Source organism: Polypterus senegalus, chromosome 3 (assembly GCF_016835505.1).
Source record: "Polypterus senegalus isolate Bchr_013 chromosome 3, ASM1683550v1, whole genome shotgun sequence".
Classification (NCBI taxonomy): Eukaryota; Metazoa; Chordata; class Cladistia; order Polypteriformes; family Polypteridae; genus Polypterus; species Polypterus senegalus.
The window spans coordinates 181,409,627-181,481,715 of record NC_053156.1 but is presented as its reverse complement, the minus strand read 5'-3'; the positions used below and the strand labels follow the sequence as shown (position 1 = coordinate 181,481,715).

The following is a 72,089-nucleotide window of genomic DNA, read 5'->3' as shown; positions in this document are numbered from 1 at the left end:
TTCTACCTACACGGGAAGTTGGAGAATTAGTGATGAGTCAGTCAGTCAGTCAGTGAGTGAGTCAGTGAGGGCTTTGCCATTTATTATTATAGATAAAAAAAACTGAGAAAGCACATGAACATAAGTATTCACAGCCTTTGCCATGAAGCTCAAAATTGAGCTCAGGTGCATCCTGTTTCCCCTGATCATCCTTAAGATGTTTCTGAAGCTTAATTGGAGTCCACCTGTGGTAAATTCAGTTGATTGGACATGGTTTCGAAAGGCACACACCTGTCTATATAAGGTCCCACAGTTGACAGTTCACGTCAGAGCACAAACCAAGCATGAAGTCAAAGGAATTGTCTGTAGACCTCCAAGACAGGATTGTCTCGAGGCACAAATCTGGGGAAGGTTACAGAAAAATTTCTGCTGCTTTGAAGGTCCCAATGAGCACAGTGGCCTCCATCATCCGTAAGTGGAAGAAGTTTAAAACCACCAGGACTCTTCCTAGAGCTGGCCGGCCATCTAAACTGAGTGATTGATTTAGATGGGCCTTAGTCAGGGAGATGACCAAGAACCCGATGGTAACTCTGTCAGAGCTCCAGAGGTCCTCTGTGGAGAGGGGACAACCTTCCAGAAGGACAACCATCTCTGCAGCAATCCACCAATCAGGCCTGTATGGTAGAGTGGCCAGGCGGAAGCCTCTCCTTAGTAAAAGACACATGGCAGCCCACCTGGAGTTTGCCAAAAGACACCTGAAGGACTCTCAGAGCATGAGAAACAAAATTCTCTGGTCTGATGAGACAAAGATTGAACTCTTTGGTGCGAATGCCAGGCATCATGTTTGGAGGAAACCAGGCACCGCTCATCACCAGGCCAATACCATCCCTACAGTGAAGGATGTTTTTCAGCAGCAGGAACTGAGAAACTAGTCAGAATAAAGGGAAAGATGACTGCAACAATGTACAGCGACATCCTGGATGAAAACCTGCTCCAGAGCGCTTTTGACCTCACACTGGGGGCGACGGTTCATCTTTCAGCAGGACAACGACCCTAAGCACACAGCCAAGATATCAAAGATGTGGCCTCAGGACAACTCTGTGAATGTCCTTGAGTGGCCCAGCCAGAGCCCAGACTTGAATCTGATTGAACATCTCTGGAGCGATCTTAAAATGGCTGTGCACCGACGCTTCCCATCCAACCTGATGGAGCTTGAGAGGTGCTGCAAAGAGGAATGGGCGAAACTGACCAAGGATAGGTGTGCCAAGCTTATATCATATCATATGGCTGTAATTGCTGCCAAAGGTGTATAGACAAAGTATTGAGCAAGGGCTGTGAATACTTATGTACATGTGATTTCTCAGTTTTTTATTTTTAATAAATTTCCAAAAACCTCAAGTAAACTTTTCTCACATTATCATTATGGGGTGTTATGTGTAGAATTCTGAAGAAAAAAATCAATTTAATCCATTTTGGAATAAGGCTGTAACATAACAAAATGTAGAAAAAATGATGCGCTGTGAATACTTTCCAGATGCACTGTATATATAGCTCTATATCTATATGTATATCTGCTGAAAAAAATGAAAGGAACACTTTGAAAATGCATTAGATGTCAATACTATCTCTACTGCGATGGACTGGGTGTTAGGAACGAAAAGATGCCACATCGTTTGATAGAAATGAAAATCGTCAAACTACAGAGGTCTGAATTCAAAAACACCCCAAAAATCAAAGTGAAAAAATGATGCGGCAGTTTAGTCTATTTTGCAGAAAATTCATTGCAGAAACTCATAAATCGGACTCGGAAGTTTGTATGGCCTCCACGTTCTTGTATGCATGCCTGACAACGTCATGGCGTGCTCCTAATGAGATGATGGATGGTGACCTGGGGATCTCCTCCCATATCTGGACCAGGGCATAAATGAGCTCCTGGACAGTCTGAGGTAGAACCCTGCAACATCGGATGGACAGAAACATAATGTCCCAGAGTTGTTCTATTGAATTTAGGTCAAGTGAGTGTGGGAGCCAGTAAATGGTATCAATTCTTTCATCCTCCAGGAACTGCCTGTATACTCTCGTCACATGAGGCCAGCCATTGTCGTGCACCAGGAGGAACCCAGGACCCATGTACCAGCATAGGGTCTGACAATGCATCCAAGGATTTCATCCCGATACCTAATGGCAGTCAGGGTGCCGTGGTCTGTGCACCCCTCCATGGATATACCTCCCCAGACTATCACTGATCCACTACCAAACAGGTCATGCTGAGCAATGTTACAGGCAGCACAGCGTTCTTTACGCCTTCTCCAGACCCTGTCACGTCTGTTACATGTGCTCAGGGAGAACCTGCTTTCATCTGTGAAAAGCACAGGGTGCCTGTGGTGGACTTGCTAAATTCTGGTATTCTATGGTAAATACCAATTGAGCTCCATGGGGCCGGGCAGGCAAGGAGCAAAGAGCCCACCTTCAGGCCACCCTCATGGAGTCTGTTTCTAATTGTTTGATCAGAGACATTCACGGCAGTGGCCTGCTGGATGTCATTTTGTAGGACTCTGGCAGTACTCATCCTGTTCGTCCTTGCCCTAAGGAGCAGATACGGTCATGCTGATAGGTTAAGGACCTACTACGACCCTGTCCAGCTCTCCTAGAGTGCCTATGTCCTGGAATCTCCTTCATGCCCTTGAGACTGTGCTGGGAGACACAGCAAACCTTCTGGCAATGGCACGTATTGGTGTGCCATTCTAGAGATGTTGGACTACCTGTGCAACCTCTGTAGGGTCCAGGGGCATCATGTATAAACGGTGCATACGTACAGAAATGTTGCAAAAGAACGTTTACACGTTCAAATCGCGATGTATAAAACCTAAACTTGGCGTGAGGCCACGTACATTTCCACGGTACCTCATACCATGTCGTACGCAAGTTCTCTGCTTGGTTTTGCAGACTGGCGGCATCCAGCGTCAAAGCAATGCTACTGTTCCTGTGTGGTTTGTCTTTCTTCCTTAGATTCACATTCCTGACGCGGCTTTATAAATACACTGAAACTAAAAACATATTGTTTATTAGTGTAATGCATCTGATTGTAATTAACCTGTAACAATATAATGGTCCAGGGAATAGCCATAATATTCCAAATACCATAACTGCTGTAGCGGTGTTACTCTAACTGCACCTTCTTCTTTCAGCTCCTCCCGTTTGGAGTTGCCACAGTGGATCATCTTTTTCCATATTACTCTCACTGCACCACTCGGAGTATTTATATCACTGTATCTGAGTTGGGAATCACAGCAGCAGCTGATTGGAAAGAGAATTATCGGGATACAGTTTTAAGCACATGCTGCCTCAGACACTGCAAAACGCTTCAGAGACTTTCCAATACGGACCTTGCGGTTCAGAAACAGTTTCCTCCCAAGAACTTTAAACACAGTCAATCAGTCCATCAAGTGCTCCTTGTATAACTATTTGTACTTATAAGTACAGTCATCCCACAGTAAACTTGCACTACAGTTAAATATTGCCCAACCTGCGGCACTTTATAAAGCACGTATTTACATATGATGACAATATCATTTTTAAGATGAAATGCAGCAAAATATGTTGGTAGTGGATTATTTCTCAAAGTGGGTGGAGCTATTTGCATTAACAGATGCCCATGCCAGCAAGGTGAGCTCCACCCTGAAGAATGAGATATTCACCCGCTGGGGTGTCCTGAAGAACATAATTTCGGACAGGGGTCCCCAGTTCACGAGTTCAGTCCTAGATGATCTCTATACAGCCTGGGGAGTGAAGAAAAATCTTACCACAGCATACCATCCCCAGGCTAACATGACTGAACCGGACCCTGAAGCACATAATTGCCTCCTATGTGGGTGAATGCTATCAGGACTGGGATAAATGGCTTCCTGAGCTCCGGTTTGCCCTGAACACCGCAGTCCACGAAACCACAGAATGTAGCGGGGCTACATAGTAATAGTGTTGTCAATGTTAGTACGAAGTGCGTTTTGTTTCCCTCGTCCCGTTTGCTGTTTATGTGTGCGTCAGTGAATGTCGTCCCCGTAAATGCAAGGGGGCCGGATGATTGAAAGAGACCACAGCCCCAAGATGGAAAGCACCCGTTTTCAATCACAAACAAGTACAACCAGCTCATCACTATATAAGTAATCAGGAGGGACGAGAGAAAAAAAAAAAAAAGAGGAGAAAGACGGAGATTTCACTTTACAACTACGAACCAAATTTACCTGCTGTTTACCACATCGTGCTTTGGACCCAGTTTGTTTTCATTCCGCCGGACTTACTTCAATTTCCTCGTCGCCAGAGACCCCGGGGTCGGATTACATCATCCGCCACACGCCGAGGATTCACGCTGAGGTGGTTCCATTTGTTCCGGGAAATACAAACACATCACATATCTGTTGACCAGTCAACCACATTCAGGACAGTTACAGTGGTGTGAAAAACTATTTGCCCCCTTCCTGATTTCTTATTCTTTTACTTGTTTGTCACACAAAATGTTTCTGATCATCAAACACATTTAACCATTAGTCAAATATAACACAAGTAAACACAAAATGCAGCTTTTAAATGATGGTTTTTATTATTTTGGGAGAAAAAAAAAATCCAAACCTACATGGCCCTGTGTGAAAAAGTAATTGCCCCCTGAACCTAATAACTGGTTGGGCCACCCTTACCAGCAATAACTGCAATCAAGCATTTGCGATAACTTGCAATGAGTCTTTTACAGCGCTCTGGAGGAATTGTGGCCCACTCATCTTTGCAGAATTGTAATTCAGCTTTATTTGAGGGTTTTCTAGCATGAACCGCCTTTTTAAGGTCATGCCATAGCATCTCAATTGGATTAAGGTCAGGACTTTGACTAGGCCACTCCAAAGTCTTCATTTTGTTTTTCTTCAGCCATTCAGAGGTGGATTTGCTGGTGTGTTTTGGGTCATTGTCCTGTTGCAGCACCCAAGATCGCTTCAGCTTGAGTTGACGAACAGATGGCCGGACATTCTCCTTCAGGATTTTTGGTAGACAGTAGAATTCATGGTTCCATCTATCACAGCAAGCCTTCCAGGTCCTGAAGCAGCAAAACAACCCCAGACCATCACACTACCACCACCATATTTTACTGTTGGTATGATGTCCTTTTTTGAAATGCTGTGTTCCTTTTATGCCAGATGTAACGGGACATTTGCCTTCCAAAAAGTTCAACTTTTGTCTCATCAGTCCACAAGGTATTTTCCCAAAAGTCTTGGCAATCATTGAGATGTTTCTTAGCAAAATTGAGACGAGCCCTAATGTTCTTTTTGCTTAACAGTGGTTTGCGTCTTGGAAATCTGCCATGCAGGCCGTTTTTGCCCAGTCTCTTTCTTATGGTGGAGTCGTGAACACTGACCTTAATTGAGGCAAGTGAGGCCTGCAGTTCTTTAGACGTTGTCCTGGGGTCTTTTGTGACCTATCGGATGAGTCGCTCTGCGCCTTGGGGTAATTTTGGTCGGCCGCCACTCCTGGGAAGGTTCACCACTGTTCCATGTTTTTGCCATTTGTGGATAATGGCTCTCACTGTGGTTCTCTGGAGTCCCAAAGCTTTAGAAATGGCTTTATAACCTTTACCAGACTGATAGATCTCAATTACTTCTGTTCTCATTTGTTCATTTGTTTGTTTGTGTGAAAGTTGTATTTTATGTTGTTTCATTTAATATAATTACTTAATTTTACATATCTGTTTTTGTGTGCCTATATAATCCATCAATTGTGGGGAACATTTATATTTGTTAGAGGTACGGCTTGATATATAAGATTCAATCTCCGTAATTTATCCAGGCCACAGGTGTTGGAGTAACTGCCGGCTGGGTAAGGGGTCGGCCGTTACAATATTCTGTATTGTTAATAATTAAAGATGCGAGGACATGGTGCCACAGCGCTAGCTAGTTCAAGGATTGATTCTACCTTGCTCTGTATTCTTGCTGGGCTGGCGCGACACTGGAAGGGTAGATGGATAGAATAATTAAACATGTACTACGAAGATATTTCAATGTTCCTTGAACGTTCTGAAGAATCGGCGTTCTAAGCTAACAGATGGCTTAACATCTATTACAGAGCTGATTGTATGGCGATTGGGTATTTGGAGAAAGAAAAGTAAGGACAGGAATTGGAGGTCAGTACGCTTGAAAGAGACAGTACTGCTACAATAAAGTATTTCATCGAAGGTCGCTCATGGTGCAGCAAGCATCTTGTGTGAGGCATGAACAATCACTGCACCACCGTGTTCCCATGTTTAATAACATGCTTTAACTCCTATCATCATGGGAATGATATCAAGTATACATCTCAGTATTTTAATTATTCAGAGAGCTGTAATATCATGAATGTAATGGATTCTGTGTCCTGTTGGAGAATGAGAAAGCCCAGAAGCACGTAATGATTCACACACAGAGCACATAGAACAGGGGTGCCCAATGCGTTGATCATGATCGACCCGTCGATCGCAAAGGTAGTGCAGGTAGATCGCGTTGCATTCCAAATTTTTTTTTTTTAAGCGTTAGCCTATCGTATATCCTCCCTATGACATTTGATTGACATACAGGGCGGCCAGTCTTAGATCTCTTTTATTCTAACACACTGGTCATCCTGCACGCACCATCAAACACGCGAGCTACTGCAAAACTCCGGCAGTGATCTAGTTAGCCTTCCAATTTATATCGACTAAAGAAGGGATTTAAAAAAAAAAAAAAAATGTTTGGGGAGGTTATGGGCTGGATGTGGAATTGGAAGAGGATTTTTTTTCTCACAATGTCACAATTGGAGTGCGTTTGTCTGATCTGTGAATCTATCATTGCTATTCCAAAGAAGGAAAATGTGGAAAGGGACTTTCGAACTGTTCATAAAAACTACGAAACTGACTTCCTTCTGAAAAGCGATCTGAGAGAGAAAGGAGAGGGAACTAAAATCGCAGTTAATCGGACAGTCGTCATTTTTCACTCAGCTGAATTCAAAAGCTCATTGACTGCATTATTCGACTCTACTTATTTATGCGAGTCAGCCTTTTCCCATATGAACATTATTAAATCCAAATACTGTAGTGAACATAAATATATTGAATTGTTGTTGTGCCATAACGGCTATTCAGTTATGCAAGGTACAACAACATATATTTTATGTGTAAAGTATACTCAGTATATTTTGGGATTGCCCTCGTGTGTGTGTGTGTATAAAGCATTTTTAATGTAGGTAGATCATTTGGTCCTGGTCATTTTTAAAAGTAGCTTGCAAGCCGAAAAATGTGGAGAAGGGTCCGGTTGCAGGTCGCAGACTTGGCCTTCCACGCCCCCAGCCTTCCACAGTCCACCCCACGACCACCCACAGTCCGTAGAAAGAGAAGAGCTGCTGTACAGTTTTTCCAATTCAATAAAGAAAAGGAGCTGAAAACGTTTTCCACCACGGAACAATGGCAAAACAGAACCAGGTATGGACTCGCAGAGTAAAAAGCTCAGCGTATTTAAAGAAACTTTATATCCATTAACCAAAACTAATGAGATGTACGATTATATACTGTATAGCGAATCCAAGTGTTCTGTTTATCTTCATTACTGACACATCCTATTTTTAAGCATATGGTTTAAATTATTTTTTACCTCTTATTTCTTTTTAATATTTGCCATATTTCATCCATATTAACTTTTTCACTTATTTATGAGTTATGTAGAGAATCTGCAATGTTAGTGTACAATATGAAAGGTATTTGTTTATCATCGTCATTAAAGTATGCTAAATATCTTATTTAACTTGATTTTTCTGTAGTTAAGTCAGCTGTTTATAATAGCACGTTTTCGCTTTCTGACAAATTAGTATTACATATTTATTTTTGTCTCGATTTCCACAGTCACATTTCTCCATAAAGGCAGAGAATATAAAAACAACTTTGATTACATTGATTAAATATCCAAATGAATCCAAGTACCCTCTTTGTAAAAAAGCAAAGAGACTACAGCATCCTGCTGCCTGCCTTCAGAGTCATGAAGACCACATTGTCAAATATGCAGGTGATTATGCTAGGAGTGTGTGCTTGCAAACAATTCTGACGTTTAGCTTTCTGAACTGAAACTTTTTTTAAACACAGTTTAAAAAGCTGAGCTAATCCTGTATTTTCTATTTACAGAAGTAACACAGGGTGTGTCCCAAGTGACCAATGCCATTGTTTTTGTTTAAAAGTCATTGTCAACAGTCAGTATTTAATCATTTTCTTTGATTAATTTTTTTACCCCTTGTATTAGGGCCTCCCTAGTGTGGGCTTGGTGTGTGTGTGCGCTCGCCCTGCAGTGGGCTGGCACCTTACCTGGGGTTTGTTTCCTGCCTTGCGCCCTGTGTTGGCTGAGATTGGCTCCAGCAGACCCCCGGGACACTGTTGTTAGGATATAGCAGGTTAGATAATGGATGGATGTATTAGGGGCTTCCAATTCAGATGAATAGCCATGACTGTGGAATTTCCATGTTGATATGTCTATTTCATATTGTAACTATCTTTTTTTTGTATGTCTGTATTTAATGTTCTGTCCAGGTTTCCAAATGACCATTTTGTGGTGTCTCTGTATTTCATCCTCGAGGCCCCCTTCAATTTTAATGAGGTGTGTCTCAGCTTTAGTCTTCTTCTTTCACTGTAGTATTTGTAGAGGGAGGATTATATCTGGTTGCCGGTTCCCATTTTTGTCACCTTTTACAATTTGTGTTATGTTTAATTTATTTTATTATATATATATATTTTTTAAATTTCCACATGCTGTTCATTGTGGTTTTGAAGTTCCACTTAGTTGTACTTAACCATATTGTAAATCAAAGACCAAGAGTCAGAATGTTTACCATTATAAACTTAGTGCTTCTTTTTGAAATCACTGAAGTAACTGCTCACATCAGACTGAGCGAGCAAATGCCCTTCTAAATGAAGGCCAAGAACCAAACAAAAAATTAGAAGGTACAGAAACAATGGACAGCCAGAACAGGGTCATTTTATTGTGATTATTCTTTTGGTTCTTTTTTAACATTTCCTTAGGTAAATATTATTTTCTCTGTTTTCAGGTTTAGACTTTATTGAGCCATTTAATGAGAAGACAGAGTAAAGACTTATAGATGCACTATATCAGAAAGCTAAAAGAAAAAAGTTTTGCTATTCTGTTCCATAGCAATGCGTTTTGCAGGTTTCAGATCTTTTCTTTTAGAAAAAACGTCAGCCTCCCTTCTCCAACATCCAGCACAGGGCACCAATGAGCAGGCACATCATTTTATAAACTTCCATAAGAAAGATGAATAATTACATTTTGTTGATGCTGGCCTACACTGCATATGGTATAATGAATAAAATGTATAAAAAGACTTAATGCTTGTCTTAGATGCCGACTGTTAATCGTTTAAGCAGTAGGAGTCAAAGCCCAAAAGACTAAAAACCTGTTTTATATCTTCTGACAAACTGGAGTACTAGTACAACTCTTAAAGGCCCTAAAACATTTGAAATGCATTGTGTGCTGTATTAATAATAGTGTGTTGTAAGAAACATTGAAGACCTGTTAGAATCTGTGATTGAAAGCAGGATTGTTAATAATGTATAACATTAAATATACTGTACTTTTTTTTTTTTTTTGTTACTTACATTCCTTGTAAATGTGGAGAAAAATGCTATAAGCTTTATAATGACCATTTACGGATTTTTTTTTTTAATAAAACGAATTAACAGCAACACAATCCTTCAGCATCTTATCGAGGCAGAGAAGCGGTGTGCTGAGAACATTTCTGTGTCCAGGGGGCACATCTCACTCCCTTCATTACGGTCAATGGACAAAGACGACATTGAAGAGGCCCTTCAGAAATTTGATTTGCTATCTGAATTTTCACATATGGAAGACATGCATCTGGTTTTTAGATAGCATGAGAGGAAAGGGGAAAATGACTGTGTGTTGTGAGAAAATGTAACAAACATACATGCCCCTCATTGTTTAGTTATAACCTACAATTCTTGTTCTTTATTTTATATATTCAACTTGTAATAAATGTTGCAAACCAACTTCATCTTTACAGTCCATTGTCTCAGATCTGCACTTTAGTGTTATGTATTAAAATAATGTTGTATAAATTTTTATTTATAAACCACATTTACAACAGCAGCCAGAACTAAACCAAAGTGCTGTAAAAGAAGTTCAAATATACCATATGTACACATCACAAAACTGCAAGAATAACCAACCATTACATAAAAGAAACTTAAAATACCCATATCTACATATTTCTAATCATGAATGAACATATATAAACAATGTCAACCTCTTGCAGGGTCAAATGGCAGCAAGAAGAAATTAAGACTTTAATGATGACTTAAAAAGGGCCTGTGTTGGAGCAGACCTAATATAATAAGGTGAGCCATTCCAGAGAAAAGGAGCAGCAACTGCAAACTCTTGATTCCTCCTTTGCTTCAGCCTCGACACAACTAAGAGCATTGGGCTAGTAGACCGCAGGGCTCTTGTTGGCACATACAAATGAAGAGGTTCCAAGATACAAGATGGGGGTGATCCATTCAAACATTTGAAAACAAGAAATAGAATTTTAAAATCAATTCTGAAACAGACCAGAAGCCAATGAAGCGAGGTCAGTATTGGTGAAATATGGCCAGACTTACAAAAGCCATTCAATAAGCGAACAGCAAAGTTGTGGAATAGTTGTAGGTGTCATAACAGGGCCTGACCAACGCCAACACCTACATACAAAGGAACTGCAATAGTCTAAATGAGATGTTGTAAAAAGCTTGGATGGCCTTTTCAAGATCACTGAAAGAAAGAAAAGCCTTAAAGTCTCAGCTGGAAAAGGCTTCATTTAATCTCACAATTTATCTGTTTGTCAAGTTTGAATGAGCTGTCACAGATCACACCTGGGCTCCTAACTGAAGCTTTATGATACGTACAGTATATGGCAAGGGGTCCAAGAGCAACATCAGAGACAGTCCAACTTTCTTAACTTTTGGACACCATGATCACAGTTTTATTATAATTTAGTTTAAGAAGATGCATTGCCATCCAGGTTTTAATATCATTCAAACACACATGGAGGGTCTGTATTTTCTCACTTTGATTTTAGTGGCAAATATATTTAAGAGTTATTAGTATAGAGAAGCCATACTTGTTAACAATGGAGCCTAAAGGTAACATTCCTATCAAAAAGATAGCTGGTCCAAGGATGGAACAGTGCGGAACCCTACAAGTAAGAGGAGCGAGGATGAGAACTCACCCAAATGAATAGAAACGCTCCTATTTCTTAGATAAGATCATTACCTTGGATGTCTACATACTGTTGATTTGTAATTATTGCATCAACCCAAACAAAACATTTTTAAAGTTAAGTTTAAAACCTGTTCGTTCAGTTTCAAAATAAATAAAAAAGACGGTTTATGGAAGTGCAACTTTCAATAATGCAAATTTTTACATTTGTTTAGAAAAACAAACAATATAATATCTATTAAGCAATTTAAGAGATTTGCTTCACTTTTTTTGATAAGTACATACTTATAAGTTAGGGTCCCAGGGAGAACAATTATGCATTAAAATTAAAAATCAGGAAAACTTTTGAAAGCTTAATAACTCCACTTGAAATTTATCAACATTATAGCAGCAGCGTAGAATAAAATTAAGAAAACACAATTCAAAACAGACAATAGAAATGAAGGTATGAATAGTAATGAAGAAAGAAAGAAATGTATAGTAAGCTGGATCATTTAAACAATGATTCAATATAAACAATTTTAAAAGTTTCTTTTACTGAGAACTCAAAAGTTTAGACCTTCATTTGCATGCATTTGATTGCTTTATTGTGTTGATCTTTGTTTGTCCATGAATGAATTAGAAGAAGCACTAGACGGCAGTAGAGAGACAGCTATAACATAGGCATTGCATTAAGAATCTCCTCCAGGCTTATACTACTTAAGACTGTAGTACTCCAGTCACACCTCAAAACACAGACATTCAAACTAAACAAATTGTTGTGCTTTAAATTAACTAAATAGATCATCATATAGAACTTGATCTTTTTTTGTCCGCGATTTCCACGTATGAGTAGACCGCCTTCCAGTTTAGTACGTTGTTGTTACTCACGGATGTCAACAATGTGCCGGAATAACGAAAGGAGTGGTGGACAGTGTTACGCTGGTTAGCTCCTGAGGCCTGGTTAGAGAATGAGATTGCCGAAGATAAAAGGTACGTGCCTACGTAACATATGAATGAAAGGAAGACAGTGTATAAAATGAATGACAACGTAACAGCACGTTCCGGAAATTATTATTGTGACGTTGTAGCCGGCAAGTGCTGCGTGTCTCACAGTTGTACTGTGGCTTGCTCACATGTCAGTGAAGTGATCCCTATTTATGCTTTAAAGAGCCTGGATACCTATGTGTCCCCCTTTTATAACAATTGCTCCGTGTATATTGCCTTACTCTTTGGATTGCCACAAATCAACCTGCGAGATTAGAGAAAGGTTGAGAAGACATCGTGAGAGGAAATGATAGCGTCGTAAAAACGAGATGGACTGTGAACGGACAGAAGCAGAAATGCTCCCACACCACCACATAATTACTATTCGGACAGTGATTCCGAGTAGGCCGTTCCTATTGAATCAATGTCCACGGGTTTTCTTTTGTAATTTTGTTTCCCTTATAAAAAATATCATAATGCTGTGCGACGAAGGGCTCAGTTCACGACTGGCAGCCGCGCTGAAACAGGGAGCCCTTCCTAGACAACTTTAACATGCGCAACGTAGTTGGGCGCACATGGCTAGTTCACTATAATAGCAGTTAGAGCAACCACATTCATATTTAGTATGGTGTTTCCTTAATCTAAAAATATGTTATGCCCTCTTTCTTTGAACTATATTGATCCTGACTCAAATTATAAAACTGTTTTTTGTTTCTAAAAGTAAATACGAGAGTAATACCATAAAGAGAAACTTGTATTCTTGCCTTGTGATAGGAGGGAGTCATATTAATATCATCTTTAGGGTTACAGGATAAATCGTTACTCGTTTTTTAACGAAAGTGATGTGACAGAAGACGGATGCAAATGCTGGGGGCGTGGTGTGGAAGGCAGGAGGCGTGGAATGCCAAATCTGCGACCTACAGCCGGATACAATTGAAAAAGTGTGGGCACCCCTGACATAGGAGATCAAATACAAAACAAAGCATTCAACGTGCTACTTTAGTTACGATGGGATTTGAGAAACTAGTAAATTAAAAATTTTAAGATGAAGTTTATGATGTTCTACTTCTACATCTCAGTATTTTAGTTATTCAGAGAGCTGTAATATCACGAATATAATGGATTCTGTGTCCAGTCGGAGGAAGAGAGCCGGTTTAAGAAGCAAGTAGTGATTCACACACACAGAGCACATAGAAGATCACATAAAAAACAAAGCATTTAATGTGCAACTTAAATTACGATGTGATTTGAGAAACTGGTTAATTAAACATTTTAAGACGACGTTTATGATGTTCTACTTTAATGACAAAATAAACTACATGATTAAAGTGGAAATTTAGAGATTAACGTTGACATTTTGTGCTTTTTTCCCCACTGTGTGCCTATTTTTTTTCTCTGTACCCTAATAAGCTTTAATATGACACTCGGACAGTGGCCATGACTCGCTCTTCCACGGCGACTTTGATACATGACAACTTCTTTTTTATTTCAGGCCTGTGCAACTTTGTGAACTTGAGCTTTCGAGTTTCTCCGACACTCTGTCACTCTATCAGCTTCCTTTTATTGATTATACCACTGTTTAAACCAACAAATAGTACGTTTTTCCTTGCCTCCCCTTGGTATTAGCTGAAATTCTTATATTTTCCCCCGTGCTTTTGCCATTGTCTTTTCACAGAAGGCTGAGCTTAAGGGCTATTTATATTTATTTGCATATTCAAAAAGGCGTAATTCTGAGAGGAGTTGGGGCGGGACAGCAGGCGCGTGTATGAGCGTTACTTTTCATGCTGATCGAGATTTATGTAGCGGAAGAACGTGGAAGTTTGCTTATATACAGATTCCTGCATCAGGATTTTTCTGTGCGTATGCACATTCCCGCTTTTGTGCTTACACCATGTTATAGTATGAGTTCTATGCACAGCGTTATACATGAGGCCTCAATATTACACTCAGCGTTTTGTGAAAAGACAATGGCAAAACCACGGGGAAAAACATAATTTCAGCGCATACCAAGTGGAGGCAAGGAAAAAGTACTATTTGTTGGTTTAAACAGTGGTATAAACAAGAAAAGGAAGCTAATCGAGTGACAAAGTGTGTTGGAGAAACTCGAAAGATTAAGTTCACAAAGTTGCACAGTGCCCAAAATAAAATGAGAGTCGCATATCAAAGTTGCCGTGAAAAGGTGAGTCGTAGCCCACCGTCTGCGTGTCATATGAAGGCTTAAGGTACAGAGAAAAAAAAAGGCACACAGTGGGGAAAAAGCAGGAAATGTCAACTTTAACCTTGAAATTTCCACTTTAATCATGTAGTTTATTTGGTCATTAAAGTAGAACATCATAAACTTAATCTTAAAATCGTTTAATTTACTAGTTTCTCAAATCCCATCGTACCTGAAGTAGTACGTTAAATGCTTTTTGATGTATTTGATGTACTATGTGCTCTAAGTGTGTGAATCACTACGTGCTTCTTAAACCTGGTTTCTCTACCTCCGACAGGACACAGAATCCATTACATTCATGATATTACAGCTTTCTGAATAACTAAAATACTGAGATGTACACTTCATATCATTTTCATGATGATAGGAGTTAAAGCAGGTTATTAAACATGGGAACATGCTGGTGCAGTGGTTGTGCGCGACCTTCAATAAAATAATTTATTGCAGCAGTACAGTATCTTTCAAACCTACTATCCTCCAATTCCTGTCCTTCCTTTACTTTCTCCAAATACCCAATCGCCACACAATCTGCTCTGTAATAGACGCTAAGCCACCTGTAAGCTTATAACTCCAATTCTTCAAAATTTTTAAGGAACATTGAAATATCTTTGTAGTACATGTTTAATTATTCTGTCCTAAATGCCAGTCACAGTGAAGCATACAGTGCGAGGCATGCAGGAACAATCCGTGAACGGAGGGCCAGATCCTTGCTAGCATAGCGACACCGTGTCCTTTAATTATTAAGGATATAGATTATTTAAATAAAAATTTTGTTGTATTTCATCTTAAAAATGATATCATCATCATACGTAAATACGCACTTTATAAGGTGGCTCAGGTTGTGCAATATTATAACTATCACAAGTTTACAGTTATAAGTACAATTACCTAAGTACAAACAGTTCTACAAGGAGCAGTTGATGGACTGATTGATTGCATTTAGAGCTCTTGGGATGAAACTGTTTCTGAACCGCGAGGTCTGTACGGTAAAAGTTTTGAAGTATTTGTCGTGTGAGAAGCAGTTCAATAGACAGCATGGCTGAGGCAGCGTGTGCTTGATGCTGTATACCGATAATTCTCTTTCCGATCAGCTGCTCTGAGTGGTGCAGTGACAGTAATATGGAAAAAGATGATCCGCTGTGGCAACCCCTAACGGGAGCAGCTGAAAGAAGAAGGTGCAGTGAGAGTAACAACGCTAAAGTAGCTATGGTATTTAGAATAGTTTGACCATTCTGTAGACCATTATATTGTTACAGGTTAATTACAATCACATGCATTAAACTAATAATATGTGCTTAATTTCAGTAAATTTATAAAGCCACGTCAGTAATGTGGATCTGAAACAGAAAGATAAGCCACACGGGAACAGTAGCACTGCTTTGACGCTGGGTGCCGCCAGTCTGCAAAACCAAGCGGAGAACATGTGTACGACAGGGTATGAGGTACCGTGGAAAAGTGCGTGGCTTTATGCCAAGTTTAGGTTTTATACATCGCGATTTGAACGTGGAAACGTTCTTACACAACATTTCTGTGCGTGCGCACCGTTTGTACATGAGGCCCCAGGGTATAACCTCATGCTACCAGTAGTGACACTGAATGGAACCAAATGCAAAACTAGTGAAAAAACAGACTGAAAAGATGAAGAGGGAAAAATGTCAGTGGCCTCCACCTGTTAAACCATTCCTATTTTGGGGGTTGTTTCATTGTTGCCCCTCTTTGGCTGTTTTGTCAAGTCTGTTTAAGTCTTTAAAATGTTCAGGGAGGAAGGCGCTAGAGTGCCAGACACCCTACATGCTTCTTTCAGTACAACTGAAGTTTCAGCAAAAATTGGTTTCAGTGTGAAGTCTTTCAGTGTGAAGTCTGAATGAAAGACAAGTTTCTTGCTTCCTACACTGACTGAGTGATCAATAGTGCCCAACAATAGAAATGAGATACCAACACCAGCGGCTGCTCAAAAATCATCAGTCAAATGAAATACACATTTTGCATTAATTTCCATTTTTGGTTTTCTAGTTGTAATAGAAAAATACTGAGGCAGCATTTCCTCTACCATTAAAATATGAATGCCAGTGTCTGCCTTCATTCAGCATACACCATCAGTTGAAATTCGAAAACATGGGACAAGTGTTTATAGCAGCCAGTGCCAAAGTGTTTCTGGTATTGATGTGCTGGTCTCTGCGTCAGACTTGAACAGCAGCCTCTTGGATATCACTGTATGAATTATGAAGCTTCCTGCCGCATTACTGTTCAAATTAAGGAAACTTTCCTTTGCCCCCTCATGCATAAAGAGTTTTTGAGATGTCTTGTGCTTCTTGTAGCTCCACAAAAATTTCTCAGTCTAAGAGGCTGTTCAGCACAAGATGGAAGTGAAGGAGTTTTGGAACAGTCCATCATAATCAAGGTGTTACCTACTGTATGGACACTTCTGAGAGATTACGGCAGTACAAAGACAATATATACTTGCAGACAAGCAGAAAAGATGTCAGTCTCTATTCAAAGGCAACTGCTCCTCAGAGGAGCCTTTTCACAAAGTAGCAAATATCTCCCACATTTCTCCAAGAACAAGCATGCAGATTGGAAGAGATAGCATTAATTAATCCATAAACTAAAGAATACCATATTTCCCAGACATACCCATCAAACCATCTCCACTGCCAAAGCTAGTCTTTCCCAGGTTAAAACTGTGAGATGCAGTCTTGGTTTGGAGGAGTTAGGTCCAAATATTAACATAATCAAGATGATGTCAAGGGTACATCCAACACAGTATGGCATATTAGGCACTTAACCTACCATGAATAGCAGATTGTACAACCACCAAACACAATACCTGCTGACTAGGCCTCAGAGTCTGTTCCTGTGCATTAACTTTGAAAAACAATATTGCTTACTGGTACATCATTCATTTTCCAGCCTTCTCTTTGACAGCATTCTCTGCAGACAAGATATGGAAGTCTGTTGTACGATTGTGAGAATTATTGTATTCAGTTGTGGATGGAAGTGTAAGATCTGAGTGCTTCTCTAGCAGGATTTCCCCAATTAAAACAATGGTCTCTGTGTAACACTGCTTAACATATCAATCAGATATTACAAAAATGTATTTGCTGGCATACTATAAAGGAGTCTTCATAAGGATGCTTTGGCAAGGGCAGAGAATATCAATGTCAGGAAATCATTAATAAGAATGATGTCCCCTCACAGAGCCCACTCCTCAAGTTAAGCACCTTGGTGGATAACACAAGCCAACCATGTCTAGAAGAGAAATAAAATACTCACCACTCTTGGTCATCCTCATATTTACGTGCCACCATAAGCTTGTAAATCATCTGATGCAAAACTTTGGGGTGAATTCCATTGCAGCAAGATGCTAACATAAAGGTACATTAGCTGTGTAATCCACATGGGTCACTCAATAACTGGGGCTTTCTGGTTAATTGAAAGGAAGGTGTGTTTCTAGTTGTTTCTAACATATTTACTAGCAAATCCAGTGCCTTCACATTTTACTATATTGCAGCCTTTTTCTAAAATCATTAAATTATTTTTTCCCCCGAACTCAGACAACACTCAATGCCCCAGAATGACAAAGCGGAAACAGGGTTTTAGGGATTTTTGAAAATGTATTAAATATAAAAAAAAACCCTGAAATATCACACTGACACAAGAATCATTGATACTTGAAATTCGGCTCTGGTGCATCTCACTCTTATTGGTCATCACAGAGATATTTCTGCAGGTTGGATGTCCACCTGTAGTTAATTCAATTGAATGCATGTGATTAGGAAAGGCACAAACCTGTCTATTGAAGGTCCTACAGCTGACAATGTGTAAGAGCAAAAAACAAAGCCATGAGGTCAAAAGAGTTGCCTGCAGAGCTTGAAGACAGGATTGTTTTGAGGCACAGACCTGGGGAGGGCTGTACAATATTTTTACTGCATTGAAGGTTGCCAGGACCACAGTGACCTCCATAATTCTCTAGAGTAAATCTGGAACAACCACAGCTCCTACTAGAGCTGGCTACCTAGCCAAACTGAAAAACTGGAGGAGAAGGGTCTTGGTAAGAGATGTGACCAAGAACCCAATGGTCACTCTTGCTGAATTCCACAGAAACTTTGAAAATATGGGAATAACCTCCAGAAGGACAACCACCATTGAATCATTCTGGCTTTTATGGCAGAGTGGCATGACAACACACGAAAGTCCACTTTGAATTTGCCAAAGGACCACTAATGAACTTTGACTTTTAGAAACAAGATTCTCAGGTCTAATGAAAACATGACTGAACCATCTGGCCTCAAATCTAAGTGTCATGTCTGGAGGAAACCATTCATTGCTCCTCACATGCGCAATACTATTTTAGTGGAGAAGTTTGGCAGTAGCATCTAGCTGTGGGGCCATTTTTTCAGTGGCAAGAACTGGGAGGTTTGTCAGGGTTGAGGGAAAGCAGAACAGGGCAAAATAGAGAAATATGCTTAATGAAAACCTGTCCCAGAATACTTTGGACCTCAGAGAGAGACAAAGGCTCACTTTTCAACACACCCTAAGCACAAAGCAAAGACAAAACAGGACTTGGCTTAGAGTCAACTCTGAGAATGTTCTTAAGTAGCCTTGCCAGAGCCCAATTTAAACAAAACTGAACATCTTTGTGGAGACCTGAAAACAACTGTCCACTGAAGGTCTCCATCAAACCTGGCAGAGTCCAAGAACAGCTACTTTGAAAAATGTCAGAAAATCACCAAATCCTGGTATGCAAAAGCTTATTATGTCATACTATTATGTGCTTAAACAAAGTACAGAGTAAAGGGTCTGAATATTTGTATCAATATGATATTTAACATTAAGCACAGTAGCTGTTTATTCCTTTCAACCACATCAACTTAAAGTTTAAAATATTACACTCAGTGGTGCTTCTGTTGTTGGTTTAAAAATTATACAGTCATGTGAAAACATTAGGACACCCTTTGAAAGCATGTGGTTTTTTGTAACATTTTTAATAAATGGTTATTTCATCTCCGTTTCAACAATACAGAGAGATTAAAGTAATCCAACTAAACAAAGAAAACTGAAGAAAAGTCTTTTCAAGATCTTCTGTAAATGTCATTCTACAAAAATGCCTATTCTAACTGAGGAAAAAGATAGGACACCCTTGCCCCTAATAGCGAGTGTTACCTCCTTTGGCTGAAATAACTGCAGTGAGACGGTTCTTGTAGCCATCTACCAGTCTTCGACATCGGTCTGAGGAAATTTTACCCCACTCCTCAATGCAGAACTTTTTCAGCTGTGAGATGTTTGAGGGGTTTCTTGCACGTACAGCCCTTTTCAAGTCACCCCACAGCATCTCAATGGGATTCAAATCTGGACTTTGACTTGGCCATTCCAGGACTCTCCATTTCTTCTTTTTCAGCCAATCTTTGGTTGATTTACTAGTATGTTTTGGGTCATTGTCATGTTGCATGGTCCAGTTCCGCTTCAGCTTTAATTTTCTAACTGATGGTCTCACATGTTCTTCAAGCACCTTCTGATACACAGTAGAATTCATCGTGGATTCTATGATGGTGAGCTGACCAGGTCCTGCTGCAGCAAAGCAGCCCCAAACCATGACACTTCCACCTCCATGCTTCACAGTTGGTATGAGGTTCTTTTCTTGGAATGCTGTGTTTGGTTTACGCCAAACATGTCCTCTGCTGTTGTGTCCAAATAATTCAATTTTGGACTCATCTGTCCAAAGAACATTATTCCAGAAGTCCTGGTCTTTGTCAACTTTATCTCTGGCAAATGTCAGTCTGGCCTCGATGTTTCTCTTGGAAAGCAAAGGTTTCCTCCTTGCACACCTCCCATGCAAGTTAAACTTGTACAGTCTCTTTCTGATTGTAGAGGCATGTACTTCTACATCAACAGTAGCCAGAGCCTGCTGTAGTTCTCGAGATGACACTTTAGGGTTTTTGGAGACCTCTTTTAGCATCTTGCGGTCTGCTCTTGGGGTGAACTTGCTGGGGCGACCAGTCCTGGGCATGTTGGCAGTTGTTTTGAAAGCCCTCCACTTGTAGACTATCTTCCGGACAGTGGAATGGCTGATTTCAAAATCTTTGAGATCTTTTAAATCCCTTCCCAGACTCATAGGCTGCTACAATCTTTTTTCTGAAGTCCTCTGACAGCTCTTTTGTTCTCACCATGGTGCTCACTCTCACTTCAACAGTCAGGAGCACACCAAACTAAATGTCTGAGGTTTAAATAGGGCAAGCCTCATTCAACATGCAGAGTAACGATCTACTAATTATGTGCACCTGGTGTGATATACCTGTGTGAGATCTGAGCCAATTTAAGAGGGAATACATGTGAGGGTGTCCTATCTTTTTCCTCAGTTAGAATAGGCATTTTTGTAGAATGACATTTACAGAAGATCTTGAAAAGACTTTTCTTCAGTTTTCTTTGTTTAGTTGGATTACTTTAATCTCTCTGTATTGTTGAAACGGAGATGAAATAACCATTTATTAAAAATGTTACAAAAAACCACATGCTTTCAAAGGGTGTCCTAATGTTTTCACATGACTGTAAATGCAACACAAATTCTATATACAGCTATCCATTAGGCAATGTATTTGTCTACATCACAATTTATTGCTATTTTACAGCCCTTGTACTCAACATCGGTTTATTTAATTTAATGCATTTCCATTCTGAGTTCAAGATCTGGTTATTTAAAACCAGCGTTTAGCTGAAAGATAACCAGATTTACATCCATCGAGGCCAGTACACAGCAGCTAGTGTGTATATCCGCGGTAAAAGCACCAGAATTATTTATGGGAGACGTCTATACTGTGGATAGCCATCAGCAGTACATAATATGCAATATCCAGAACAAAGTCTGCCTCCACAGTGATGGTACTTACCTGTGAATGGGACTACTAACTCTCTGATACCTCACCTCTGACCATGATAGCACTTAATACTAAATAAAAAGACCTTGGATTTAAAAATAAAATTTGAAATAAATTATTTCATTTAAAGTTTATTGTTTTCTTGCAACTCATTTAACCAGCATGTAGGTTTTCAAAATTAATCCTTAAACTGGCACTTTATAACTAAAGTCCCAAATTGGGCCATTTCACAAATAATACTAGTGTTATTATAATTCAATTGTCTTTTTGGCAAATAACAACACACTGTAAAGAATCAACCCAATGGCATGGGGAAATCACAGTTGAACAAGAATACACCATTCACTTGGCTAAAACATATTCCATATATTTTTTTTTTAAATAATGAATATCTCCAAACAATGTATCTTTACCAAGACAAGCTACAAATTAAACAAAGCTAAATATTATAGTTTAGAAAGGTCCAAACAAGGGAAGAAAATGTGCCAGAGAATCAAGGACTAAAAAGGTGCAACTGAAATATGAATTTTCAGTTAAACTTTACCATAAGCACAGTATCTGTTCCATTCAAGCACATTAAAAGCACCTGAGCTTATTACCTCACAGATATGTTAGAATGTTCTTTGGTTTTAATTTGAACTGTTACTCAACACAAAAGCAGTAGATTAAGATAACCAAACTCCTTAATAAAAACATATGTCAACTGGATAGGAAAGGAGTGTAAAATGCAGTGTAACTAACATACCCAACTTTCCAAAATTCACAAATCCCAAGACCCTTTTCCCCTTCTCCTGGCCTCCCCCCACCCCTCAACACCTTTACCTTACAAAATACTGTAAAATATTACATACCACCACCCTGCTTCACAAAAGGCATGAATGCTTCTTTCAAAATGATTGTACTAAAATGTAAAAACTATTAAGAGAGACTAATTCACACTTTCATTGATAAAAAATATCTTATTTTTAGAAATATACAGTGCACTTTGAGACGTTTGTTCGTGTCTATCAGACTCTGGAAATCAAGGGAAGTTGGCATTTGTTAGCTTTTACCCACAGGCTGAAACATCTCAGTCATTTATTAATGCCAGGATCATGCTGCAAGAAAACACACACACACACAAAAATGTTACTAACCTCAAATAAACCAATTTTATCATTATCACAAGCTGTTTGAAACAAATAATGTGGTCTGATACATATATATTAGAGCACCAGACAAAACATCATCTGACAGTAGACATTTGGTAAAATGGAGAGATTTTTTTCTTCTCATATTGGTCCTAACATTTTAGTTTGGTAAAGACTACTGCTCTTAAGTAAAAATGCTTTAACTAATGCATCTAACAGTTTCACACAATAGACTTTGACAATAACATGTATACTTGTATAATGGGAATAAGGATATTACTGAAACTCGAAGATTTTCGCTTCTGCAAGTTAAATGCTTTATCTTCACATTCAAGACACGTCAGTTGTATAAAGCGACAGCTTAGTTTTGCCCCATGTATTTTAAATTTAATTTAAGAACATAGTTTTCGAAGAAAATAAAAGAATGACAAAAAAAAAAAAAAACACCACACAGACATGGGGAGAAAGTGAAGTGATTCTTGAAAACTGCAATCTTTACTTGAATGATTTTAAAGCCTGCTTGCCTTGAGACAGAACTGTCAATATAATTAAAACAAAGAAACACTGTGAGTTACTTACCTGTAAAGATAAATAAAGAAGCAAAGCAAGTGGAAGCCAAGCTTAATCATAGCCTCTTTCATATGAGACTTGAGCTGTCCTCGATTGTGAATCTCTGTAGGGTCGAATACACCCATGTTACCCATGGGTACCTTCACAAACCTTCAAATGAAGAAGAAGAAAAAAAAAGAATTATTTTTGCAATTTCCAGGTGGAAAAAACAAGTGCTGTACATTTTATTTAATCCAACCCTTTTAATAAGAATAATTGTTTCTTCATCTTACTTTATTATGACGTTAACATCTTCTTTTTGCAAATGCACAGTAACTTAAGTCCTACTCTTAATTTAAGTTTGTTGTAAATACTCAAACTCTACCACTACTTGTTATTTGTAATGGGTTGATCCAGCTACTAAGTACTTGTACATGGCATCAAAATCATATGGTTTTAACAGAGCACAAAATGCAAATATCAAAAAAACTTTACAAAGATCAGTTGAAATCTACATGTATTCAGGATGTAAATGTAACTGTGAAGAGTGATTAATGAAAAAAAAAAAACATTCCAGTTACCCACATGGTGCTTGTATACGTGCCTAATTATACCACTCCTCCATCCCTTGTTTTTGTGTTAGTTTATTCAGGAGGTTACCGTTTGCATCTACAAAGATGGTCAAGGAGCGGGTTTTGAATTTAGAATACATTTTAATGTTTTTACAGCTTTTGCAGCTGCTGTTCCTCGCCTTTGGAACTCTTTACCTCATTACATAAAGGAATCGTCTACAATTGAACTGTTTAAAACAAGATTAAAGACTAATTTGTATTCACTTGTTTTCCGCGACCTTCAGTTATATTGATGGTTTCCTCATTGTGATTATGTAATCTTACTTCTATTTATTATTTACAGCATTTTATTTATTTTTCTTTAATTTCTATTTATGTTATTTATGTTAATTGTATGTTTTCTTCTTTTTATTGTAAAGCACTTTAGCCACAGCATTCTTATGTTGTTTTAAATGTGCTATATAAATAGATTGACACTGACATTAAATGTCCAAAAATGAACTGAAAAGTTTACATTCCTCTACTGAGCTGTTGTTCCAGATGGAGCGAAGAGACTCAGGTGTAAAAGGAAAAATCACATTCCCTCAGCTAGGTAAAAGATCTACAGTAACAATTTATGTGGTGACACAGAGTAGTTGTCATAGTCTGTAAAAGATTCACAAGCAGTGGTGGTCACATACATAAAGTACTAATTATTATAATGCAATGATTTTGCATATTACTCTATTCATTTGTGAAATACACAAAGACACAGGGTGCTCCAGTTTATGTAAAAGAGATGGCATGGTTTTAGGAAAGTGTAGCTGGAGGCTACAAAATTATAACCAAAGCTAAATGCTATAATAAAAGTTAACTAATCATGAAAACAGTTCTTAAGGATCAATACTCCCTCTAATTTTTTCACAAATTATAGCATGACAGAAGAAACCTAAGTAGCAAGCACACCAACACAGTTGTGTTTTTATTTCTTCTTCTTCATTATTGAAGTGTTTTCCAAATAAAACAGAAATGAGATGCTAGTCTTCAAGGAAAATATAAATTATCAGTGTGCCATCAGAAATTTCTATGAATAAGCATAAAAACAGTTAAAGAAATCAGAATTGAGACATTAAAGCCCACCTCAGTGCTACAGAATATGCCCAAATGTTTGTGGACACCTAACCATAACACCTACACTGAATAAAATCTGCATCTAAGTAAGTGTAATTTTCTTACATCGTGTTTTTGGTATAAACTGATTTTTCTAGTGCCAACTAATGTCTCTGTAATCTAATTTAATTAAACATCACTTGATCTGTCTTGATTAGCACATCTTGTCTTATTTGGGTATTTTTTTTTTAAATCAGATTCAAGTGCCATGTTCATAAAAGATTCACCAAGGTTAATTTTTACTAGGCAGACCCACCTTTTAAGTTGACCACTTCTTAAGGCAATTCAATATGTAGATCAATTTGATATTTTACACAAATTCATTAATTTGGTTATATTGCATTTGAGCGGTATTACTTTAATACTCGTAGTTTCTGGTATTTTTGTGATGAAATTTAAACTTTTTTTCTATATTGAGGTTGCCCTTTTGAACCCCCCTGATATTTACTACGCGGTGAGGCATTTGTACTCCATCAACGTTAATTATTTCCAGAGACATAATTTTGTCTATTTTTCCAGCGCATCACGCACAAAAGCAAGGGAACGATGGGAGTACGAGAACACTGCTCCCATCGTGTCGCTTCATACCACAAGCTGTAAGTAGTAAGTCTGTAAAAAAGCGGAATACCGCTACGCTTTCCACTCATGGGACGGAAGGAGAATACCGACCGCTTTTATATAGTATAAGAAAGAAGAAGAAGAAATCACATTGTCTGGAGTAGAAAATCATCTTTTTCCTGGAAAAACGAAACTACAAATCCCATCGTGCATTGCAAAATGGACGGGGCGTGTGTGAAACTCTGCGCCTGCGTAGCACTCACGGGACGGAAGGACAATCCCGACCTCTTTTATATCGAAGGATTTCAAACATTTTTATTTCAAGACAAAAACATCTATTCTCAAGCTTTAGTCTTGTGGTTAGCACGGATTTATTTTCCACTGAAAGTCAGTAGACATAACACTGTGAAACTTAAAATGGCTTGCATGACATTTATTACAATGTATTACTGTATCACATGTATAACTGTACAAACACGCTGTCTTTCAAGTAATTCAACAGAAATATTAGTACTTTGGAACGGATAAGCATTTTCCCTGCAGACTATTTCAGTTTGTTACCATTTGCGTTCATCGTAGTAAGAGTGATTGGACATGGTCTATCTCTTAAATCAAGGAGAGTAAAGAAAGGAATGCATAGATGAGTTAAATGCATCTAATTCTATTTGCCCACTAAGTATGATATATTGTACTGTAGGGTACATTTGATCTTCAAAGAGGCAACCCCTTTCAGAGTAATAAGCATTATATCATGTGGTATCTACTAAATAAGACTGAAGCCTGGAATTCAACCAAAGTGCTTCTATTAATCTGATAAGAGGTTTTCCGATTGTTCTTAAACTTGGTACTGGCTCTATTGTTCCTTTGTTAAAATAAAAAAATAAAAAAATGTTGAGCAAAATTAGCCTATATATCATCAGATGTGCACTCACAATTCCTGCATTTACAAAGACAAAATCCAGCCCCACCCTGAAACCTTCAACTTCGTGTTACGCCATAAAGAGTAACCATTGCCCCATACAAAATCCTTTCAACAACTGTTTGGACAACAAATCTAAATCTTTTAATTTTATCCAAAATAACATCCACACCACAATGAAATGACTCACTTGATTTTGCAATGGCTAGAAGTCTAACTGTGGACACATTTGACCTATACTTTGGATCTACATTGCCTAATGTATAATAAACCATTAACAACTTCTTCTTAGTTACATGTGATCCAAGAGGATTATATCCTGTATTTCAATTTTATCTGTGTACAAAATCAACTTTCGAGCAGAAGTTCTAGTTGAGAAAAATGGGTGAGATCAAAAAGCTCACCATCAGGTTTGTCATACAAAAATCCTTCTTTATAGTTATGGATCCTGGGATCGGAAAATAACTCAACGACTCTTTAATAATGGCACATAAAATTACTTTGATCGAAAGAGCCTTTTGTTCATTCGACTTTTCAGATAATGTTCCTTTGAACAATTCCCATAATTTTAAAGCATCAACTTCACCCGTCATAATTAAGTACACACAGAAATGTCTTAATTTGTCAGGTATCATTTCAGCATCAGACATCATTTCAAACATAGTCGTCAAATTTACATAACCCAGCTGCTTGTGCTGCTTCTTGAAAAGTACCGTACTTAGTTCCATCTATAGTTAGATCATCTTTATATGATGTTGCTCCTTTCGATTCATGTAACAAGTTTAAATGAAACTGTTCGATATCTCTCATATTTAATCGAGCAACACTTTTGTAATAAATTTTTCTTGGATGCCACACTGTTTCTGCCATGTGTAATGTTGAGGAATTTGCGCATATGTGCATGCTTTTGCATTTACGTCTGTTTTATTAAGTTCAAAATAAGCCAATAATTTTGTATTTCTATTTTTTGCTACCTCGCTTTCTTTAAACTGAATCATATTCTGACCTGGTAAATGAATCAGTAAAAATTCATCAGAATGACTTTGACTGTGCATTGGCAATTCCATTAAATGCCATTTCACTGATGTACCGAGTGTCTAAATATGCTTGGACTTCGTCCTGAGACTGTTCTTTTGATAAAGTTATGCGTACTCTATTGTGCCCTTTATGAATGTACTTGTAGATGTACTTAATACTTATAACCGATGCCCAATACTCGACATTATTATGACAATTGAATCATTTGAGCAAATATGGGTTATATGGTACAATCGTTGAATTATCGAGCATCACAATTTTACCATCTTTCTTTCCGTGAAAAGTGTGTTGTTCGTGACGATTATCTCTTCGGTGATAATCAGGAAAGCCAGCCTTAGTCATAGCTGTTGTCTGATCAAACACTTTTTGACATTTCTTTAAAAACTTTTTTTTTTTTTGAATCCCAACATACTGAATCTTTTAAATGAGGTCTGTGAGACATTTGTTTAATGACTTTGTACCATAATTCAGGATAGGTTTCTCTGTTTGGAGTTTCAGCACAGATAAAGCGATCTACATCATCAGCAGTTAATAATTTATTTTGCAAAGTAACCAATAAATGCATGCGAGTCAAACCTTGTTTTGAAATTCGATTGTGTAAATGTATGCTCTGATTTGACCAAACACCATTTCGAGTTCAACAAACAATCTACTAACGAAAGTGGGAATACCAGAGCCGATATAGCCTGTGGCATTGTTCTCAAGAATCTGCGGATTTCTGGCAATGGGGATTGCACATCATTGTAATAAATAAATCTGGCCAACTGATTGTTTGGGACATTGCCATTACATCATGATGTAACTGTTGCAATGCTCTTGGACTACCTTGATATGATGATGGAAATATTACAGCTTTACTTATTCTGAATTTGTCTGAACTATTGATATTTCAATTTTGAACGTGATCAATGAGACCTTATATAAGTTCTGTTCTAAGTTTTGCTTGATTGGATTTAATAAAGAAGACACAATTAGCTTTAACTTTTAGATCCACATTAATAATGTAACTGAGCGGTTAGATTACCGTTTTCTTGTTTGAAAATAGTTGTAAGTAGGTCGTGCTAACAACTGAGAGGTTAGATGACCGTGAATTGCTTCCTAAGGATGTCAGTATGACGTGGCTTGACAGTGTTGTGGGACACGAAAGTGTCTCTCTTCTATTCTGTCTCTCTTCAAAAGATCACGTCTCTTTTTTTTTTATAATAGAGAGAAATATTATATTTAGTATATATTAAAACCAAATAAAAATGTATTGTGCAAAACCTGAGATTGGTATCATCTCTCACAGTTATTAAGAGCAAACTGTGCGGCATTCCAGCTCCTCAGAATGTAACAATAATGGCGTTGAAATTTCAGTTCTGCCTCTGTCTTTAAAATAACTAAATTTGTTAGCACCATTGTGTAAAATAAATGTACCGTAGCACATTTTCTGGATTGTACATCTGCTCACATGACGGCCTTCCTTGATGCTCAGTGTCGCCAGCTAGAATTTGTGCACATATATGCTGATTTTCTTGTACAGTATCCTCTCAAACTATGGCATCTATTCATCATCTACAGTAAGGTTCTGTTATTACAGCCTAGCTTGATCCCTATATCTTGAAGTTAAGTGTCTTGGCGGATGACCAGTGGCTAAAAAACTCTGTATTTTTTTTTTTCTCCCTACCATCTAAAACACAAAGTGTTGTATATTTAATAATCAGTGGCACAGCCATTTATCTCTAAACTTTAAACTCTGGGTTTTGAGCATGTAAAAAGCATGCTCACTTCTAAGGCTGGAGTTATACTTCACGCGACGCATGCTGCAGTGGACGCTCCTGCTTCACAAGCGTTGTAGTGCTTATACTTGCGTGCGTACTTTACGTAAATCTGGAGAAATCTGCCAGGTGGCAGTGCAAGATATTATCACGGTGAGAACAGGTTCGGCTTCTCTGTGTTGTGAATTGCCTAAAACACCTATTAAATTCCGATGACACCTTACCGCAATATCTCTGAAAAGGATGTTTATTTGAATAAATCCATCAATCCAGGGATGTGCCCATTCCAGCAAGCATTGGGCACGAGTGAGAAACAGTCCCTGGATGAGGCCTCAGCTCATCGCAAGGTGAATACAAGCACACACATACACTAGTGTCATTTTAGCAGCACCAAATCTGCATATCTTTGGAAGAAAACCGGAGCACAGTGTGGAATACAAGCAGGAAATAACAGCAACATAACTTCCTGCGAGACAGCAGTGCTATCGCTCCCCCACCGTGACACCCCCATTTGTGTAATTATTCCCCCATGTGTGTAATTATTAACAGTATTCATTATTTAAACAAAATTATATGTAAAATGTAACATACACACTTTAATGCATTGTATCATGAAAGTGATATAAAGTATAAATCAAAGGATTCTAAATATGCAGAGAGTTGGAAAAATTATACATTTAATTTGTTCTGTGTGGTGATCTATTGCTGTTTGCTGCTGCTGTCAGGTCCAAAAAGCTCATAGCGATTAAAAACTGGGATGACGTTTACGATGGTCTGCTTTAATGATAAAGTAAATTACGACGTTAAAGAGGACATTTCGAGATTAAAGCCGAAATTTCCACTTTAATCACAAAATACACGATTTCACCGTGTCCTTTATTTTTTTCTCTGTTGCTCAAATACAGCGCTATACATTATGTTGCTGTTGTGAAGTTGCAGAAAAAAAAAGGCGGCACAAAAGATGGTATGTGAGATTTTTAAAATGTATCGTGTCATTACGATCGGGAATATGCGACCCTTGAATATAAAAGCACCATGAATGCATCTGTATGTCGGCATTTTGCTTCACCACATCAAACAATTCATCAAACAGCAAAGCACGCACATCGATCCCTGTAGGATCTGCATAGAGGCATTCTGTCACATGTAAATAGTAAACAGAGACTCTGACGTCACATTCCGACTTTTAGCACACTGTGCCCCCCGACTTTTTGCTGGTACTGCAACTCGCGCACGTGTTAATTTCTGAGGACCTGCTCAGAGGACGCATACGCGTTCTGAGCGCAAAGTATAAACCAGCCCTAAGAAGTGATCTAAAAATCAACGACTCGAATACTAGGCATATAACACTGCCACAGCCCATTATTAAATATTACTATGTATGTTAAAGATGATTAGTACAGCAACAAAATTCAATTAGTTTTTCATGTTTTCTAATTTGGAGCTTGATAAAAGACAATACCATAAAATTATACAGCTGCAGTTGAATAACAAGCATATTATTATTATTGTTAACATTAGTGTTAAAAAATAAATACTCAACAGTACAAGAGTAGTAACTTGTACTGCCCTTGTTTAAAAATATTTTTCCCCAATTTCAGTAGCAAGCAGGAACTGCTGAATCACATATGCAGAAGTTGGGTTCACATTCAATGTCAAAGAAGTGAACGAAAGTACAGGTAGTCCCCGGGTTACGTACGAGATAGGGACTGTAGGTTTGTACTTAAGTTGAATTTGTATGTAAGTCAGAACAGGTACATTATTTTAATAAATGCTATTGTTGACCAACTATAACCAAGTGCTCTGCCAATGAATGATGGGAGTTTCACCTCTTTCTGACCTTTTTATTATTTTTACTTTATTTTCAATGGTGATGGTTTTTACTATCTTTACTATATCATCAGCACTTGCATCAGATTTGTGTTTCAGAGACATTCTTGAAGGGTGAAGACAAAAGGTTAAGATGAGCTCTTCTGCACAGCACTGAACAGCTATCACAGCAGGAAGGCACCTGTCCTCAGCACGTCTGATGTATAGGGTGGGCCTGAAAAATCCCAGACCTTTGAGAATTGTGCGAACTGAAGACATGAAGAATCGTCTTCGCGCTGAACCGGAATCGTCCCTGCAGAAATCAAAGTCATCCAGACGATTTGGATCTGTATAATTAGATCTGGGCCATCCTGTACTGACAAGAGACAACTTCCTGCTATGTGCGTAACAGTGCAAGCAGGCTTGCTATTGAGAATGAATGGGGGCAGCGACAGGCGGTTCATCACCAGCCCACCTCATAGTCACCTCCACTACAGCATGCTGCCTGTGTCTGCAACACCACCGCCCCCATTCAACACGCAGCCATACGAGGCACACTACAATGCTACCCCCCGCTGCCCCGTTCGCCCTCAATGGCCTCCGTTCAGCCACAACCAGCTTACAGCATTACCAGCAGCCCACCAAGAGCGAAAGGGGCAGCCATGTGTGGTGGGCAGGCAGTGAAACCGCTTGCCGCCGGGAGCCACCTGAGGGACACCACACTGCGCGAGCAGCAAAATCACCCCCTCCAGCCACCTCTTGCAGCATCCCCTGACCGAAGATGACAGAGCGGCAGTTACTGAGGCGCATGCGTCGCAGCTGCGGCCCTGTTCGTATGTCGTAGGTCGAATGTCCGTAACCTGGGGACTACCTGTACAACAAAGATTTAAGATAACATTTAAGATAATTAATTAAAATAATTTAGTTACATGGAATATTAGACACCAGATATGTAAATAATATAAAAGCACCCTTTAAAAAATAACACATTTCCAACCTAGCACATAGTCTTAACTTGTTATAACACTATAGTAGAAGTGGTTGCAAAACATGTCAGAAAACACAACATCAGAACCATGTGAGCTTGAAAAATAAAATTAGGCAAGTTTTGTATTAATGTCATACTGAATATTTTGTTAAATTCCCATTTGAACGTTTAGAAATCAGCATTTTCCGCTGACTTGTGTGGCATAGATTTCTCATGTAATAATGATCAAAGATGAGTCAGACAGTGACATTTTATGATGTTTGAAGAGTATTAAAGTTACTCTGTTCAAATTTCTTGTTATCCAATTACTATTTTTATTCTTGATAGTCAATTCTTTATAATTCACTACACTAAATTATGTACAAGCTATTTTGGCAAATCAAAGCTGTTGCTATACATGTCGTTAATGAAATACTGAGGCAAAATTTGTGTGCCATCATTTTGAAATTTTGCAAATAATTTTGCTATATCGTGGTAGCTAATGTTAGGACAAAGATATACAGTGTAAGCCGATATTAAAAGTTGGTGTTTGTTTTGGTATTTGCACAATTTTCTTGTTTAAAAACTAGAAAATGCAGTCCTTCCAGTGGTGTTGCGAAGATTAGTGGTCATGCAGATGGAGAGAAGAAAAATAGTAACGGTAGTAATGTGCTTGCAGCATTAGGCAACTGTTAGGCTGTTTCTGTTAATGTTAACATTTTATATTAATCTTTAGTAAACTTAAAAATTGTGTACCCTCCAGTTTGTTTTGCCCTGGTAAAATAGAGAGATAAAACAAGACAACTATAGAAATTTTAGAAGGTGGGAAAAAGGTTATTATAGTTAACGAAAACTAAACTCAAAACCGAAACTAATATTAAAAAACATTTTCTAAACAAATAAAATAATTAACAAAACAGAAATGAAAAACTAAACAACACAATTAAAGTAGTTGGAAAGACTAACTGAAATAAAATAATAAAATTACTAAAATTACTTTTAGTTTTCATTTTTGAATGAATATTCTTGCTATTAGTCTTTAACCCTTGTAACTTTCAACTCTAAAACAGAAAGTCATCCAACATGAGCCGCCTGCATATATTTAACCAGTGAACAGCGGCTGGTGGTGGAGAGTGGGTGGTCACACAGCATTTGTGGTGACAGAGCAAGCTGAATATGGCCATGTAAATGTAATGCAGAGTAATTAATTAATTAAGTAATTAATTAAGTGTAATGCAGAGCTAGATTGTGATGATGGCAAAATTTGAAAAGATCTCTCAGCCTTTGTGTGAATAATCTTTAGGGGTAAGCTGGTAATCTATATTTGAATATTTTTGTTGTTTACTTAGTGCTAGGCCATGACTTCCGTAAAGTGTAAGTAAGGCACTACTAAGGCCTTTCAGGAGATGTGGAAGAAACCTAGACTAAATCAGGATGATGTGGCTCATCTCTTGGGATTGGAGTTTAAATCAAGAAGGGTCTTTATAAGCTCAAGCCCATTCAAAGTAGAAGAAAAGGCAATGAAAATTGTTTAAGCATATCCCTGTTCAGAAACCACAAGCATGTGAGCTATTCATTTTTACAACCTCTTGATAAGTAATGTCAGCTCATTCTGTCAGAAAAACTAAACAAGGCTTTAAAAATATTTAGTTTCTGGCTACTTTTAAAACAACTCGGCCACAGAGTAAATCAGTTCCTCTAAATTTATATATCCAGTGTTTGCCTGCATGCATGCAAGTGCATGAATATTAAGAAGTACATGGGAAACTGGAGTATTCATCTGCATACCACATTTTCTGCCTGCTTGTCCATATTTTAAGTCGAATAGGAGTCTGTGTGTTTTTGCAGTTTTCGTTGTATAAATAATTCTCTTCATTTTTGATACTCAGATCACGGATAAACTGTGGTAAATGATAAAGGGAGATAAGAATTAGTTCTCTGATTAAATCAATGGGAAAGCTATTGTTAAAGTACCCTATTCTATGGGCTAAGGAATAGGTCATTAAAGCCACCATTGGCTCTAGATAAAGATAAGAATAATGTGTGTTTAGGATTTCAACTAAACTGAAATTAAGTTTCAAGTCCCAAGTCCCTGGTGCACAGCTAAAACTACAATGTAAGTTTAACAAATTAAATTAGATGAAAATAAAGAAATCTGTGGGTGGAAACACTGGCTTACTGACTGAACCATTTTCAGGTGGATTTTGAGAAATTCGTGTATTGTTTGTTTACTTACCTAAATAAAAGTATGTACACTAGTAAGGCGAATGGAAGGGCTTAAGTTATAGCTGGTCTTAACAAAACACAGTACTTTTTATAATCAGAAATGGAAGTAGCTATTTTTTCTAATCTAGAAGCATTTAAAATGCATATGATATAATCAATGTTTGTCTTTCAGAGGAACAATCCATTGCTTTGCTAATGGCTCTCCCTTCAATATTTCACTCCTCAACTGGCCTACCTAAAATCTCAGACTAACAAGTGAGGCACTTGAATTGAGTTCCAGTTAGTGTTAAATAAGGTGAACTTTAACTTGACATGCCTTACATCTGTGTCACGCTTCTCTCAGCCATCTGAGGATCGCAGTTTCTTTCTCCAAAGACGGCCAATCAACAATCCTCATATCATCATGGTCTCCACTATCCTTCTTCTGGCTATTGGTACAATGCACCTGACCTAAGGAATTGATCAATGAGGCTCCACTCATTCTGATGGCATGTTACTACACTTTCCACCTTACATACCCAAAATGTATTGCTACTTTGTTATATGTCATCCAGAATGAGGTACTGAAAGACAGTATTCATGAATGTAACCTTACCCTTCTTATTAAAATAGCAATGGCTGAACGGAAATTGTTTAGTAAAGAGTTGATTATTTGTTACTGGTTCGCACAATAAAATTTTATTTAGTAAATTTTGTAGTAAATCATTGGTTTTACTTTAAAAAGTTTATTTCATTTCAGTCTCTGCAGCGATTTGGGTGAGGAAAATGCAAAACAACGTACCTAAATTTCTGGCCTGTTAAAACACTGGTTGTTAAAAGTAAGTCTGTGATCAAAATTCCATGGTCTGTTTACATTAGGAGAATAATGTTTATAATTGGTTTCTAAAAGTACAAAACTGTAGTAAAGAAATTTACAAAAATTTGACTATCCTTTTGAGAATAAAGAGCAATTTGAAAGGTGTGTCATGTTTCCTTATTTTAAGAGCATGTGGCAGTATGATTGCCCAAAACCTTATTTTACATAGTACGATGTTCAAACTTAACCTATTTAAAGTAATACAGTAGTCCCATCTCATCGCGGAGGATGCATTCCAGAACCCCCCGCGATAGATGAAAATCCGCGAAGTAGAAACCATATGTTTGTATGGTGTGGTAAATGGCTGGCTTTATATTACGGTCCTCACCCCCAGGCCGCCAGGAGGAGCTCTCCTGACAGCGTGGACGGGCCCCGAATTCCAGCAGGGACTTATGGACTATGTATTTTTTATGCACAGCTCTGCTGGATACTTTGGGGGCCACTGGGAGTCGCTGTCAGAGGGCCAGTGGACTCGTATATGCCCTATAACCCAGAAGTACGTCATAATCCCGGGACAGGAAGAGACGACATGCTTCAGGGATGAAGATATGGACTGTTTACCCTGACCCGGAAGGAGTAAGGACTTGTGGACTGTTGGGCAGGAACACCTCCGGGTCAGGGGGTATAAATGGACACTGGGAAAGCCCAGACACTGAGCTGAGCTGGGAGGAAGGGTGGCTAATTGTCTGGGAGAGGAGGACTGATTAGTGTTGTTATTGAGTAGTGTAGAGTGAAAGGTGCTTAGTGCACATCATTATTGTAATAAAAATAATTATTGTTGGACTTTTACCTGGTGTTTGGCGTGGTACCTGAGGGTTCAAGGGAGCGATAGCGCCCTCTACTGCCACAATGGTTATTTTTATATATTTTAAGCCCTTATAAACTCTCCCACACTGTTAACATTATTAGAGCCCTCTAGACATGAAATAACACCCTTTAGTCAAAAGTTTAAACTGTGCTCCATGACAAGACAGAGATGACAGTTCTTTCTCATAATTAAAAGAATGCGTGTCAGGAGCAGAGAATGTCAGAGAGAGAGAGAAAAGCAAACAATCAAAAAATCAATACGTGCTTTTAAGTATGTTGAAGCACCCCGATAAAGCTGCATTTTGTAGAGGAGCGTCCGTATCCTCTGTGCAAACAGCCCCTCTGCTCACACCCCCTCCGTCAGGCAGAGAGAGTGAGAGAGACAGAGAAAAGCAAACAATCAAGCACCACGCAGGAACCATATTGTATATCATTGAGGAGTTTTATTTAATATGAAATACATGCTGATTGGGTAGCTTCTAAGCCATTTGTCAATAGCGTCCCTTGTATGAAATCAACTGGGCAAACAAACTGAGGAAGCATGTACCATAAATTAAAAGACACATTGTCCGCAGAAATCCGCGAACCAGCGAAAAATCTGTGATATATATTTAGATATGCTTACATTTAAAATCCGCGATGGAGTGAAGCCGCGAAAGTCGAAGCGCAATATAGCGAGGGATCACTGTAACTGGTCTTTTGTTATATTAAATGGACTATGGTAGATTATTTAAAATGAGTCCATGTCAATCTTATTTTAAGGTTTAAAGTGGAGTAACAACAGCTGTATATGCTGACTTATTTTAAGCTACCAAGTGAAATTCACTTACTGCACTGACAGCCAGATTTGATTATTAAAATACTAAGGATACATCAATTTAAAATGTGTGCACTTAAATTTGAAAGGGCATTTTTGAAGTGTATATGAATTTGATGGATATCCAATTCCAAAACCATGGACATTAATATAGAGTTGGCCCCTCCTTTGTGTCTGTAACAGCCTCCACTCTCCTGGTAAAGCATTTCAAAAGATTTTGGAGTTTGCCTGTGGGAATTAGTGCTTTTTCAGTCAAAAGGGCATTTGTGAAGTCAAGTGCTGATGTTGAATGAGAAGACCTGAAAACATATTTGTTTTAATTTGAATATTCAAGTCTTACTGTGGGCCTGTTTTTTGGTTAATTTGACAGCCATACTGTGGACCTGTACATGTTTCTGTTCATGCTTTGATAGTGTAATGACACGACTCTTGTGATTCTGCCATTCACAAAGATCTAAAGAAGGGAAGCAGGCTTTCAAAATAAACAAACATCAGATCAGTACTCCATATATCCGAATTATACTGCAATGTCTAAGATACAGTCAGCAATTTCAAGTATTATGATGGACAACATATTTTGATGAACAATGTACCAATTCAGCGAAAACCAATCCTGTTAGTGGTTTAACTCTATAAGAATTCACAAACATAAGCATTAGTAAATATCTATTCATCTATGCAAGATGTATTGAGAATAAAACAAAATCAGTGGACACAGGATTATAATGTCTTCTGAAGACAGGGATGCACACTGCATATACTAGAATATTCAGAAGCAATCAACTACAATAGTCAAATACTTGAAGTGACTGGATTAACAAATTTGATTTGAAAAGTCTTATTACACATTCAGCTGTAAAGCGCTGTTGTAAATAAGACAAATAATCTTTTATATGTTTTACTGATTATATGTCTGGATTCTAATTTTGATAGTATTGATTATACTTTTTAATTTTAAAAGAAAATCTCACTGAATAAATGTAGTAAGTTCACATATTAAAACAAATTTATAATTATATGCTTGTGTATTAGTTTAAAACCTATTTGTTGTTACATGGGAGCAAATCGCCTCTGCTCTGCCATAAAAGAAATTCAAACCCTAATTAAATGTATTACTGTTAATATTAATAAATATGACTATTAAAACATGTAAATTACTCAGTATTTAAGTTTTATGTGCCAACTTATTTAACAAGAAAGTCTCTTTTTCGCATTTTTATTGCTGGAAATGTCATCTTTCCTTTCACTTTAATAAAAGTACAGGCCTATAGTGTTAAAGTAACTAGCACCAGAATTAACTGTCAAACACAGATATGCTTGTACCTCTAATTAATACATACACACACAAATAAAAGCATACATTAAAAAAGCATTCCATTTTCTCACCTGTAGATATTCCAAACTGCAACTGGTAAATTGAGGAGACAGATAAACCAGTGCATTGAAACCAACATCAGTAATGTGGCAAATGTTTGTCCGACAAGCTCTGGAACAACCCACTATTATAAGAGAAAATAAAAATGCTTTGTAAGTAATCCATATAAAAGGAAATTGATATATTCTGTTTTCTCACTAACATAAAAATTACCAGACAATGCCTATAGCACTACCAAAGTAATTCACAGGAATGTTTAGTCTATATGCATCACTCACCTATACTGTTGAATATGTACACACATTTATAGCTGTAGTTCTTCTACATGTCTTCTGTATTAGCCTTTTCATTGATTGATTCTTTATGTTTAATAAACCTAATTAAGAATACAATAGCTTCTAAGTGTCCTTAGTATAAAAGAATGCTTTTTGAAATTTCTCTTTTTTATTTTTCACTGTTAAAAAAAAGCATTTTAGGGAATTACAAAATACTGCTTACACAAGGTAAAACCTAAAGTCGAAAAAGTCTAGATAATCTTCAATAACTAGATAATTTAAAAATTTCTGACCTGGCTTCATTTTCAATAGACCCAAATATAATTTGTGAATAGTGCGAATCAAACAAACCAAACTCAGTCTGTTCTCTTTTTGCCATCAAACAGGGATCTAAAGGCTCAAAATTTACAACGTTGGTTCACAAGTCAACAATTCAGGTTCAGCAGCACATCTGTCCGTTTATGCCAAGATAAAATGGGTTTATTTTGGCTATGTCAGTATTCCAAACAATTATAACTCAACAGTTCTAGTAACATAAATTCCTTCACCAAAGTTATCAGGGAAATGAAATGGAATTGTACACCAATATAATTGTAACTGGGTTGCAAACTACTGGAATTCCTACTGGCTAAGAATCATATTAGTCTTTTTTTTTTTTTTGCAGAATGAAGGATACTCCATGTAACAGGATACCAGGAATCTGAAAATTCCATACAAAGGTGTTTGTTACTGTCTTAAGAAAAGAAGGTAAACTGGATCTAACCTGTACAGAAAAGGTGGGGGAAGGCCCGATGCACAACTGAATAAGAGAACATCAGAATCGGTAGTTTGAGAAACTTGTCTTACTGGTTGACTTTATCCCTAAATGTATGCCAAATGCCAGCTGAATATGTTAGAAGGAGCATTTTTAAAATCAGTTCTAACACTAAATGGATGTCAAAGAAAGACTTTGCATCATAAGGTTTAATGTCATATTTCGTAGCTCAAGTTATGGTAATGGTGGCAGAAAATTTAATTAAATACATACTTGATATGATATTAACACTCTAGGAATAAAACAATCCCACTTCAACTTTGCTGGTATCCTGCATACTGAGAAATCATCTAATTTTCCCCCAGATTTCTTAGAAAAGGTCTAGATAGTACAGTACAGTGCATACTAAATTGTCAGATGACACTGGTGTCGCTGTCTGCAGAATGGCTACCCATTAATATTTTTTGTGTGTATCTCTAGTTACCATTCTTTCAACTTACTGAAAAAATTAAAGAATTTGATGCATAAACATAGCCAGGAATTGTAAACATAAGTACTAACATAATGCAACTTAATAAAAAGTGTAGTAAGTTTTTTTTTTGTATATTTTACATGATTGATAATCTCCAATTACAGAAGCAAACATTTCCCATGCTGCTGCTCTAATACTCAAAAAAAAGTTATGAATATAAAATAATTCATAAAATAAGCACCACTTTTTCTTGCTACTATATAAATATGTTAATTATCTACTTTCACAAGAGTACACACACATCAGTAACTTTTTAATTTTTTGATTAACCATATATATTTAATTCTGAGAATGCTTCCTCAGCTGTATTAAAGCTCTATTTAACAATATATAAATTAACAAAGCCAATACTCCAGATACTCTGTCATTATGATATACAAGTCTCATTAAAAGATTAAAGAAAAGACAGGAAAAAATGGTACAGAAGGCACTGCCTTTTAATTATAGGGCCCCCAAAATTTAGAACAGTCAAACCAAACCAATGCTTATTTATTGTTTTATAAAAGCACAAAGCAATTACAACTGGTTATAAGGATGTCCATTTTGATATTTTACACACACACATATATATATATATAGCCGAGGTAATCATTCTTTACAATCTCTTTCCATGCTTGGGAAGAAATTATATCACTATTGCTTGGTCCGTTGTGCTCTTGCAATGTGACATCTGGAAAGATTAACAAATTATACTTTATCACTAATAGCAGGCCCAGTACTGGACTTTAATTGAATTCCAAAATCATTAATGTTAGCGTTTATCTTAGTACCACTGGGCATGAAATTTAGATAAAAGATTGTCTACTTGCTATATGTTTAGCAATTGATAGCTTCAAAATATATGCTTGTGTTACATGCTGAAGTTAATATGTGCACCAATTTACTGTTGTGGTATAGTTAATGTTATGTCTCTACCCTGTCATTAATAGCTAAAACTCTCCATATCAGGGCACCAAGAACAATGCTTATTTCAGTTTTCCAGAATCAAAACGTAGTTTTATGAAAGAACTCCTGAGGAATAAAAGCGGACTGTAAAATGAGAAAATAAAGAACTGAAAAGAATTAAGTCTTCTTAAGACCATATTATCCAAAGTAATAAGGTGGTTTACAAACAAAATGTATTCACAGAAATACACAAATCTCTTTTACATGTTTGAACACTGGAGAACTAAAGTATTGTTGCATTAAATACTTTCATGATACTTACTTTGTTCAATTTGGAACAACACGACCTTGCATTAATATAATCGCATTCTAAATCTGAGAGAGTAATAATCTGTGGTTTCCATTAAGAAAAATCATTAACATAAATCTCATGCAGGTAAAAATATGCACTTACAATGAGAAGCGGAAAACACGCACCTACGGCCATATTTCTAATCAACGTAATCAGGTTTATATATCACAGCCACAGCACAAACGCCAAAATTCAAATGTACAAAAACCATAGTGAACAATGTAAGAAATGGAAATGGTTTCACACAGTATGTTTTAATGAGAAAATTCCTAACTACACGTTCGAGCCACCGAAAACACATCCCTTCACATTTTTAAATCTGAGAGTTTTCGAACATTCTTTAAGAAATGTTTAACAGTCAGAGAGGCAAGAACTTACTGGAAAGCATAATAACTACATGATATAAACTCAAAAATTAACAAGACATAAAAATAAAGCATAAACAGAGAACAAAAAATTAAAAATCGTATCCGATATCCCAGCGTATTACATAATTAATATAAAGGATACAAAATACACAGAAAGGAAAATTAAAGCACAACAGTCCACGAGAGACAGAATGAACACTGCCGCCTCCATGTTCCCCTTCCGCCTTTCACGCGGCGCGCTTACGTCATCACGAGTGACATCCGCTAAGTAGTGATGGGCCGTGAAGCATAGACATATATAGATAGACGCCGCATTCAACGTGTTGCCCAGTCGACACGATACGTCAGCGCGTCCGTCATATTGCGAGTGGCAAAAGTGCCATTTAAACTAATACAAGTAGACGTGGAAACCGGGTTTTCTGATGAATAAGCAATAACGTTTAAAACAGTATCGTTTACATACAACAGATTTTGGCGAATCGTTTAATTCAATTATTTATATTTATTTATACACAAATAACGACAATGATTAAATAATAATAATAATAATAATAATAATAATAATAATAATAATATTATTATTATTATTATTATTAAATAATTCCTCCCATATAAGTAATATTTCTCGGACTGCCTTCTTCCATCTCCAAAACATTTCTAGACTTCGTCCTGTTCTTACACAACAAAGTACTGAAGTATCAGTTAATGCCCTAGACACCTCATGTATAGATTACTGTAATGCTATTCTATCTGGCATTTCACAAAAATATATCCATCACTTACACCTTCTTCAAAATTCTGCTGCCAGGATAATAACCTGTTCTAAATCCACTGAAAATATTACACCTATTCTCTCTCAACTTCACTGGCTCCCTGTTAGCTACAAAATACAATACAAAATACCGCTCTTAACATTTAAAGCTCTCCACAGTCTTGCTCTTCCACCAACCTCACTGATCTCCTAAAGACTCACACTCCCTCTCACTCACTCAGATCCTCATCTGCAGCTCAACTTTCTGTACCACACGTCAGACTCAGTGATCTGGGAGCTCGAGCGTCGTCTCACAGTGCTCCTTAACTCTGGCATTCTTTTCCCTCTCATATTCGTCTCAATTCAATAACACATTTTAAAACTGCCCTCAAAACCTATCTTTTCAAACTGGCATACCAATTGTGAATTTTACACTGTCACTGCCAGTTATCTTTGTTTGTTTGCTAATTATTGCTTTTTGATTTATCATTCTCTTGTTTTAATTTTGCTAATGTTCTTTAATTTTATTGTAAGGTGACCTTGAGTGCAAAGAAAGGCGCCTATTATTATTATTATTATTACTATTATTATTACTATTATTATTATTATTATTGAGACGAAAACTTGACCAATGTCTGAAAGTCAAAATAGTAAGACTGCAACTGGCAGTCTGATCTTTCTTTTAAAAGTGAAATGATACACTCAATGTCAAAAATAAACAATTTTATTGTATACAAAGTGTCTTAATAATTTCTGAAAACATTTCACTCATTCCTCCCTCAATCTCTCTCTCTCTCTCACACGCACACACACGCACACACACACAATGTAGTTACTTAAATATATACAGGATAGGATCTAAAATACTTGAAACAGAACTGTCTTACATAGCTTTTTCCGTGTGTTACCGCTCTGTAATTTGAGAGTATTCAGTCTGGCAATATGGTGCAGCCTTATGTTGTGGAAGACAGACATAAGCATAAAATGACGGTTGTCAATTTCAAACTGTGTTCCTCAATGTGCTCCTTGAGAAAAAAAACACATCATCTTAATCAATCTCAGCCTAAACAAACTGATCGATCAAAGATACTCTATGTTGACTGTCGGATAACACGCTCAGCTACTTTGACCACCTTGACTGTACCCTCAGAAGGAATCATCAAACCTCCTTTGTTTTTTAATGTGAGCAAGTGGTAGAGCATCTGTTACCAAACTAGCACAGCACACATCACAGGACAGCTTTCCCAAAATCCCGTCTAAGGGCTACCTCCCACTGCTTCCTGAGGTGGATTTCTTTGGGAAGCCTTCAAAGTTTGAGAAATGTGAACAGCTAACAACAATCTACATAGTTAGTGACTAAATATGTTAAGCCAAAACGTTGTTTGGAGGCTCACTTGAGCACATAAATGCATAAGATTATAAAATGGGATTATCTAATGGTCAAATATAATCAAAACAATTGTTCAGCCTTACCTATGAAGTGTAATCCCCTGGGATCTGGTTTGGAGCGTACAGCGGTTTGTACAATCCCAAGCAGCACATGCATGAGGCATCTTTATCCATTACTTCACTCCACAGCAGTGCCACTCGCGACTTTAATGTACGATGCTGCTGGTTATGCAGCGTCTAGTAATTATGTCTATGCCATGAAGTTCAAGTGACATTTGCCTAACGCAGTAATCTCTGATTACTAACATTACTCACAACACTGCCCGATTTGTACTGCACAGATGTAATGTTTTACGACTCGCCTCACTTGGCAGATTTGAATTGCTCTTGCGAGGCAATTTTGTATTGCCGTTTATCTCTGGCTGTAAGTGGACTCGTCACTTCTTATTGGAGAAGATGGGAGCTTTTGAATTTTATAACTTCTTGAACTTGAAAAATTTGTCATCTGAAAAATTGAACCTCAGTCAAACGAAGAACAAGTGAAATGAAATTCGACATGTGTCTGTGAACTTTATAAGGTATTTTGTGATATATGTACAGCTTTTTGCAAGTACATCGTATTGATGAAAAAGGCAATAGGGATTTTCATTTTCAGTTGCAATAGGACCTTTATAATTCTCTGGTTTAATGGTGAAAGATACAATATTTCTCCGAATTAGAGTTAACGTGAAAATGGAGAAATGCTTTGCAACACCCAATTAGCATTTGTTGGTATGTTTTTTTTTTATTAAAGATTTGCCCACTACTATTGTCCTTAAGCAAACCAATGTAATCTAAGGGTAAAATTAGGAATAGATTTAGGAGTGTACATCTGACACTAGACTGGTGTGCAGTAGGCCCTCCAAATCCATCAGTAAAGTGTGATGTGTGTCAGATGTGGTGCAATGGCAGTGTTGGGCACCTGCTTTTCTGACATTTCATTAGCTTATCGTTTAAACTGTTGGTTTAGGAGGAGTACATACACATACATTTAACTGAAATATGGATATCTTTGTATTACTGCAGTTACTAAAACAATGCCCCTTTATTGTGTTTTTTTACTTGACTCTACAGGGTGCTCTGTGGTAATCAGCCTACCATGTACCCGAACAGATGCCTGTGAACCCAAAATCTGAGACACAGCTGGATGTCTTTTTTTCTGCTTTTAAGAGTCCTAGTTTGAGATGATATGCAGATCATCATAGGTGTGTTATTTCTAGAGCTAAGACTAGTAATGCTCTCAGTTTTATAAGTCATTTTTGCACAATTCCTGGTAAGACTTCCCCTATTTATTACTTTATCTGTAATATTTTGCTGGTTTGAATACTGTCATCTATGTTTTCTCATCCTGTCCAGTAACGAACACTGACACTTTAATTTTAGACATGAAAGCCTCAGTGTGTGAATCCTCACAAACACAGTGACCAAGACACATCAGTACCAACAAAAACAAAACTGGAATGTTGTTCCATGTTGCAAAATAACATTTATTTTCTTAGGTTATTGTGCTTTGTTGATGGATTTTGATAGCCTAAACAAAACTAAAGCTGGAGAGAAAAACTCAGATGTCTGAAAGCAAATAACTGTACCTGAGCACATTACATTGGAAATTTTAGATCTGCAGAGATTGTGACACAATGTCTATTGCATATGTAATGTGTAAGAAAAAAAGTCATGCTACATAAAATGACAATTAAGTCTGGGTTCTTTCAAAATCCAACATCCATCCACAGTAACTTAAAAATAATATTATTAGACTTTACTTACAGCAGACCTTAATATATTTTGATGGTTTACTTTGGCAAAGCTTTATGGCTGTACCAAGAATGGAGGCAGAACAAGAAGCAAGGATACATTTTTATTAATGATTGAACAAAGTGCATGAAAATTGTTTGTTACTGTGCTTATCTTTTAAATGTTTATAGTGATGTTTAAGAGTCTAGTCGTATTATGGGGCAGCAGTTAAAGAAGAAGGAAGGACAGCTGTTGAAGTAGTGGTTCGCCCTCTTGCCCAGCACCCCCAGAATCCTCCATCTAAATCTTTGGTCTTGAGCTACTGTGCCTTTGCCAAGAGATCAGGAGGTATCTGCTAGTTTTTTTTTCATTGTTGATTTTTTTTTTCAAACTTCTGAAAACTTTCTCAGTCTCATTCTACTGCCTGCCTGGCTCATGTAGGATTGATTTCAAAGTCCTGTTAATTATATATCACGCTTTTGGGCATTGTAGAACCTGCCTGTACTTTGGAGTTTCTGTCCCCCTGCATTTCTGTTTTTTTGTGTTAGCTCTTCAAACATTGCTTTGCTTTTATATTCAAAGATTAAGCATAAAAACTGGCAAGGCAGCTTTCTGTACTCATGCAACAAAAATCTCTAATTCTTTGCCAAAAGAGAAGTCCAGGCTACAAATTATAAGCATTTCAAAAAGCTTCAATAAGCCCAGTTTTCGAATTTGGCTTTTTTTTTTTTTAAATTACTTGAGTCATTTGTAATAGATTATAAATGACATTGTATATAGTTTGTAAGATTTGCAGTAGTAAGCACTGTTGTTTTTTCTGTTTTCTTTTACTAGTTTATTGCAGTGGTGTGTCCTGCGTCTCTGACACCTGTTACATCAACAAAAACTGCCTGTGATGCTGGAGAGAAGAAACGTTCACAAGATATCCTGAAATGAGACGGCCAAATTAATATGTATGTTGGGACATGCACAGGGTGCTGAGCGGGCTTTGGCCTGGGACCCCCAGAGGTTTGTTATCTCCAGCATCCTTGATGGTTGCAAGTTTGTCTTTCTCCCTGGCCATTTGACTATGACTATATTTATTAAAAAGGAAAAGTCATCTCCATTTGCTTCTTATTTACTTTTATAATGCCTATATATTTTTTGTAGAGCAATTTGAGCTACACTTGTAAGAAATGATGATATATAAATATTATTTCTGAACAAATGTTATGTTTCACTGGGGCAGATATTAAGGAGTTTGGATGTGTGAATAGACTGGAATAAACTCAAAGAGTACTCTCCATACTAGTCTGCTCTGCTTCATTACTTTATTAATGACCAATGGCTAAGTAACAAAATGAAATGAAAAAAGTAAACCTGGTGAGAACAATGAGCTGCAGTGTGAAAAAACCTTTTCAAATCGGCAGAGTTGTAAAATCTGCCTGGATGGGTGCCTAAAAAAGAGAACTTCTCCGGAAGTTATGGTAAACCTAAAACTTTGCAGTCCACGAAGTCAGTCTAGTTACTCTTCTGTGGACCTTCTTTAGTGCTGCTACTCATTCTTTTCTCACCTTCCCAAAGATATGTGAAAAAGAAATTGGTACTGTCTGAGGGCTGGTGTGAGCATAAGTCAGCTCTGCAGTGGTTTGTCATCCCATTCAGGGTTGGTTTGTCCACCTTTTGCTCCTGGTGCAGGCTGTGGCTCCGTATTGGACACCATTAACTTTAGAGCAGCGTTTCTCAACCTTTAAATATGTGCGACCCGAGTTTTCATAACAGTTTTAAATGCACCCCTCAACATTTTTTGAAATGTAGATGCATATTTTATTATACCTACTTAACTTTTATCGACATTTATCTAATTTTACATTTATTGTTCTAGTATCAGAATGTAGTTTAAGTTAATTTGTTTTGGTTTCAACAGATGTTTTTTTCATATTTTTGATTCTTGTTTTCTTTTTTTCACATCTTCACGCCCCCCCTAGGGGGGCCCGTCCCACAGATTAAGAACCACTGTTTACAGAAAATTCATCCATCCTTCTTCTAAACCCATTTATCCAGGCCAGGGTCATGGGGCATCTTGAGACTGTCTCTGTAAGCATAGGGCGTAATGCAGGAACAACACCAAGAGAGGTCACCAGCCCATCACAAAGCAAACACACACACACACACACACAGGCCAAATAAGTATCACCAATCAACTTAACATGCATGTGTTTGGACTGTAGAAGGAAACTGTAGCACCTGGCAGAAACCCTTTAATGAAAAATGCATATTTGTGAAGCTGAATTGTGCAATTTCAAATTTTAAATGTAATTTTAGAAAGAGTACTTTTCAGTACTTATTTTTTGTGATGCATGTACAACCATTATAAAATTGTGAAAAATACTAGTTTATAGCTTTGTGTTCTTAGTTATAATTATTGCATTACCTCACTAATGCATCGGCTCTGTTTTCCTGTAGGCACTTTACATATTGTAATTTATAAACAAGAAAGAAACTGATGGCAAAGCAATCTGTGTATAATTGGAAATAGTGTGATTTAAGATAGGTGGAGATGTTTGTGCTAAAAACTAACAGAATGAGTGGGGAAGCAGGTGGAGGCCTAGAAGTAATTAAAAGTTTCATAATTGCAGATAGAATCACACAGCCTGCACTGAAGTGGAGAATTTGTTCAGTTGTCCTTCATAGAGGTAATGTTCACCCCAGAGACTCCACACAAGAGAGGTAGAGTTTGGTGAGTCACAACTGGATACAAGAGAAAAATAAAAGTGTACACTGTTCAGGGGCATCAAGAGAGATGTCCAGCCGTTTTCTGGATCTTGACAGTGACTCTGAGGTGGCAGACAAAAATGCTGAGCCCCAATGGGTCACCTCTAAGCCTGCCCCTAAAATGATACTACAGGATTCTTCTATTAGAGGAGTCAACACATAGCTTAGCTTCTGTGACAGATTTTCTTACAATATGATACCTTTCTGGTATATATTAATGGGAAACCAACACACATTTAAGAGTTTAGATGCAAAGCTGAGGAACCAGACTGATAAGGATGTAGTCTCTGGAGTTCTACCTTTGCAATGTGCCAATCCAGGCAAGAGAGGGAGATTAGTTTTAATATGTGGTTTAAATGTTGTTGTAGGATAGAGTGGTAAAAGTTTATAGTGCATTGGGAAACCTGTTGGAACAGATGGACCTGTACTGTCAGGAGGTGTTGCACATTGACCAGAGAGAGTGAGAGTGACACTGGAAAACAGTGAATGTGAAATATAGTAGAGTCGCTTGTATATTAATTAGAAATTGATCTAAATAGTAATATTCTGTTATGAAACTACTATTTATATGGTACGGTAGTGTTTTTAACTTAATGCAACTATAGAATTTTGAGTTACACAGCACCTCAGTGTAGCACAATGCATTTCAAAACTGAAAAAAAAAAACTATATTTGGAATTACCTAAACAGTAAACTTCTGTTAGGAAACTACTATTTATGTGCTGCCACATACTTCACCTTGAAGTTCTACTTGAATATATCACAATGTGTTAGAACAGTAAAAAAACACTGAATGTGAAATGTAGTGGTACACCTTGTGTATTAGTTAGGAATTGATCTAAATAGGAAAGTTCTGTTAGGAAACTACTATATATATATATATATGTAGTAGCATTGATTTCACCTAAATGCAACTATAGAACTTTGAGTTATAAGGTACTTCAATGTAGGACAAAGTGTTTTAATGCTGAGAAAAGCTACACTTGAAATGAAGTGCTGTAGGTTGTGTATCACTCTGAAAGCTGTTTGTATGTTGCAACACTGAATGTGAAATATAGTGCTGCAGCTTGTTTATAATTCAGAAATTGATATAAGCCATCATGTTCTGTTTAGAAACTACTCTATATGTTTTAGCAGTGTTTTCATTTTAATATATATCAACAGGGCATTCAATTACACTTGAATGTATTTCAGTGCATTACAAGGTAAAAATACAAAATGTGAAATGTAGTGTGCAGCTTGTGTATCAGTTAAAATTTGATCTAAACAGTAAATTTATGTTTTGAAACTACTATTTATTGGTTGTACCAGTGTTTTCAGCATGATGTGTCAACAGTACATTCTGTTATACTTGAATGTATTAGAGTAGAAAATACTGAAGGTGTAGTGAAGCAACTTGTGTATCAGTTAGAAATTGATGTAAACAGTAAAGCTCTGTTAGGAAACTACAATTTTTGTGCTGCAGTAGTGTTTATACCTTGGGTTGTCAATGGACTACTCAGTTATATTGGAATGTGTCATAATCTTATATACAGTAGTAACAAATGTGGATGAAGGTTCAAACAAACAGGCAGACACCAATTCTAATAAGCAGAATCTTTTATTTCTGACTTCTTGGTGAGCAGAGCGGCTTTTCCTTACAGAGAGAAAATGCAAGGAAGGCCCCCAACAAGGGGGGTTCATCTGCATTTATAACAAAATCTTCAAAGAGAATGGTTAGAAAAAAATAAATCAGTTTGACTACAACGGAAAGCATAGATTCTAGTCTTATATTTGGAATGAAGCTTATCAGAAAACTTGTCATACACTGCTGAAGCAGCTGGGAATAGTCAAAAACTGCATTCCACAGCTAGAAGTACACGTCTGTTAATAATAATACCTAGCCACACAGAGAACATGCAGATTTTCATACAGAAGCTAGCAATAGATTTTAAATTCCATTCCACACAAACTTGCGGTCTTGTATGTACGTTATCATCCAGTTGACGCTTAGTAACCACAAGGGAGTGCCAGAGAGCCCCAGACACAGCAATACTCTCCACAATACAGTATAAGAATATAAATACAATAGTTTTTATTCCACAAAGCACCTTTCAATGAACACCTCTCCAACAATTAGCCACAATCTCATATATAAAGCAGACTGTAACAATCTTGCGGTCTTGTATGTATGTTATCATCCAGTTGATGTTCCGAACGTTTCTGGTGTGCTTCGTAAAAGCAACAGACAGTTTTATCATGAAAAATCCGTAGTATTATTTGTTTGTCGTTTAATATTTGCTTTTGTTAACTATGTTTTCATCTAGTATTATTCTTATTGTAACAATGTAGTAGTGGTAACAGAATTAAATCAACCTAATAATTAATTTAATTGACGCTTTTTTGTCGTCAAGAATTCTGCATGTAAAAACTTTTTTTACTACAATGAAAAATTAATCTGTGAAATGGTGTTTTTTTATTATATTTTTTCTCAAACAATTAAAAAAACCCTTTATTTTCCTCCTGGGCAGCACCAGGTATTTCAGTTAGTGTGTTATAAGGGTATACAACTGAATGTTAAGCGTAGTGCTGTGGGTTGATTAGCAATTAGAAATTAACCTAAACAGCTATTAGTAAACTAGTATTTATTTGTTGAGGCAATGTTTTGACTATAATATATCAACAAGGCTTTCTATATTTGAATATATCAAAGTGCGTTGCAAGGGTAAATGACACTGAATGTAAAATATAGGGCAGCAAGTTGTGTATCACTTTGGAAATTATAAAATAATGGTAAATTTCTAATAAGAGACTAGTATTTATATGTTGTAGCAGTGTTTTCACAATAATATTTAAGCAGGGCATTCAATAATACTTAAATGTTTCATAAAACATTATAGGGGTAAAAAGCACTGATTGTTAAATGCAGTGCTGCAGTTTGCTTACCAGTTTGAAATTGATATAAACAATAATGATCTGTAAGGAAACTATTATTTATGTGTTTCATCTTGTGTCAATGTTATACTCGAATCTATCACAATAGGCTATAACGGTAAAAAAACACTGAATGTGAAATGTGCTGTGGCTTGATTATCAATTAGATAATCAATAGTTAGATAGAAACTATTGATCTAAACAGTTAATTTATGTTAGGAAACAAATATTTACATGTTGCAGTAGTGTTTTGACTCTAATATAGTAACAGGGCATTCTTCTATACTTGAATGCATCACAATGCAAAAGAAGGGTTAAAAACATAGATTGTGAAATGTATTGCTGCAGCTTGTGCCTCACTCAGAAAATTATCTAAACAATAAAGTTCTCTTAGGAAACTAGTATTTAGGTGTTGTAGCTGTGTTTCCACTTTAATATATCAACAGAACATTTAGGTATGCTTGAATGTATCGCAATGAATTTCAAAGGTAAAAACAGTGAATATGAAATGTAGTGGGTAGCTTGTGAATCAATTACAATTTGATCGAAACAGTAACTTTGTCTTTAGAAACTACTATTTATTTATTGTAGCAGTGTTTTCACTATATCAACAGGGTATTCAGTTAAACATGAATGTATCATAATGCGTTAAAAATTAAACTAACACTGAATGTGAAATGTAACAACTATTCATGGTGGCTCTAAAATCGGTACTGACCCCTACTCTCTTTTCTGTTTCTTTTTCCGGTTTCTTTGTGGTGGTGGCCTGCGCCACCTCCACCTACTAAAAGCTTCATGATGCTCCAACAATGATGGACGGATTAAAAGGAAGAAGTCTACGTGACCATCATCATCATCAAGCCCTTCCGTGAGAACCCTAAATCCAAAGAGGACTGTTTCATTTATGTTAGGTAGAATGCCCAGAGGGGACTGGGCGGTATCATGGTCTGGAATCCCTACAGATTTTATTTTTTCTCCAGCCGTCTGGAGTTTTTGTTTTTCTGTCCCCTGGCCATTGAACCTTACTCTTATTCGATGTTAATGTTGATTTATTTTTTATAATTATGTCTTTCATTTTTCTATTCTTTAATATGTAAAGCACTTTGAGCTACTGTTTGTATAAAAATGTGCTATATAAATAAATGTTGTTGTTGTTGTTGTTGTTGTAGGCCTGCAGCTTGATTACAGTTAGAAATTTTCTGTTTAGAAAGTACTATTTATGTGTTATAGCTGTGCTTTTATAGTAATATTTTAATGGGGCATTCAGTTATACTTGAATGTATCACTATGTGTTACAAGGGTAAAATATGCTGAATGTTAAATGCAGGGCTGCGGCTTGATTATCACTTACAAAATGATGTAAACAGTAAAGTTCTATTAGGTTAGGAAACTACCATTAATATGTTATAAAATTACAATAAAACAAACATCATGAGTCTAATTGTACTTCCTTCCCCTGAATGCATAAAATTTACAGCAGATGGCTACTGTCTGTTTCGTTGTGGCATTATAGAATAAGCCTGTATTCCTGTTCATTTCCCAGAGTATAAAATTAGTATCTAATGAAAAAAAAAATTAGTATCTGCACATGAAAAAAAAGAAAATGATTACATCCAATTCCAGCAATTAAAACTATTCACTAAAACAATTCAAGTAACTGCAAGTGGTCTTCCTAAGGATATTATATTTTTAAACATCAAAATCTTCTACTGCCTTGCGGTAGCCTGGCACACTGCCCGGGGTTTGTTTTCTGCCTTGCGCCCTGTGTTGGCTGGGATTGGCTCCAGCAGACCCCCGTGACCATGTAGTTAGGATATAAAGGTTTGATAATGGATGGATGGAAAATCTTTGTTCGCTTAATATTGAAATGAAAACCTTAATAGTCTTTTGATGCAATTTTTCCTTATAAATTGTTTTGAGCCATTTAGATATTTACTTTAGATTTAGTAGTGCATTATATTTCTCTAGTGCTCATCTCATTCTCAAACACTTAACCAAAAATCTTAAATCTAATAATAGGAGAAAAAGCACATAAAAGTAAGAATTAAACCATAGACAGAAAAATAATGTCAATATTAAACACCTAATCAAAGAAAATATCTGAAATGCAAAGCCCCAAATTAAACCTGAATAAAAAATGCAAAATAGTACAAGAAAGTCACCAACAACATCAACCTGAGCATCTTGGCACAGAGAGTGAACTGAAAGTTTAGTCATTACGTATTGAGTCAGCTGATCTAATTAATTTATAGACACATTTTGACACAATAAAGCAGAGGGCTAAGGACAGTGCCTTGAGAATTGTAAAAAACTCTGATTTATTGAAAGAGAAGCCAATATCTATACAGTGTTACCAACAGATAAGCCCGATGTGCAGACCAGATCCACTATGTGACCATGATAGTGAGAAAGAAAACTGACATGCTGCACCAAGTCAAACTACTCCAACAGGGACTGGAGTTCATTTGTAAGCTTACATCAAAGTCCATGTGGATATTAAAGTCTTGATTCCATTTATTTTTGCAAAGCACTGTTCACTGAGAACTCTTAAAAACACCCATAGGATTTTTTTTTGGAAAAGATAGCTTAATTGAGTCTGTAGTTCAGTAAGATGAATAAATTGGAGAAAGATAAGTAATCCAGGACCTGAATTTTGTTATCAGTTTTCTTTTGATGTTCAGATCAGACCTAAAAATTCCAGCCAAACAGCCACTGTGCCCTCAGCTGGGAACTGCTATAAATGACATGCTCAGAGGAAGCTGTTTCATTCAGGGTTTTAAACTCTTCAGTTTTTGCCATCTTTCGATAAAACATATCATACTGAGACAGTAATGAATTCAGATAATACCAGTGGTTTAATACTTGTGTCAAGGATGGCAATATTAGTAGCTGAGAGTTCATTTGATGCAGAAGCATATTGGGAAATCTTTAACCAAGAAATAGTAAAGCTGAAGAAAGGCAGAGCAGCATGGTGCGGAAGTTAAAGTGGGGGAATACCGGGTTTGTGCTAACAGCAATGCATAGAGTCTCTGGAAGAAATACAAAGAAATGCTATTAGAAATTTGATCCATTAAATATATGTGAAAACAATATACAGATGTAGCCCTGAAAAATACGTTGTACAACCTGTGTTCACAGCATTTTATGTGAAAGCTACTGTGTTACGTGATTGGCTTGTAAAAATGACCTAAAGATGGTGTTTGTGTTTCCTCATTATTTGTGAACTATTTTTTTTTTTTATCAGTATATGACTTTACAAATGCTCTATTGGCCGAATGGGCACAAATTCCCATATACATACTCCAAAACCTTTTGGAAAGCATTCCTAAAATAATGTAGGCTGCTAACAAACTCATATAGGTGTGGTAGTCAAGTGTTCACAAACATTTGGTCATGTAGTGTGTTTTTCTCTGTTTTAATGTTAATACTGAGTGAACCTTGGGAATTGTTGCTTAAATACAAATATCAACTCTAAGTTCCACTTGCAACACTCCCAGAAAAAAAACAATGAAAAGTCAAGGAAATTTACAAAAAATCTAACCTGCTTACTTTGCAGTTGTTCTGACCATTCTGTTGTCATATCATTATTTTCACTATTACAGAAAACAATGTTTTACAGTGTTTCTAGTATTGTACTGTACATTTATCAGCTATATTTTATGCTTGTATTACATTTGCAGTAACTTACATGTCTAGCAAAAGGAGTAAAGGAAATTTGACATTGAGCCTGAAAATGCAGTCATGGCACATCCAATCAAAGGTAATTTAATAGAAATAATGAAATAATAATTAATGTAACATCATATTCATAAATGTGCCTTCATTAGTCTAGTATATACCATATCTGTAGTGAGTCAGTACCTAGTGAAATTAATTATCAAATTTTACTGCTTAAATACCCCAATTCAGAATGCTTTAAAATAGAAGGTGCTTACAACATTACTGATGTTTTTTTTTTTTTTTTTTTTTACCGTGTCCTGTTCGGCTGTGAAGCAATCAATGTCTGAATGCTGGCGACTAGCCTTACAGTTTTTCTCTCAGGTGGAGCGTTACAGCTTCTGCTGACGTCACGCCTGATACCAAAACTTTATTAGAAATATTTTCAGATGTTTTTAAGATTCGAACCGGACACGGAAACAAAAGTGAAAGAAAAAGAAGACAGAAAAGGAGGAGATGGAGGTAAAGGGGGAAGGGGGGGGTTTCATATAGAATAAACAATAAATGAACCAGTATCCGCTTCTAGACCTGCAGAAAGAGAGGGGGGAAAAAAAAAACACAAGACAAAAATATTGCTGCATTAGCTACATGAAGATATATAAAAGTAAAAATGTTTGGTGACAATCACACCTTAATTATTACTAAGGCATTTAGGGCCAACCACAGCCTTAGGTCATGTGCTGAAGACGTCCAAGTCATACTTATGAAAGCACCAAGTGAGCACCTGTGTGCGTACGCACGCTTGTATGTGTAAGGTTTCTCTATAGGAGCGTCCAATAGTGAGTGTGAAGGGCCACAGACCTGCCCCTAAAAACGTGTGGAAGATGGAGGGAGTTCCAAGCCCAGAGATCCAGAGGTCCCCCAAGCAGCCCGGGACCCAAGGGCGACCCTCCCCGCCGAGGACCCAACAGAGCCCAGGGACCCAGATCCCACCAGGCAGCCAGACAGATGCTTAAAAAAAAAATACGTGGCAGGAGGAGGGTAGGCAAAGATGTTCTAGCATTGCCAGATGTCCCAGGAGAGGGGAGGAGTCCACAACCCCACCTGACATATACAGTCACACACAAACACAGTCATACACTCCCTTCCTCATGCTCTCACATACACATACAACCCAAGACTTACAAGGATGTACGCCAGACACCCATTCACACTCCCCATATACACCCTACTAACTCTGGTCCCGGTGCTGCCGTACCGAAGGCCCAACCATTCCCGGACGCCAGAGTTAGCCCCGTTCCACTGGGGTAATAATGAGCAGGCACCCCGTCCAACGCAGAGCAAAGCCACCCCACCACTCCAGACCACAGGCAGACGGCCAGCTCCCACTCCTAGCCTCCAGCCCCGGGCAGCTAACTGAGAACAGAGGTGTGATAAGACCTCTAGTCTCCCTCCGCCGGCTCCAATGTAATATTGATGTGTGTTGATAAGGTGCATTTTGTGGTTGGGGGCGTGGGCAGTGCTGGCATCATGTGGCCTACACCAGCTGATGCCAACACACAGCCCCACTTCCCCCCCAAAACCCTCCGTGACTAGGTGCAGTTTAAAATTGGAAGTAGGCACCGGTACTCGGAGTGGGGCTGAAATTTCCCCCCACCGGATGCCGTTGAGTGTGCTCACTCCCAAGGCCCTAAGTGTGCATTTGTGTGGAATGTTGTTTGTGGAAGTGTTTAATGTGCAAATAAAATTGGGGGGTAGGCTGCAACAGGACTGTGGAAACGGGATCCATACCCGCACCCCCTGACTTACCCACATCCCAAGGCCCTATGTGCATGTTTGTGTGATGATGTGAAGGAGCAGGAGGAGGGAAATGTCTGAGGATGGGGAGGAACGGCTGAGGGGCCTGAGCCCTCCAGGGAGCCAGCTCCCCTACTGGCCCCAGTAGGCACCTCCGCTCCCAAAATCCACCCGGGGCATGGAGGCCCCAGCCCATCTAGCCACGGCCCAAATCAGCAGCAGCATCACAGAGCCCCACGGAGTCTGAGGCCACCAACCCACACCACCCCAGCAGAATATTTACTCCCATCCCCACATTTACACAACATTCAGACTAAGTAAGACATAAGACACCCAGGTGAAGTTGGATCCTCCTCCTCCCAGACATCCCGCTCCCCCATGGTGGAACAGAAGTGTTCTCATCCTGAGCTCCCAGAGCCAGGGCCCGGCACTGCCCCATGTTCCGGCCCTCTTCCCAGCAGTGTACATGCCAGGACCCAATCCCCAAGACCCCACCCAGATCCCCATCCGAGGACGGCCGCCCTCATACCCCAAGCCACCAGGCCGCCACCCAGACCCACCCAGGGGCGATGCAGCCACCAGGCAGTGACCCGCAGCCACCGTCAAGACCCCCCAAGGCCCCACACACAACTACCAGAAGTCCACCCCCCGAGGCAACCCAAGCACCACCAGAGTGGGGCAGCAGCCCCTGAGCCCAAGAACACCCTAGTGAACCCACCCCCAGGGATCCTCCAGATACTCTAAGCTCAGACTCATATTATTAAATATTATTAAACATGGGAACAAATTGGCACAGTGATTGTTCATGTCACACGCAAGATGCATGCTGTGCCATGTGCGAACTTCGATGAAATACTTTATTGTAGCAGTACTGTCTCTTTCAAACGTACTAACCTCCAATTCCTGTCCTTACTTTTCTTTCTCCAAATGCCCAATCGCCATACAATCAGCTCTGTAATAGACATTAAGACATCTGTAAGCTTAGAACGCCAATTCTTCAAAACTTTTAAGGAACATTGAAATATCTTCGTAGTATGTGTTTAATTACTTTATCCATCTATCCATCCAGTGTTGCGCCAAACCCAGCAAATATACAGCGCAAGGCGGGAACAACCCGTGAACGGAACGCCAGCGCCTTGCTAGCACTGCGGCAGCGTGTCCTCACATATTTAATGTTTAAAATTTTATCTGTATAATATAATAAACATATTTTGCTGCATTTCATCTTAAAAATGATATTGTCATCATATGTAAATACACGCTATATAAAGTGGCTCAGGTTGTGCAATATTATAACTGTATTGCAAGTTTACAGTGAGGTGATTGTACTTATAAGTACAAACAGTTCTACAAGGAGCACTTGATGGACAGATTGAGAGTGTTTATAGTTCTTGGGGTGAAACTGTTTCTGAACCGCGAGGAAAGGCTCTGAAGCGTTTGCCGTATGAGTGTAGTTCAATAGACAGCATGGCTGAGGCAGCGTGTGCTTGATGCTGTATGCCGATAATTCTCTTTCCAATCATCTGCTGTAGAGCTGTGATTCACACTCAGATACAGTGATATAAATACTCAGTGGTGCAGTGAGATTAATATGGAAAAAGATGATCCGCTGTGGCAACCCCTAACAGGAGCAGCTGAAAGAAGAAGAAGGTGCAGTGAAAGTAACAACGCTAAAACAGCTTTTGTATTTAGAATAGTTTGACCATTCTGTGGACCATTATATTGTTACAGGTCAATTACAATCAGATGCATTAAACTAATAAACAATATGCAATTAATTTCAATGTATTTATAAAGCCGCGTCAGGGATGTGGATCTAAAAATGAAAATGAAAGGGTAACCACACAGGAACAGTAGCACTGCTTTGACGCTGGGTGCCGCCAGTCTGCAAAACAAAGTGCAGAACTTGCATACGACAGGATATGAGATACCGTGGAAATGTGCGTGGATTTACGCCAAGTTTAGGTTTTATACATCACGATTTGAATGTGCAATCATTCTTATGCAACATTTTTGTGCATACGCACCATTTATACATGAGGCCCCTGGTCTTTTGAGTGGAAACCACCCCTCTGGTTGTTGTTGCACAGGGAGACTAAGTGCTGAGCTTTTTCCTCCATGCCATGCAGACTGTAATGTAAAGTGTTATTGCAGGCAAGATATTTTTTTAATTTATAGAAAGTGAGTTTCTTTAGAACACAATTGTGGGTGGCAAATGCATGTATAAGAAAGTTTGTGAAGAAATGACTTTGATTCAAAGCAATTTATGTAGAAGAGAAACTGTAATGTTTGCAATATTTTCTGAAATCTGGCAATTAAGTTTTCAAGAATTTATTTTAAAGTAACAGCTGTGATCCACTGTACTAGCGCCATTAACAATTTTATACACTTTAATCATGTCACTTTTAATTAACTATTTGACTAACCTGTCAACTGGCGGTCCGCAGGCTGCTTCTGTGCCGCCAAACCCTCCCATCCAGCCCACAAAAAATTAATTAAATAATTAATTAATGAACAAAGAAAATGTACTATTTTATTTAGAATATTGAAGCCATTCCAAAACAACTGATATATAGCCTATAAATATAATTTCAGTAGACTGTTTCACACCAGGTTCTAAACTTGCTAAAAAATTATAAATCTGTCTGCATTTTACGAATTCCTTCTTTCTTGAATGGAATGCGGCTTATGCCATGTTTTCATTCAAGATCGGGGACAAACTCATTTAAGTCTCATTTAACATTTTGTTTTATTTAACATTCTCTTTTATAACAATTCATTTTTTTCCACAGACACAATAACAAACAAAACAACAGTCAAAGGAGAAAAGAAATTTGGTTTAATTAATATCATATAAAAAACAAATCAGCATGGTAAATTTCCATTTTGCATGAAAACAGAAAATAGATATGAATTAATTACATATAAATTAATGAAACAAACATTTCTTAGCTACAGAAATGTTGCTTTCAAGAGAGTGAACAGAATGTTTGATGCTTCTTCCTGCACATAATAAATAACCGTTTGATATTCCAGCACAAATTTGCAGAGCAGGCAATGCTGTGTACTTAAATTCCCTCTGTAGAAGTTAATTATTTTCATTGTCTCGTCCATAACATCTTTCAGTTCACCACATAGTTTGGCGCACAGCACACTTTGGTGAATAAGACAGCGAAGACAGTGAAGTGCATTAATTTTGGGAGACACATTCTTATAAGATTCTGCTCACCAGATCCTGTTGTTTGCCGACTACAGCAGGAGCATCATCAGTATTGATTGGGTTTATTTTTTCTAATAACAAGTCATGCTTTTTAAAAAGCTCCTCCAGTTTCCAAAGTTAATGTCACCAGTGGTATCGCCTTCCAGCAGAATCAAAGCCAATCAAAGTATCTTGATTGCCAGGCTGCAGTTACCACACGGATCTAAGCTAGTAGAAATAACATTTATGTGATAGACCCCCACGGTGTCACAGTGCCAAAATTCTGGCCCTGGAATATAGGGTTTTGTCAAATGCAGCTTGTTATATAAAAAACATAACTAAAAACAAGAAAGTATTACAAGTGGAAACAAACAAAAAACAAAGTGGCACTAGCCTTTAAACGGTCTAAATTTTTCCCTAGAAAGTCATATTCCTCCTGAAGTTTGGCTACTTTCTTTTCCAATCGGAGCTCCATACTGTAATTATATTTATTCATGAAAAGACATCAAAGGTGATAAAAGGCCATAAAGAAAATTGCCAATAGTTAAATTTTAATACCAGACATGATGATCTGCATTAAGACTAATATATTGCTCCAGGTTTGCCTGAAATTCACTTTAAAATTTCTAATTCTAAACCACCTGAACATGACGTATCTGAATCAATAGCAAAAACTGACATTAGCTTTGTCACTTAATCACCAAGCACTCCTTTTCAATAGTTGAATAATTATCCTCCCTGGGCAGCAGCTGTCCCCCAGGAAATGATAACCCCACTACTGTAATGATACATCGTAACTGGGATATTCAAGAGCTGAAAGACGTAGTGTCAGAATTGCCTGATCCTAAAGTAATCGGTGGGTTGAAGTTTGTGGAACAGGTGCAGCAACTAGACAACATGTACAAACCCAGTGCGGCCAAGTGGACCCAGGTACTACGCAGAAAGTTGGGCACCACTTAGGCTACTGTCAACCATGGGCAGCATAATGGAGTACAGTGGCAGTGGAATGAGGCATTGCCTCGTGGACAAAATAATGAGGGTCCTTTCCTTGCCCAATGGGAACCCGTGAAAACTGCAATAGCTGCAAAATATAAAAAGGGCACCGACTGGTCCCTTATTTCAGCTGCCAAACAAAAGTAAGATGAGACGGTAGATGAATGGGCACACCGAATTCAGGACTTGATGACAAACCATTCTGGCTTAGACAGCCCAGACGACTGTGCCAAGGCAGCAGTTCCTCCTTTTGTGTCAGGACTCAGAAGTGATATCCAAAATAAGGTACGCACATCCTGTATTGGATGGGAAAGTGCCACTTTTGATGAAGTTAAAAGACATGCGGAGCATGCTGAACGACAGACTAAGCAAAAAGAGTCAGATACTCAGACCAAGTTAATCGCAGCACAAATGAATTATTATGCAGGTGGAGCAGCCTCAGGCAGGGGCCGAGGACGTGGAGGACGTGGATGTTTCCGAGGACAGGGGCGAGGCCGGGGGAGAGGTCGTGGATTTTTGCTTCTTAATCTGAATTCTTCATTCTGCTCAGCCGCCTCTCCCCTCAGATCAAGCACCTACATCTTATGCCTGTTACGGGTGCGGTGAGACGGGACACTTCTGCCGCAATTGCCCACATAAGTTTCCTCCCCCGCCTCCCTTGCCTGAACCTGAGGATATTTCTTGGTCCTAGGAATTCGCAGGGACCCCCAGCCACTCTCTTCAGTTGCCTTTGCTCACTCGCCATGTGGACACAGATCCTTTATTGACTTTGCTGGTGAATGGCACTGAAACTGCTTTTCTAGTTGACACTGGAGCTACTCGTTCCATTTTTTCACTGAAGGGAGGGATCTGATGATTAAGCTCTCCCTCTCTATTTCTCTAACCGAACAAGGGTTTTACTGTTCCATTCCTAAACTCCTGTGCCAAACCTCCCCCGACACTAAGCCCTCTTTTGCATCCTGGACCCTGAACATCTACTCACACACCATTCTCCTTAAAGCCCTACACTCTTTTCCTTCATGTCTTTTTCCCCACTTGCAAGTCCCCAACACCTTCCAATGTACTGCCCAGTACTTTCCCTGCCGAAGTGGACACACCTTGGTTAGAATCTTTTCTCTCTTCAGGTACTAGCCCAGAGACCCTCCATATCCCTTGCATTTTTTTTCTCATGCACCAAAGTTGCTGCATCAGTTCACCTCACATATTCACAAAGCGTTTTCTATTTAGGAGGTTCAGTTCCCCATGTTTCTTAGCCAAATCTAGCACCGTTCGCTGAGTCGAAATTGAGGAATAGGTGGAACAATGTCTCAATAGGACGGACTGGCTGCACATTGCTCCTGGTATCTTTGATACCTCAGATCATTTGATAACTAAAGTTGTGCTTCAAAATGATTTTTTAGTACATCGTGCATTGTGCCGTCCTTCCCTTTCTGCTTTTTCATTGCAACCCATCTCTCCTTCTTGGCTTTCCTCACTTCCCGATGCACTTTGGTCCCAGGGGAAAAATGATTATGGAAGGATAGCGCACTGTGAGCCACTGGTGATTTACCCAAAATCGTCCTTCCGCCTGCATCACGCCCAGTATCCTCTGTCTCCAGAGCAGAGGCTGGCATCTCCGCGTGCATTCCGATCTCGTGAAACGTGGAGCGATCATTCAAATTAAATACTCTCCAGTCAACTCCTCCATTTTACCTGTTTAAAAGGCTGACGGTTCATGGCGTTTTGTTCAAGATCTTCGACAAGTTAATTCTGCAGTTTTTCCTAGGGCACCTATTGTTCCTAATCCTTCCACTATTCTTTCTACGATACCCCCATTATTTCTCTGTTATTGACCTTGCTAACGCTTACTTTTCTATTCCTGTGCACCCCGACTCTCAATTCTGGTTTGCCTTTACTTTCCAAAACCGCCGTTGGACATGGACCGTTATGCCTCAGGGATATACTGAAGCCCTTGTGTATTTGGACAAGCTCTTGCTCAAAATTTAGAAGGCTTTTGGCCAGATAAAGACAGTGTATTGATACAGTATGTAGATGATATAATGTTGTGTAGTACTACGGAAGCAGATTGTGCACATGATACTCAGAAATTGTTATTATTTTAGCAGAAAATGGCCATAAAGTTTCTAAAACAAAACTGCAGTTAGTTCAAACAACTGTGAAATATTTAGGTCATGACATTTCTTGAGAAACAAGAGCTCTCTCTAGCTACCGTATAAACACCATTCAAAATCTTCCTAGACCTGTTACAAAACCACAGGTTATGTCTGTATTGGGCATTTTAGGTTACTGCCGGCAATGGATTTTAAACTTCACTGAAAGAGCACAGCTTTTGCAAAATTTGCGATACCCCTGATCTCCCCCTTTCTGGTCAGGTGGCATGGAATGATCAAGCTGAGAAGGCTCTATGTGACTTAAAAAAAAGTGCCCTACTGTTTGCGCATGCGTTGGGACTGTTGACTATTTCTGTCCATTCACTCTGTTTGTGGACGAAAAGGGGGGATATATGAATGCAGTTCTTACACAACTCCATGGAGAAAAACAAAGGCCAATAGTTTTTTGAAAAAATTGGATCCAGTGGCTGTGGGACTTCCAACCTGTCTCAGAGCTGTAGCAGCCACAACAGAGGCCGTGCTAGCCAGTACAGATATAGTGCTCATGAGCCCCCTAGTGGTAAAAGTGCCTCACGCCGTACACTCCATTTTAGTACAGGCTAAAACCTCACATCTCACTACTGCTAGGGCAATACACTATCAAAATGTACTCTGTACGTTGTCAAACGTTACCATAGAAAGGTGCTCCACCTTAAATCCAGCTACATTGCTTCCAACTGAAAATCAAGGGAGACCCACAACTGTCATGATAAAATAACTAAGGTTATAAAACCTAGACCAGACCTACAGGAAACACCCTTAGGAACAGGAGAGATAATTTTTGTGGATGGATGTTCTTTATGATTGGAAAATGGAACACCTTCAACCAGCTATGCAGTGGTCAAAGGTGACCACCTGCTGGAAGCAAACCGAATTTCTTCAAGTTTAAGCGCAGGCAGCTGAGTTGATAGCTCTCACCGAGCTTGTCAGTTGTCAGAGGGAAAAATTGTAACTATCTATACTGATTCTAGATATGCTTTTGGAGTCTGCCATGATCATGGGGCATTATGGAAACTCAGGGGATTCAAGACCAGTACTGGCAAGCCCATTCAGCATCAAAACTAAAGAATCCCTCTTAGAGGCCATAACTAAACCATCAAAGCTAGCGATGTTAAATGTCAAGCTCACACAGGAAAACAGGATCCTGTCAGCAAAGGAAACAAATTAGCTGATCATTTTGCTAAATGGGCTGCGTATAATAACACACCAATCTTTTATTCCAACAGAGAAATGACCAGGACACTGATAATCAAATTATTTCTTTACAGAATGCAGCCACGGACACAGAGAAGAGAAAATGGTCCAAAGAAGGGTCCTCTCTGATGGAGTCTGGACCCATAAGCAAACTAACAAACCTTTCCTCCCAAAGGCTTCTTTCCCAGGTATGGCAAAAATCGCCCATGGCCTAGACCATGCTGGAAAAGATGCCATGGTTCAAGATGTTGAAAAACATTGGGAAGCTGTAGGTTTCTCTACATATGCAGAGCAGTTCTGCAGGTGCTGTGCATTATGTCAAAAGTTTAATGTAGGAAAGGGCACCCAGGTAAGTCCCTCTGTTACACCTAACCCAATGGGTCCATTCAAACACCTTCAAAGGTTCTTCATTGAATTAATACCATCAAAGGGGTACCGATACTGTTTAGTAATTGTTGATGTGTTCTTCCGATGGGTGGGAGCTTTCCTTCCAAACATGCAGATGCCAAAACTGTGGCAAAAGATTTGATAAAGGAAATCATTCCTAGATGGGGCATACCACAGAAATTACAAACTGATAATGGCACACACTTTGTAAATTCCGTTATAAATGAATTAACCCCCTGGCTCTAGAGAAATGTGCATCATTATTTCAAATACCACCCCCAGAGTGGAGGTATTGTGGAGTGATGCAATGGTACCTTGCAATCTAAATTGGCTAAAATCTGTGAGCAAACAAATTTAACTTGGCCTGATGCTCTGCCTCTGGCCTTGATGGGATTAAGGGGAAGAACACATTGGCAGTTAGGGCTGTCGCCATTCAAAATTCTGACCGGATGGCCCATGCCAGTCGGCATGGTCATAGGTAATGTTACACTGCATACTGTGGACAATGATCTTCTTTCCAGTCTTACAGGTCTCCGAGCTTCTCTGAAGGAAGTCCACGAGCAGGTGAATCAGGCCTGAAGAACTAGTCCTCCATCAAAGGACTCCCCGATTCCATTAGGAACCTGGATTCTGGTTAGAGATACTCGAAGGAAACATTGGCATCACCCTCGGTGGAGAGGAGCATTGAAGGGGCTCAAAGATTGTGTATAATAAACGTGTTGACTGTTGCATTTCGTAATGATATTAAATCACGCATTCTAGGGGTATAAAAACTTGCCCCACCCAACAGACGAGATTCAGAAGAGCCCTGACACTGTCATATATTATTGTCTGCTTTTCTGAAACTCTTCTCACTGTGACTCTGCAAAATAAAGCTGCTTTATAACCACACCTGCTGTCTTGTCTGAAGTCTTCGTCCACAATAGGCACTCACATAAGTGGAATGGGGATGCAGGATTTGGCCCATTATTTGCTGAAAGGTCAGCAGTGCACCATGGAGACCAAAAGGGAGTGCGGTAAATTCAAACAACCCGTCCAGAGTTGCGAACACGGTCTTCTCACAACTAGACTCCTCCAAGGGGACCTGCAAATAACCTTTTGTGAAGTCAAGGACGAAGATATATGAACCCTGCCCAAGCTTTTCCAATAGCTCATCCACATATGGCATCGGGTATGCATTAAACTTGGAAATCTTATTCAAATGTCTAAAATCAATACAGAACCAAACCGAACCGTTGGACTTTTAGACGAATACAATTGGACTTTGCCATTTGCTTTTGTTTGGCTGAATAACACCTAATTGGAGTGTCTGTTGTACTACCTCGTGTATCACTTTCCTTGTTGCCTCTAGTAGGTGATATAGGGACACTTGTATAGTAACACTTGGTGGAGTGACATTCTTCTGTTCTGCGATTGTCGTCTGGCCATGCATTGCCAAAAAGATGTCCAAGTTCCCTACAATCAACGATAGCAATTCCGTTTTCTGGGTGTCAGTTAAATCGTCCCCAATAGCGACCTCAGTCTGGGGGACTGCTGAGGCCGTGACCAGGACTTCATGACAGTTCTGCCACTCCTTTAAAAGATTAATATGCAAAATTTGTATGGGTTTCTGCTGTCTGACTTTATAATTCACTGGGGACATACGCTCTTCTATCACTGCTGTACCTTGCCATTTGGCCCGAAATTTATGTCGATCGGACGGGATCAACACCAGCACACGATGCCCCTTATTAATCTCGCAGAGTTTACTCGTCTTGTCATAATTAAGTTTTTGTGCCTGCTGCTCACGCTGCTGATGTTCCACCACAATAGAGGACAATCTGCACTTGCAGTGAAACGACTCGGTCAACAATCCTCCCCCCAGGGGTTGTCTTGTGAGTCCCACCCATTCTTCCTGAAAAATGTCCAACACCCCACGTGGTTGCTGGCCAAATAATAGTTTGAAAGGGTTCATCCCAAAGGACGCTTGCAGGGCTTCCGGGACAGCAATGATACAACTGTATCCCAGGAAGTTGGACCGTTATGGGCTACCCGCCGAATCATCTGCTTTATGGTTTTATTAAATCGTTCAGTCAGGCCATTGGTCTGTGGCTGATACACCGTGATTGTAAGTGTGTAAATCTGAAACTTTCACATAGCTGCTTCATGATGCATGACAAAGAGAGTGTACCCTGATCAGTGATAATCTTGAGAGGAATACCAATATGTGTGAACATATCTGAGAGTGCTTTGGTAATAGTTCAGGATGTCAGAGGGGGGACATTTTTGTACACTGTGTCATTCCATTTCTCTCTTAGGAAAAGAAACATGCAAATATTACATTTAAAGCCAGCAGATGAACAGGCAATAGGCACCCATTGTTGGCAGTGGGGGTGAGAAGTTAAAAGGCGGTCTGCAGATTGTAGGTATTTGCTGGATTGCATAGGAGTCACCATTTTGAAGTTTATGGCTGGTTGAAATTTACAAACAATACCATGTGTGATAACAGAACTGCTGCTTCCTTGGAGGATCCTGGATAATCCAGTTACTGATTGTGTCAGGATTGTTTGTGTAAGTATTTGCTGTCTTGCAAAGGAGTCGCCGCTTTGAAGTCTTGCCTTGGAGAATTTCTGGATTTACCTGACTTGGAAATTAACATTTTTGACAATATTGATTTCTAAACAGCAGATCTGTACTCATTCATGGTTGGTACCAATACATTTTGTTAACTCGTGTTTTCATTATTTGTTAAACCCAGGAAATTTAGCTGTGCCACTTGTTTAATCTGGCTGTCCAGGACTGATAATTGCAGGGACTGAGGGAGATTTAAGCCCTGGCCAGGAGAAGGCAAAAGAGGAGGGGAACAGTCCACAGAAAACGTTGCCAAGGCACTCGGACAGAGCACAGAGGCTCGCAGGCTGACAAGGGTAAATGGCTGGCACGACGTGAGGCACAAGGACGGCAATACTTCCAGGGAGGAAGAGACATCTCTACAAGGAGACGCCGGTTGTGGGTCCAGCAAGAGAGGGAAGCCGCATGAAAGGACAGAGCAAAGCTGGCAGACAAGAAATAAGGCGTGCCTAATTCACAGCAATGCAAGGAGCCCAGGGTGGGAAAAAAAGGAACAACGAAGAGACCCCGACAGGGATTCCACGATTTTGACAAAACTTCTCTTGGGAAATGAGTGCCCGGTGAACAGAGTGCATCCGTGGACAGTTGAACAATTAAGTGTTGGGGTAACACTGAGAACAAACTGGACTTTGCACCACTACAGGTTGTATCATCCAATTCTGTTTTTAATGGAGTTTTAGAGTGTTCTTTTCTAAAAAAGAAATTTTCTTCATGATACTGTTAGATTTGGTTTATGTTCATTTATCTTTTTAATGTACTTATTATTGTCTGGTGTAATAGAAGTTACTGTTGCTTTTCCTGAAATTACTGTTGTGACTTTCATTGTGTGTTTACTCACTGCCCAATTTAAAGAAACCTGTGTGCTATTATTGGTAAATTTCAGGAGTTCCCAGTCTCTTGATAAAACTGGGTGGCGTAGTCGGATATTTAAATGGTGTCTAAGTTAGATTACCTGTAAGTGTGACCAGACACCTGTTACACAGGCATCTGTCCGTTGCAGCACTACTACGTCTGGGTATCTTGCAGCGTAATCAATTAACACGAGGCATCAGTACAATGGGTGCTCTGGTCTGTGATCGGAAACTATTTGACAGTAGGGATAGGCCTTACAAAATTGCTCCACATCCTGGTTCATATTTACCCAATAAAAGTTTTGAAATGCGTTCCATCGTCTTTTCTGTGCTGAGGTTACCCCCAGAATAATGACTATGAACAATTGTTAAAACCTTCTTCCTGTGCTCACTGTTCAATATGTCCATCACCCATGCAATCAGAAATCACCTGATACAGAAAACCATCCTGAAGATGGCAGTCTCTGCTTCCTCCGTGTCTGATGCAGCATCACACTCACCTGCCACTGCTATTTTGTTTTCATCCGGGTCTATATTGTCCCCAAGGACACAGCGGGTGTTTACTTTGTCCTTGGATTTTAATGGGTCTGCCTCAGCTAGTCACAGCAGACTACACAGACGTCACTACCAGAGACCAACAGTGCAAAGAATTCCCGTCTGGCCAATGTAATAGAGACCTTCAAATTGCCCTCTTTTAACATCTTGAGGGAACCTTGCGAGCCATATACCTGGGCCAGACCAATAGCCATTGCTTGTGCAGGTGGGAGGTGACACTCCCAAGCCAGATGTCTCATTTGATCACAGTGAAAGCAGCTGTGCTTACTGCACACTATGGTGTTCATACTCGGCTGTTTTCTACCTGTGGTGCTGGTGATCCTGAAGGTCTGTGCTGGCTTAACTGAAATCTAGGTCAAATCTGGGTAGCCCCGTTGTTTCCAGGTGGCTTGTGCACCCTCTAGTCTGCAGGACATTGTTTCGCATTTCATCACAAAGTCTTCTGTCTATCTCTGACAGGACTGGATCAATACTGAGCTTCTCCCCAATGCTCTCAAAGGGATCTCTACAGATGCAGCTTTGAATCAGGTCCACTAAGCCCTGGATCTGTCCTCGTACAGGGCGATCCAAATGAATATGCCACAGCTGCAATTGGCGCCCCTTGTGCGGAGGAGGATCTGTTGCTCCACATGGTAATAATCATCAAGCCTTTTGGGATGGAGATTCCGTATGACTTGGAGGGCTTCTCTGGTTAAAAATGGGGCCAAAATAGCTGCCCAAGCTCCCCTGTCCCAGTGCATACATTCAAAGCAGAATAGGAAACACTCAGGGTTGTCTGAAGGAGCCATCTTCGGCAGCACATCACGTGGCTGTGCCAAAGCAGGGGTGGCCACCGGAGCTTCATATTGCTCTGGGGGTTGCTGTACTTCTTGGGGCTCCATCAGTGTAAGGACCCCACTCCTGATACCATATGACATGTGAGTCCCTGTCTTGCACCCCAAAACATGAGGCTGAGTCTCAGTACTTTAGCAAAACCAGCTTTATTCAGCTTGAAACAGGAACAGCACGTTATTTATTGTAGTGGGATCTCCCACCTGGACAGAGGCAGTGGTGCTGTAAGAATTATGTTTTTGGACTTCTCTAGCGCCTTCAGCACCATCCAACCTCTGCTCCTTAGAGACAAGCTGACTGAGATGGGAGTAGACTCACACCTGGTGGCATGGATTGTGGACTATCTTACAGACAGACCTCAATGTGTGCGTCTTGGGAACTGCAGGTCTGACATTGTGTTCAGCAATACAGGGGCGCCGCAGGGGACTGTACTTTCTCCGGTCCTGTTCAATCTATATACATTAGACTTCCAATATGACTCGGAGTCCTGCCACGTGCAAAAGTTCGCTGATGACACTGCTATTGTTGGCTGCATCAGGAGTGGACAGGAGGAGGATTACAGAAAGTTAATCAAAGACTTTGTTAAATGGTGCGACTCAAACCACTTACACCTTAACACCAGCAAGACCAAGGAGCTGGTGGTGGATTTTAGGAGGCCCAGGCCCCTCATGGACCCTGTGATCATCAGAGGTGACTGTGTGCAGAGGGTGCAGACCTTTAAATATCTGGGAGTGCAGCTGGATGACAAATTGGACTGGACTGCCAATACTGATGCTCTATGTAAGAAAGGTCAGAGCAGACTATACTTTCTGAGAAGGTTGGCATCCTTCAACATCTGAAGTAAGATGCTGCAGATGTTCTACCAGACAGTTGTGGCGAGTGCCCTCTTCTACGCGGTGGTGTGCTGGGGTGGCAGCATAAAGATGAAAGACGCCTCACGCCTGGACAAATTTGTTAAGAAGGCAGGCTCTATTGTAGGATTAAAGTTGGACAGTTTAACATCTGTGGCAGAGCGACGGGCATTAAGCAAATTCCTGTCAATCATGAATAATCCACTGCATCCACTGAACAGTGTCATCTCCAGGCAGAGGAGTAGCTTCAGTGACAGACTTTTGTCACTGTCCTGCTCCACTGACAGACTGAGAGATCGTTCCTCCCCCACACTATGCGACTCTTCAATTCCACCCGGGGGAGTAAATGCTAACATTAATTTTATTTTAATTTTTTTCATTTTTATTACTATTTAATTTAATATTGTTTCTTTGTATCAGTATACTGCTGCTAGATTATGTGAATTTCCCCTTGGGATTAATAAAGTATCTATCTATCTATCTATCTATCTATCTATCTATCTATCTATCTATCTATCTATCTATCTATCTATCTATCTATCTATCTATCACTCTCCTATACACAGACACAGCAATCAGGAAGGGTCATGGCCAAGTATTACTGTTCCCTGCATTTATAATGTTCTTTGCATAACCCATCGATGACAGGCGCTTATAATGGAACTGCGGTCGGTTCAGATTTGCTTTCGCAGCAAGCCACTACAGTGCTGGGAGCCTGTGGTTGCCCCGCCAATGGAAAAGCTGCCTTCCACACATGCAACGATTACGCTTTGGGATGGACTTTGGCGTCTTGTCCCATTGGTTGGAGTTCCAAAAGAGTTTAGAAACCTTACAATATATATAGAATGCGATAAGCAAGATTTTACTAAAACAAAATAAAACACCTCATTCATGGAGCTCTTTTAATAAATATAATCCCTTTTGCATTGTATCATTAGTATTCTTTTATTAGTATTAATATTTAGCCCTCATCTTTACTTGAGATCACATTTAATTGTCCATCATTTGGGGTTCCACGGCTCTAATGTTGTAGTTTAAATAAATAAATAAATAGAAAACAAGCCTTCTCTTTTGTCCTCAAATGCTTTCTTTGTTCTGACTATAATTTAAAACCAAATAGGAAAACACTGCGGTGTGCTAGCGCCCTGCCCGGGGCTATTTCCTGCCTTGTACCCAGTGTTGGCTGGGATTGGCTCCAGCAGACCCCCATGACCCTGTAGTTTGGATATAGCGGGTTGGATAATGGATGGATGGATAGATGGAATATAAAGGTTTAATCCTCTACTTTACCATAATATAGGTGAGCACATCTGAGAAAGAAGATCCTTAAATCGACAGATGTCATTCGATCAATTAATGAGATATTTCACTTATTACTATTTTACAATATTTTGCGGAGCACAAAATTGATGAGTTTGCTATGAAGAAAAGACAATGTCACAGTCAAATCCATCACAAGCAGTGATTGTGCTGACTTGATTGACTAAGACAGTTGTTTTTTGTATTCTGTGCATAGTGCAAACCCAAGTTCAAGCCTGATAAAAAAGACATCTAAATTTAAAAAAGGTAAGGAATGATGTACTTATGACCTAATTCAACAAAATAATCTTGAGACATACTGTAGAAGAATCACACAAGAGATCTGTTCTGGAATTACCCCCACTTGGAATCGCCATCAAAATTCGATGACTAATTTGTGGAAGGCAACAATCCATCATCTATTCATTACCATTTGATGTCTATGAATCCCAACATAGAATAGGGTGATAACAAACCCATTGTGGAAGGTGAGGTTGAATTCACTTTGCTGCACTCAAAATTCAAATGTGTTTATCCAAAGCACTGCAGATAGGCTGAGAGACACGGTGCAGATCAGTCACCAGCATACTGTCTCACAAACAAACAAGGGACACTCCAAGGTGAGCATTTTAAGTATTAAGAGATCCACACTCTGTAGTTTAAGTCTACTATACTGTATATGTAAAGTATAATGTGAAAAAATCTATGTGCTGCACAACTAATTACAACTGTCATTCAAACAGAAACAGCAGTAACTGTAGACACCTTTGTGGTGAAAAGAGAACCCAACAACTGCTGCAGCAGTTGGGATAAGCAAATCTGGACCTGCTGTTAAAAATGTATCTGACTTTACCAGCAGCATCCCTCCCTCATAAACACATTTTTAAGGTCTGGACAGACGATCAGTAAGTTGTCTTAGTCACAGCACAGCATAATAATAAAACATGTCCTTAAATAAAAATGATAGTTCTCCTGTCTGTATCATTCCTAACCAATCCAAGTCACTAACACATTTTCTTTGTAGCACTCCCATTAACAATCAAAGTAAGAACACATTCCACCTGATTAATTTAATATTTAATCATTTAAACCCCCAAAATCGAAATCATCACGCATAACAACAATTTAAATCATCAATCAAATGATCTGT

General features: G+C 38.6%; 1 protein-coding gene and 1 long non-coding RNA gene across 2 annotated transcripts; one reads left to right on the top strand and one right to left on the bottom strand.

Moving 5' to 3' along the window:
- Positions 1-21,389: 21,389 nt before the first annotated feature.
- cnih4 (cornichon family AMPA receptor auxiliary protein 4) lies at positions 21,390-41,244 on the bottom strand. Its single transcript, XM_039748273.1, has 5 exons — positions 41,128-41,244; positions 40,588-40,656; positions 37,831-37,943; positions 23,000-23,140; positions 21,390-22,387 (listed from the first exon to the last, which is right to left on the bottom strand). The coding sequence occupies exons 1-5, from the start codon at positions 41,194-41,196 to the stop codon at positions 22,360-22,362; spliced, it is 420 nt and encodes a 139-aa protein (XP_039604207.1). The 5' UTR covers positions 41,197-41,244; the 3' UTR covers positions 21,390-22,359.
- A 3,046-nt stretch (positions 41,245-44,290) lies between these two features.
- Positions 44,291-46,016, top strand: LOC120526842. Its single transcript, XR_005633189.1, has 3 exons — positions 44,291-44,369; positions 45,090-45,246; positions 45,733-46,016. It is a non-coding gene; the product is annotated as an uncharacterized LOC120526842 (long non-coding RNA).
- The last annotated feature ends 26,073 nt before the right edge of the window (positions 46,017-72,089 follow it).

Coding starts and splice junctions, on each gene's coding strand:
- cnih4 (XM_039748273.1), bottom strand. CDS start 41,196: ATGGAGGCGGCAGTGTTCATTCTGTCTCTCGTGGACTGTTGTGCTTTA. Junction 40,657..41,127: donor TTTTCCTTTCTGTGTATTTT/GTATCCTTTATA, acceptor TGGAAACCACAG/ATTATTACTCTCTCAGATTT. Junction 22,388..22,999: donor TTCTTTATTTATCTTTACAG/GTAAGTAACTCA, acceptor GTTTTCTTGCAG/CATGATCCTGGCATTAATAA.